The sequence below is a fragment of the Perca fluviatilis genome, chromosome 15 (assembly GCF_010015445.1).
Source record: "Perca fluviatilis chromosome 15, GENO_Pfluv_1.0, whole genome shotgun sequence".
In the NCBI taxonomy this organism is placed as follows: domain Eukaryota; kingdom Metazoa; phylum Chordata; class Actinopteri; order Perciformes; family Percidae; genus Perca; species Perca fluviatilis.
In genome coordinates, this window is record NC_053126.1 from 37,548,557 (window position 1) to 37,620,645 (window position 72,089).

At 40.4% G+C, this 72,089-nt stretch overlaps 1 protein-coding gene and 1 long non-coding RNA gene across 4 annotated transcripts; both read right to left on the reverse strand.

Moving 5' to 3' along the window:
* Window positions 1-2,718: 2,718 nt before the first annotated feature.
* LOC120575254 (protein NLRC3-like) lies at window positions 2,719-18,859 on the reverse strand. Of its 3 annotated transcripts, none has more exons than XM_039825968.1 (13): window positions 18,825-18,859; window positions 18,602-18,647; window positions 17,484-17,831; window positions 16,936-16,965; window positions 15,475-15,666; window positions 14,874-14,903; window positions 14,259-14,450; window positions 13,872-13,979; window positions 11,363-13,079; window positions 9,753-9,926; window positions 9,200-9,373; window positions 5,784-5,830; window positions 2,719-3,813 (listed from the first exon to the last, which is right to left on the reverse strand). In XM_039825968.1, exons 3-13 carry the CDS (start codon window positions 17,755-17,757, stop codon window positions 3,236-3,238), a joined length of 3,516 nt encoding a protein of 1,171 aa, XP_039681902.1. In that variant the 5' UTR covers window positions 17,758-17,831; window positions 18,602-18,647; window positions 18,825-18,859; the 3' UTR covers window positions 2,719-3,235. The 3 variants fall into 3 exon arrangements, with proteins under 3 accessions (XP_039681902.1, XP_039681901.1, XP_039681903.1); XM_039825967.1 differs by having other exon boundaries at window positions 18,777-18,857; XM_039825969.1 differs by lacking the exons at window positions 14,874-14,903; window positions 15,475-15,666 and having other exon boundaries at window positions 18,777-18,857.
* Window positions 18,860-41,587: 22,728 nt separating this feature from the next.
* Window positions 41,588-45,600, reverse strand: LOC120575255. Its single transcript, XR_005641974.1, has 5 exons — window positions 45,375-45,600; window positions 43,457-43,565; window positions 43,123-43,247; window positions 42,649-42,739; window positions 41,588-41,896 (listed from the first exon to the last, which is right to left on the reverse strand). It is a non-coding gene; the product is annotated as an uncharacterized LOC120575255 (long non-coding RNA).
* Window positions 45,601-72,089: the final 26,489 nt, after the last annotated feature.

A 72,089-nucleotide genomic window follows, 5' to 3' on the forward strand; every position in this document is an offset into this window, starting at 1 on the left:
ACTCTGGTACTCTCCACTCTGTTACAGTAAAAGTCCTGCAGTGAAAATGTTACTTCGGGAACACACACATACACACACACACACATACACACACACACAGACAGACACACACACAGACACACCACAGCGCTGTGCAGTAAGAACTGGCTACACCACAGATGTAAATGCTCTGGGTTGTTTACAGTAAGCAGTTTATATCATATCAAGGTTTAGCCTAAGTTACTGATGTTGAGTCCTCTAAATGACAATTTGAAGCAAAATTTCTTTAACCTCGCACTGGATGGTTTGTTGACACAGAACTATCTAACCAACTTAGTTATGACAATTATTTTAAACCAGGATTATTTAACATGATTACTCATTGACTTTTGGAAAGATGTTGCAATTAGTAAAGTTAAAATAACAGTGAAACAGTTAAACAAATCAACATTGAAAACACATTCAGCTGAGAGATTTCCCTTCAGAATTTTCCTGTTTGAACTTAATAAGAGTTTACTGTCAATGTTTTTGTCAATTACATTGTTTTTGTGATTGTTTGGAGTTTGATCAATTGCGCAGCCCTACAGTATGTGGCAGGTGATTGGATGAACCATCTATCACGTCTAACATTTTTGTTTTGAACGAACAATCACGGCCGTCATACACCTAAACTACTCTGTAGCTGCCAGAAGCTCCTCGCCAGACGCTGATTGCTGTTCGGACACAAACACATTGCTTGAAGGCTGACAAAAATTTATTTTTCGTGTGATAGGTGATCCCGCGATTCTCGCATGATTTGGTGATGCAGTGAGGAACCAGCTGCTGTGCAAGGTAAGTAACTTACCGTGTTACAGATGTGTTTTAGAAGTTTGCGAGAGCTTCGTGAAATGAAAGACAGACGGCGAGCTGTTGGACTGGTAAGTCAGTGTTTTCACCAGGTTAGTGGAAGACTTAAGTGCATGTGTTTTGCAGGGGTTTAGGGGGTCCTACCTCAAGAAAATGTTACATTTTTCAATAAAGTAGTGCAATTCCACATCATTTTGGACCATTATTATTACACTATGTGTGTGTCTAAAACGTAGGAAAAGATGGAGCATTAAAAAAAGTTAACGACAAAACTTTCTGAAAAAGTCAACTGGGGACCAACTAAATCATTAGAGTTAGGCAAAGTCATTTAGTGAGTCAGTTCATTTGGCTTCGGTGCTGCCTAAAGTAGCTTTACATTGGTAGGGAGACCCTGTAAGGTCATATTAGCTGGCGTGGGTTGTCTTGTGTTGCACTTGCTTGATGTTTGGCTGTTAGCACTCATAGCATAAAACAGAAACCTTAGATCACAGAACTGCACTGATAGATACATTCTGTGATTTAAAACATAAAATCACAACAAGTACTTTTTTGCCATAAACAAGAATATATAACACTTTTGTGAATTCCAGTTTATTTCCAAAATAATATATGTTACACAAAATAACAAAAAATGAATTGTGTTTTAACATCACTTTTAAAAACACTCTGTGTTTACTTGTAATGGTCTAAGTGAAAATGAATAGTATAATGTGAGGAGGTCCAAATGAAAATAAAGTCTTTCATTAAAAGAGAGAAATGAAAGAGAGAATACTAACTAAAATCTGCTTTTGTAAGTCCCTGACTTCAGCTTCTTCTAATGTCAGATAAGGTAAAAACGACCCCTGTACAACATCAGCTTTACCGTTCCCAGTACAGGTAATCTGCTGAAGTAGTGCTGAAATAATCCTGCTGCATGTCTGAAGATAAACTATCTTCACCACTGTGTGGAGAACATGGAGGAGTATTCAGCAGCATCCATTTCACAGTCCTCAGTGGGTTTAAAGTTTTAAAGCTTGTATTGTTTTTGGCGCCGTTGCTTCAAACTGCTCTCTTCTATTTCCTGCAGCGGAGTGGGGAGGGCCATTTAAAACTTACGGATCATGTGCATGTTAAGGGTCGTTTTGGCTGCGTTGGCAATTTTTCACAGAGCCTTGACATCATATGTGGGCGGTAATGTCAGTAAATTCAAGTCAAGTACAGACTGTCACATTACCATCAGGCATTGGCTTAAAATAAGTCACGTAAAACTACTAAAACAAGGACGTACCTACATCACGCAATTACTTGCATCATAGATTTAGGTCTGTTAAAACCTGTTAATTAAAAAAAAGTTACTGTTGGTTTCCTACGGGCAGTTTTGGTAATCTTACTTTAAAAAAGTAATTAGTTACAGTTACAAATTACTTCTCCCAAAAAGTAATTGAGTTAGTAACTCAGTTACCACATTGTAAAAGTAATTAGTTACTCAGCAAAGTAACTGTGGCGTTATTTTTATGTTCTATAACGCTATTACGTTCTACAACATCTTTAACGTCAAAGATGTTGCTGACCCGAAAAATTGAGCATTGCTTTGGGTTAGCAGCAGCAACAATTGTCGTGTTAGACACATGGTTGATGTGAGGGGCTTCATAAGATTGGAGTTGCTTGAGGCAGACGTGGATAAAGTCTTTTTTCCTGGGCATAGCGTACATGTTACATAAACATTCTTGCCTTTAATTTCAATGTGCCGGTACTCCAGTTCGAGAACGCTACCTTTGAATGTCCCTGGCTCGTTGCTATTGTCGCTGTCTTGTGTTTAGTGGTAGTCAGAGCGTGCAGTGAGACAGCGTGAGCAGGGCATCCGCCCACCCAGCCAATCATCACATTTGCAACGGTGTCATCATCCCCCCCCCTGCTCTCTCCAGGCAGCTGATGTGTAGCGAAAGCGCCACTTTACATTCTCAGTAACGATAACGGCGTTGCAACAATGGGAAAAGTAATTAATTAGATTACTCCGTTACTGAAAAAATAAAGCCGAAGTAACGCTGGTATACTTGAACGCCATTACTCCCAACACTGCCCACGGGACACAAACCCTGGTCTCCTGAGAGAAAGTCCTGTACATCATTGGCGCTCTTGTACTTTGTCAGCTCACTTTCTCCTTTTGCTCCTGCCATACTTACTATGGCTACTAGAGGTCGTCACCTAACAACATGCGTAAATATGTGTCGTTATAAGCTTCTTGCAGAGTCGATCTATACAGTTGTTTTCTGGGTGAGGACGGTCTGGCTTTGTTAATATCCAAATGATTTATTCAGTTACACGCCTAGGGTACACGGCCTACAGCAGTGATTCCCAAACTGGGGGGGCGCTTGAAAATATTAGTACTTACAAAAGAGGGGACCTGCAAAATAGTTTGGTAATCACTGGCCTACAGAGACACTGAGGATTTGAAATCACCCATATTGTCCCAAACAATTTGTCCTAACCCAAACCCAGGATAAAGAGGCTGAGTAAATGTGGTGTTGAAGGTGTAGAGGTGGATCAGTGAGACAGAGGAGACTCTGTAGAAGGACAGAGTGCCAGCAGCACAGTCCACAAACACTCCTACTCTGCCAGAGACAGAGGAGGAGGAGGGGAAGGAGGACGGGAAGGACAATTTTGTTTCTTTGTTGTTGTAGTAGACAAAGTAACAATCAGTGCAGTGACCGTTGGAGCAGTGCAGACTCCAGGACTTATCGTTCCCTCCAAACCTGCAGTGTTTACTGTTGCCTTTCCTTTGGATTCCTTTGTAAGTCACTGCAATGTCGACGTCTCCTCTCCACTTGACCTCCCAGTAACAGCGACCAGTCAATTCATTTTTACACAGCAGCTGAGGATAAAAGCTGTCAAATCTGTCTGGATGATCAGGATATGGCTGATACTCTGAACATATCACCTTCCTGTTGTTGTGAGACAGTTTGAGTTTTCTATCTGCTGTGTTTGGGTCCAGCTCCAATTCACAGGCATCTGATGGAGAAAAGATGCAAGTTCAGACTGGCACAATGTTTATAGTACGACTCACACTTTGGCCTTGATTTCGTCATTCTACATAGATTAAGTCAAAGATCCCATGAAGTTCGTCTGGAATCTTTTCCAAAAAATTCTGCTTTTGGAAAACTGGATATTCGGTGATGATCTCATGAAGCACTAGTAGGTTAAGATGAAAGTCCATCTCACAAATTAATTACAAATCTCGTAAAGATGATCACAGGTAAACCATGAGGTAGGGCACAGAGCAGAGAGGCAAAGCGCAGCAAGGGTATACATTAACATTGCTTTTGGCTTTCCCTGCGCCTTAAAAGGTCAGCAGCAACGATGACAGTTGAAATATTTTGAACTTTGAGCGAAGCACTCGGTGGCAATTTCGAGCATTGCACCACACCAAAGGTAGCGTTTCCTCCGAGTTGACTCCACTGCTTTCCACATAGGAAAACAATGACATAGCCAGCACAGGTCCATGTGTTGGTGGTTCATGTAGTTTTTAGTGCTTGTGTGATTACATGCAAAATCAATACAAAAACACCTGTGAGGTAAAGATGTATTCCCAACTTAATCTGTATACATTTCCCAAATAACTGAACATTTTCAATGGATTAAAGGGATACTTTGCTGAGTTTGATCCTGCTCTGGGGTGTCATGGGAGTGTGGGCAGTGCAAAACAGAACAAAATCTAATCTAATCTTAATCTAAACACACTGCCCACATTCCCATGACAGAGTTGGTAAAAAATCAGCTAAGTATCCCTTTAACACTAGAACGGCCATGTCAAAATTACCATTTTGAAATTTATATGTGTAATAACTTTGCTGAATAAAAAAATACAATCCTGCTGGTACCTGACTTTTCCTAAAAGAGTCTATATTTTCATTTAAAATGTTTTATATACATTACACAAAAGGCAAAGAAAATACAATCACTTTTACCTATTTTGGCCATACACGCTCATATTGACCGCTCAGATTTTCCCGGTATTGTTTTTAATCTTTCGTGAGGTTGAAGCTGCATCTTGGTTGCTTAGTAACTATCATAGTCTCCATCAGAGAAACGAAACTAGCGGTCTCAAGTAACAAGTGTGGGCATCACCGATGGGCCGAAGGCAAAGCCAGAGTCGGTAACGTAGGCTACTACAATAAATATGGAGTGGATGGACTCTGTTCTGCGCTCGCTCTGTGAAAGGTGCGGTACACGTAGATGGCCGGTAGCTGTCTACGAGTTCATATAACTTTATACATGCTACAACTGGCTGGAATAATTGCACACATCCTCTCCAAGGAGTGCACCAGAAGTAAAATTGCCCGGAGGAAGTTCATGCAGCAACTGGCAGAGGAGCTGAGAGTGGAGTTTATGGAGGAAAAAAGGGCAGTGGCGCACGGTCCGAGCAGCGCTGCGCACCACAGCAGACACCAAAACGGAGGCGGTGCCAGGTTAGGTTAGGTTATAGCTAAATGTTCAAATAAGATACTTTTAATTGTTATTTGGCTGTTATGAGTTAAGTTGAATGAATTTCCATACCATATTTTTCAGGATATGAATGGATGAAATAATTACGGTTTCCTATGCCATGATATGAATTATTTAAACACATATTACTACTGAAATGTATAATTAATAGTATAGTTAGAATGTACATTTTGGTGTTATTACATTTTTCTAAAGATATCCCAACACAATACATGCATTAATATCGCAATTAGGTATTTATCATGAGAGATAGGCCTAACAGAGTTTGGAATCTGGCGGTCAAAATGACTGCTCACGGCAATTCTAGTAGTTATGGTATTCCGGCACTTCTAGTGTTAACTATCATATATATTCACAGTAGGATTTTAGTGAACACATTTAATTATTTATAAATTACTGAATAAATAGATGTTCTATCTACCCAGATGAACATGTGCTGTTTTTTCAGATGAATCAAACCTAATAAAAACACTTACACTTCCTCACCCCAGGTTTCAGCCTCTGCTCTCCACCATGGTCCATCCTGAGGACGAAACACAGTCAGACACATTTTCATTTTTAGTCTGACGTATAACTGCATTGTATCTAAAATTGGCAATTATGTTTTCAGTAGTGCTGTCAAACGATTAAAATATTTAATTGCGATTAATCGCATTAATGTCATAGTTCACTCACAATTAATTGCAATTAATCACACATTTTTATCTATTCTAAATGTCCCTTGATTTCTTTTTGTCCCATTATATTTTTTCGTTTTAATGCTCTTATCAACATGGAAAAGTGGATCGGCTTGCTTTGTGCAAATGTTTTTTTTATTGAAAACAACATTGGCATATACGTAGTTTTCAATTTCACACTAACATTCTCACTTGGAACTAATAATCTGTCACATAATGTAACACTGTTACCTCCATTTTCCACTGCAGATAGTACTGCCTCATGCCTGAGGTGAGCGTGGCTGGTCGTCATAGCGATTATGGTTTCCCCCGACTCATTTCCTGGTTTTCTTTCTCCATAACCAACGTAAAATCAAGGAGAGGGTTAACTTTTTCTGCTACAGGTTTCCCACCGTGGTCAGAAAGAACAGAGGAGACACTTTGTTTCTCTCACTGACTGTAGAGTCACTACTCGCGCCGAAGCTAATCGCCGTGACGAGCCTACTAGCTACTAGAGGTGTGAATCTTCACTGGTCTCCCGATTCGATTACGATTATCAGGTCTTCAATTCGATATCTCGATGCAGCACGATGCATCACCATTTTCTATTAAAGCCATATAGGATATTTGACTTGACAAACTTGCATTGTCAAGTGCATTGCCCAAGCTGCAATACGTAACTTTAGACTGGAATGATGAAGTGTTTGGGTTCATTTCTTTAAAGTAGCTACCATGAAGGTTTACCTATTTTTGTCATATACCGCCATACTTTTAACCAAAAAATATATTGTGCTGTATTGGAATAACTGACCTCAGACAACTCTTTAACAACAAAGGTACTGCTTACTGAACAATAACTTAAATGTATAAATAACATTTAGCCGTTAGATTGAATAACAAAAAAAAAATAACCCAAATCACACCCTTCAAATAGGCTAACTGCAATATTTCTTCAAATGATATTACACACAACTAGCTACCCCTTTACCCGTTTCTCTATCAGTTTCCACTTAAAACACTCCAGCTACACAAAATGATTCCTCCCCTACAGCATTTCAATGTAAAACTTACTCAAACCCTATTAAACCACTGCATTAACACAAACCTACCCACACACACACACACACACGCCGAGAGGAGAAAAAAAAAAGAAAAAGTTGTGGGCTCATCTGGACGTGCAGCAGCCAGCAGGACGTTATCTTCTTCAGTGAAGCAAACACACAGAAATCCAACTTACAGTTAGCTGTTAGTCCAAGAAACACAGCTCAAACACGAAAACCAGTCACCAACCACGGCAAAGTCCTCCTCAGCAGGGAAACATGCTGTCGTCCTCTCCAGTCCAAAATCAGCGTCCTCCGAACCAGCAACTCTCCGCCGTTAGCTCCAACTTTAGCTAGCTAGCTAGTCCGTTAGCTCCAACTTTAGCCAGGCACACTAGCACAACGTTTGTTCTAAAACACTGCTGTTAGACAGGTGCCGTAGTGCCGTAGTTTAGCTACACCTCTTCAGCTTCGTTATTCCACTTAGATCGTTTCCAAGCTAACTATTCTAGTGTCACTCGATGTTTCTCAGTGTTTTCTTTCCTCTTCTCGATTTGCGATCCTCTCCACTCTCCCGTGTCTCCGCTCAGCCTTTTTGTATGTGTGTGTCTGTGTTTGTTTGTTTGTGTGTCTGCCTGTCTCCGTCTGTCTGTGTGTGTGTCTGTGTTTGTTTGTTTGTGTGTGTGCCTGTCTCCGTCTGTCTGTGTGTGTGTGAAACGGGTTAGCTAGGCTACTGAGTGTTATTTTTCATTTGAATTTTTATGCCGCGTGGCCATAGTGGGATTCGTAATTTTGCTTCCAGTCTAGTTAGATCCGAAAGAACGTTAATCCTTCTTTAACTGTCTATGCGTTAATCGCACGATAAAAAAATTGTCGGCGTTAAAATGGGTTTGCATTAACGCCGTTAATAACGCGTTAAACTGACAGCCCTAGTTTGCCCTAGTGCCCTAGTGCCAGCCTGGCAACCGCTTTTAAGTTAGTGTTGAACCCTGCATATACTTTTGCAATTACTTTCTTGGCACTAGGGTTGGGTACCGAAACGCTGTGCTAATAGTGCCTTAACAATCGGTATCTACCGGACCGAACAGTAACGCGGATTTCAGTGCCTCATTTCGGTGCTACTGAAATGCCAGCGCTGCCCTCTGATGCTCCGAAACAAACGTTAGAGGCAACAGAAGCATTGCTGCATGTGACGCTAGTTAATATAATACACTTGGCAGCAGGTAACGTTAGCCTACCGTTAACTAGCAGCTGGATTAAAAATGCTGACAGCTAACGTTAATGGTGTGACTGTATTTCACTGTACAGGTTTCCAACACCGAGACGTAACAGTCTGCAGCTGCCGTTGTCTGAAAAACAACACAGACGGTGCGTTCACTTGAAACTCGCCTCACCAGCCTCGTGGTGCATTCAAAGTTATTGTAAAATAACTTTTTTACATCTAGTGGTTGTTTTTGTCATTTGCCAGCAATTTTCTGGCCTTAGCAATAAACAAACTGTTCTTAAATGTCGCCAACTGTCCTTGTGTGCTCCTTTTTTTTTTTTTCTTTTTTTTTTATATATACATATTTTTTTAAAAGCTTTTTAAAAGTATCGGTTTAGGCACTGTTTTAAAAGTATTGTTTTAGCACCGTTATCGGAAAAAACCCAAACGATGCCCAACCCTACTTGGCACACATTACTGAAATTTTTAAATCTTCCTTTCAGGAGATGGTCACTTTGGTTGTAAAATGTGTTTGTTCCCAACTGTGTTGGGAAATAACAGCATGTACAGTATGTAGGAAATAAACAAACAAGCAATAAATGATATAAGCAATTTATCTTGCAGTTTAACACCATTTAACATCAGGGTAAGCTTTTGTTGCATCTCCAACCCTACATGTGCCCCGTATAGGGCTGAACAATTAATTGCAATTTTATCGAAATCACATTATGGACTACTGCGATAGCCAAATCGCAGGGGTGCGCAACATTTGTTAAAGGCAAAATATGTCAAACCATTCTGAATAAAGTTTTGTAGTGTGGCAGAGACATCCCATCCAACACACTATAATTATCTTAATTTAAATATTTATCAATGAAAATGAGTGGTACAAAATGATGAATCCCTCCAATATTGTTAATAATATTGCAATCGCAATGTCAATATTTTCCTTATATCATCCAGCCCTAGTCCAGCCTGTTCTCAGCTCATACCTGACAGTGTCCAGTCTCCAGTTTGGATCCTTGAGTCCATCAGATATCAGCATAACTCCAGAGTCTCCTGGATGATTGAAGTTCAGGTCCAGCTCTCTCAGATGGGAGGGGTTGGAGTTCAGAGCTGAAGCCAAAAAAGCACAGCCTTCCTCTGTGACCAGACACCCTGACAGCCTGAATCATCATATATAAATAGTTTTCGGTTTTACTGTTGCAGACACAAACAACTGATCTGGCTGTGGAAGTACTTGTATTGTCATTTTATACAATTCTAAGTACGTTTCCATATCAGTTAACATGACTTCACAATGAAGGCATACCCAACATTCATTCATGTAATAATAAACAAAGTGACAACAACTAACCCTAACCACTATTAATGACAAAGCCCTATCCATCCCATACAACATGATAGTTAATCAATCAAAGTTTGTGAATTCTGGTCAGAATCATTTTACGGTTGCTTTGCGCTTCTTTTGTTAATGATTTTTACTGATAAACAGCATTCAGAGCTGAATTTTAACATTTGCAGAAGAAAAACATAAAAGATGACCTGAGATTTTCCAGCATACAGTGTGGACTTGCCAATCCAACTGAGAGCAGCTTCACTCCTGAATCTTGCAGGTCGTTGTTACTCAGGTCCAGCTCTCTCAGACTAGAGGACTCAGAGCTGAGAACTGAGGACAGAGCTTCACAGCTTCTCTCTGTCAGATCACAGCCACTCAGCCTGAAGAGGGGAAGAGATGAAGCATCACATTTTACCCTTTTTAAAAGGGCTCATATTATGCTCATTTTCAGGTTCATAATCGTATTTAGAGGTTGTACCAGAATAGGTTTATGTGGTTTAATTTTCAGAAAACACCATACATTTGTTGTACTGCACATTACTGCAGCTCCTCTTTTCACCCGTGTGTTGCACTCTCATTTTTAGCTACAGAGTGAGGCATCTTACTTCTCTACCATCTTTTTTGGGAGTCGCAAATGCGCAGTAAGTACTGCTAGCTAGTCAGTTGCAGAGCATTAGGGAGTGCCATGCTAGCAGCTAGGCAAGCATTATAATGTGTTACAAAATGATGCACGTTTGTCTCTGAAGTAAAGGCTGGACTACAATAGAGCTGTTTGGAGTAGTTTGTTAACCCCTTTGGGGTGGACTTTGGGCTTTTTCACTTTGTAAACCTATAACGTGCACAAAAAAGATATATAACACAATAAAGGAAAGGGGAAAAGCCAAAAACCATACTATGAGCACTTTAAAGCTATAGTGCATAGTTTCTGTCTCCACCATGAGGAAGTAATGACAACACTGTTGGTGCATCCCCATGATACAAGCCTTCCGTGATCACGCACCAACCCTAATTTCTTTATTCAATTACATATTCATACAACCTCCGGCCGGTTTGGGGACCACTGTGTGCTTTTCTTTGACTGTTGTGTTTTTAGGACTGTCTTTTTGGTTCAAATTTGTTTATTATATCGAGGGGCTCTCCATCTCCGTACATTACATTCGGTGACAACATATTTCTTGAATGCTTGGCAGTTGTTTGATGACTCTGCTGTGTTTATCACCATCATCTTAGAATTGGCATTAAAATTTCGAATTTATTTTTAACAGGCTTGTTTGGGATGCTACCGTGTCTCTGTTTTTCAGCCCCTTGGCTCTCTTGGCAGTATGGATTCAAGGCTGGAGTGAAATTATTATTTAGTTATTTTGGCCATTTTGTTTTACTTTTTTGGAAGTATTTCCCATGTCACAAACTACTGAGAGTGACTTGTGTGTTTTGGATGTTATTGTCATAATGTTGGTGATGTGCCGGTGGTTTTGTCCCTGTTCTCTGCACAGATATGAATCCTGCCTGTCTGCATTAATACACGGCTCTCTGAAGCTCTGTGCAACGAAAAGTGTCTTTGGCACAGCAGTAAATGTAACCTTATATTTTTTAATTTATAGAATGTATCGAAAATCATAACACACATATCGACATTGGGCGGAGAAAAGTATGCCCTTTGGCACACAGACAAAGACTGCAGGCGCCACTTTTTTGGTAATTCTCTGGGTCCCTATTCAACTGTGACTAAATCCAGCTTTGGCAATTTCAATATGATCTGTGTCATGTAATGAATTACATTGATTGTATACGTGTATCCAGATATGTGTGCACGTACAGAGCTTTGTTGGAGGCTTTGACAACTGGCAGCAGCCTCAGAAGAGCTTCTTCTGAAGCAGAGTATTTCTTCAGGTCGAACACATCCAGATGGTTCTCCGATGACAGTAAGATGAAGACCACTGCTGACCACTGAGCAGGAGACAGTTTATCTGTGGAGAGACTTATTGATCTCAGGTAAATTTGGATCTCTTCCTCTAAAGAACAATCATTCAGTTCATTCAGACAGTGGAACAGGTTGATGCATCTGTCTGGAGACAGGTTCTTTCTGATCTTCTTCTTGATGTACTTTATTGTTTTCTGGTTGTTCTCTGGGCTACTTCCTAGGGGTGTCAGGCGTTCTTGTAGGAAACTCTGAGGGGTCTGCTGTGAAAGACCCAGAAGGAACCGGAGGAACAAGTCAAGGTGTCCATTTGGGCTCTGTAAGGCCTTGTTCACTGCAATTTTGTGGACATTTGCTTTAGAGGATTTGCCGAAACACATCCACAGACTTTTGACTCTCAGCGATTTGTTCACATGAACAGCAGCAAGAAACTCCTGAGTGCTCAAGTGAGCAAAGAAGAATATCTGCTGGTCCTCATTGTTCCTCTGCCCACACACCTGCTTGAAGATCTCTGGTAATACTTTTGAGTACTTTGAGGCTGCTATGATATCAATTCCACTGTGGTTCAGGTCTTCCTCATCAAAGACTGTGTTGCCTTTCAGAAGCTGGTGAAAAGCTAGTTTTGCCAATGACTTAATATACTGAATGCACTTTTCTGGGCCATACTTCTCCTTTTTCTGGTTGAATTGAACCACCAGGAAGTGGATGTACATCTCAGTCAGGGTCTTGGGCAGCTCTCCTCCCTCTCTGGTCTTCAACACGTCCTCCAGAACTGTAGCAGTAATCCAGCAGAAGACTGGGATGTGGCACATGATGTGGAGGCTTCGTGATCTCTTGATGTGGGAGATGACTCTGCTGGCCTGCTCCTCATCTCTGAATCTCTTCCTGAAGTACTCCTCCTTCTGTCGGTCAGTAAACCCTTTGACCTCTTTCACCATGTCAACACACTCAGGAGGGATCTGATTGGCTGCTGCGGGTTGTGTGGTTATCCAGAGGCGAGCAGAGGGAAGCAGATTCCCCCTGATGAGGTTTGTCAGCAGCACATCCACTGTGGTTGACTTTGTCACATCAACGTACTCTGTTGTTTTGTCCAATAAATCTAGCCGAAGGAGGCTGTCATCCAGTCCATCAAACACAAACAGAAGTTTGAATTCACTTTTGTCAAAGTTGGAGTTTCTTGAATTCTGTAGAGTTGTGAAGATGTCGTTAAGAGTCTCCTCCTTAATGACATTGGCTTCTGGGATACATGTGTGAATTAGCTCTGCCAAACGAAACCTTTTTCCACTCCACAATTTCAGCTGCTGGACAGTGAAGGGGAATATTAGATGCAAATCTTGATTGGCTCTTTTTTCAGCCCAGTCCAACAAAAACTTCTGCACAATGAATGATTTGCCAATGCCTGCAATCCCATTGGTCAGAACTGTTCTCATGGGTTTTCCCTCTGTGCCGGTGTCCATCACGAACACCTCTGGGTTCATGTCACGCAAAAGTTCCTTGTGTTGCTTCTCTATCCACCTGTCTTGTGCACAAATGAACATGTTCTGGAGGTCAGACTGCAGTGTGATCTTCTGCAATGTGTTTGCTTGTGGAGGCTGTAATACTGGCACCATCACATCTGTGAAGAGAAAAGTAAGATTCATGAACAATATGAATTATGAAACCATCTTTTTCTTAGCTGTCAACACTGAGCAGATTTTTTATCAGTTTTTATATTCATGGATCTACAAAACACAACAATCCAAGAACTGCAAATCAATACATTTGCTGTAATACCTTTAGCCTGTCATTTTAGACTCTTATGATCCACTTTGTCAAATGCTGCACTCAGGTAGAAGTAGGACTGGGTTTAGACAACCTGTTTTCTATTTTGACCTTCTAAATAAATTATTGCTTGCGTAATGGTCAGTAGGCGGGATTGTCTCAAAAAAAATCTATTTTGACCTGAAGTCAGTGTGCAAGTGTTAGCTTTTCCATCCAATGAAAATCTAGAAAAAACATATAGAATAAAGCTAGCAGGCTTTGAGGTTTTAGTTGATAGGGATTAACACTTGCTGGTTAAAACTCATGGCAGATTATATCAGCTGTAGCTAATTAACATTAACTCTGTAGTGGCTGACTAATGTGCCCTACACAGCCAGTAACTCGACTGCGTTTTTGTTTTCAAAGTGGCGAATCTAAACTAAAGAAAATATCTTGCTATATGTACAATTTTGTTTGTACATTTTGCTTCTTGTGAATGATACAATTTCTAGCATGACTTGTATGTGTAAATTATTAATAAACATATTAGTAAGAGTTCTTACAGACGTCTAATTTGACAGACAGCATTGCAAGCTACTACACCCAGCACAAATTTTGACATTGTATATTCTTCATGAAAGAAAGCTGACAAGAACTTCCTTCAAACCTTCAGTTTGCCTGCTGACGGTTGGTAGTTCAGAAAGAGAAGCAGCCTGTGGATGAGCAGATGAAGCTGCTTTCTTCTTTGAAGTCTCTTCAATATCATCAACATCCACTGAGAAAGAAATGCAATAGGTCACAACATTACAGCTGTTACTATTACAGCAATACTGTAAGACAACTTTATATTTGTTAAACAGCATATTTTAAACATGGTTTTAAATCTGAAAAGTGACCTACACAGTTTTAATTCTATATCAAAACTGTTCCACAAGTTAAACCCTTTTACTGATGATATACCCATGTTCTTCATTCTCCTTAGTTTATACCTTCTGTAGTTTCAAACTTCTTCCTACTGTTAGGGAGCAAATTCTTGTGTGATTTATATTATTACCTTCAGGTTCTGGGTCGGTGTTTGACAAACCCTCCACAAGATCGTTCCTCCTCATCTTCTTTAAAACCTTGTTGGTCACGTCCACACACTGATGGCTGTAGGTCTGCAACATCAAATCCACAGCGTCCAACCGGTCTGCATTCTCTAGTCGACTCTTTGAGTTTTTTGTCTCTTCAATATCATCAACTTTCACTGGGGAATAAATTCAATAGTTCACATTATACTTTTACTATACTGATCACATATTTATTGCTTATGATGTTGTGACATTCATGGCTTATATATACTCTGTTAGGGGAGACACTGTGGGGACATTTTTTTTATATATTCACAGATGTTGGGCTCTTTATGTTCCACAACATGTCATCTCTCAGACTGGTGGAAAGGAATTTTTTATTTTTGTACATCATGTTTATTAGTGTCTGTAGATTTCTCCTAAACTCGCCATGTGTTAGCATCAGATAATGCCTAATTTTGTCTGTGACAGTTGTGTAATTATTTAATTTTAAATGTAGGTTGATTTTTTAAATGTATCATTGTATATATATTTTGTTGATCAGTTCATTGGTTGAAGGTTTGATCTCCCACATTACTAAAGTGTCGCTGAACCCTCACCTGCTCCAGATGTTGCAACTGCTGACTGACCTGCAGAACATAGAAATAGTTATTGATTTAGTCATTTCTACAATCTGTTGTTTTTCCTTGACAGACCTTAGTAATAATAACACTAGTATTAGTAATTTATTTCTGTCCATATCAGGAATACGCCTATAAATAGACAAATACATAACAAAGGCATTTGATTTCACAGGAATAAAAGACATGAGTAAAAAATAAAAGAAAAGAATTGACTGAAAACGTGTGAAGCATTAGCCTAATACACCTACCCTTATTACAAAACATATTATTTTAGACACTACTACAGTAGTTTAAGTACAAAAACAAAACAGAGCAATACATATTTCTTACAAAACAAAGAAAAACAACAAAACGATCAAGACAACTCTATATTTGTTAAACAGCATATTTTGAACATGGTTTTAAATTTGAAAAGTGACCTACACAGTTTTAATTGTATATCAAAACTGTTCCACAAGTTAAACCCTTTTACTGATGATATACCCATGTTCTTCTTTCTCCTTAGTTTATACCTACTCTAGTTTAAAAACCCTGATACTGTAAGGGAGCAAATTCTTGTGTGATTTTATATTATTACCTTCAGGTTCTGGGTCGGTGATTGACAAACCCTCCACGAGATCATTCCTCCTCATCTTCTTTAAAACCTTGTTGGCCACGTCCACACACTGATGGCTGTAGGTCTGCAACATCAAATCCACAGCTTCTGGCTGGTCTGTGTTCTCTAGTCGACTCTTTGAGTTCTTTGTCTCTTCAAAATCATCGACTTCCACTGAGAAATAAATTCAATAGTTCACATTTAACTTTTACTGTACAAATCACATATTTATTGCTTACGATGTTTTGACATTCATTCGTTATTTACACTCTGTTAGGGGAGACAGTGCGGGGAAATTTTGTTTCTATTTACAGATTTTGGGCTCTTTATCTTCCATAACATGTCATCGCTCAGACTGGTGGAAAGAAAACTTTTATTTTACTACACTATGGGCTAGATTTATCAAGCCGTCTGCGCCTGTTTCCAGGCGCTAATTGGTCGCAAAGACGGACGTAACCGATGCGGGCTATTTACAAACAGGGCGCACTTGGGTAAAATGGCAGATTGTCTGCCACATGAGCGAGAAGAGACAAGTTGCGCTGTCAATATGCGTTCGTGGGAGGGTCGTGGGGAAAGTGGGAGTTCCACCCAAAAAGGTGGGAGGATAAGCGCAAAGTGCACCTAATTATATATTCCGTGGTATTTACAAAGACTGTCAGTAAGAGCGCGCCTCTATTCTGCGGGAGAAATTCTCCGCCTCTTTAAAGCAGGTCTAAACCAGCCGCAGTCGAGTTTCCTCGTAGACCTTTATATGCCGCTGGTGAAATGGCAACAGTAATTTGAGCAAGACGAAGACATAGGTGAGGCTGAAAATATTTTTAACACAAGAATCGCACTTTGTCAGTGAACACAACATCATTCAGCGTTACAGATCAAGCAGCCGTGCAATATTAGAGTTACTGGAAGAAATCAAAGATGACATTGAATCTCCCACTCAGCGTTCACATCCCATTCCAGCAGTTGTTAAACTCCTCGCTACATTACAAATATTGGCATCAGGATCATTTCAAACAGTCATAGCATCAGCAGTGGGAATATCACAGTCTGCACTCAGCCATATCATAGCACAAGTATCGCTTTACAGTGCAATTTACGTATAGTGGGCGGAGAAAGACGCTGATTGCCTGATGGGTGTCAGGGTTGATAAATACTACGCAAAATGTGGAAGCATAGCGTGCGCTATTACCGAACTCGCATAAGCAGATGCAGCGCAAACTGCGCTAGTGTTAGTAAATTAGGCCCTATGTCTACTATGTACACTATGTCTATTAGTGTCTGTAGATTTCTCCTAAATGTTAGCATCAGATAATGCCTAATTTTGTCTGTGACAGCTGTAGTCTAATTTATCAACTATAATATCATCCTATATGTAATATTTCGGTGAGCAGTTCATTGGTTGAAGGTTTGATCTCCAACATTACTAAAGTGTCGTTGAACCCTCACCTGCTCCAGATGTTGCAGCTGCTGACTGACCTGCAGAACATAGAAATAGTTATTGATTTAGTCATTTCTGACACTGACTGTATACTGTGCCTGTTTTCCTTGACTGACCTTAATAATAATATTTGTACTTATTTATGTAGGTCCATATCAGGAACACATATAAATAGATGAATAGATAACATTTAAACAGGCATTTGATTTCAAAGGCAAGAAAAGACTTAAATATATAAACACTAGTTGAAGTACAAGAACAAATCAAAACAAAGTGATAAACATTTCTTACAAAAAACAAAACGTAAACGTAAATTCAGAACAAAAAAATGATCAAGAGGACCCCTTGTTTAACACCATGTTATCAATTTGAAAAACACAAACTACAAATTTCTAATTCTATATTAAAACTGTCCAACAAGTTAACCCCTTTTACAGACGATATACTCATGCTCTTTATTCATTTTATTCATGCCTATTCCCCTTGGTTTATACCTACTGTAGTTTCAAACTTCATACTGATAGGGAGCAAATTCTTGTGTGATTTATATTATTACCTTCAGGTTCTGGGTCGGTGATTGACAAACTCTCCACGAGATCATTCCTCCTCATCCTCTTTAAAACCTTCTTGGCCACGTCCACACACACATGGCTGTAGGTCTGCACCATCAGGTCCACAGTGTCCGGCCGGTCTGCGTTCTCTAGTCGACTCTTTGGGATGGGGGGGAAGTCCTTCAGGAAGTCAGGCTGCTGTAGGTACCACTTGAAGTTTTTCAGCTCTTTATCTCCCAAATCCTCCAAAGTTTCCAGCAGCTCTAACGCGGTCGCCATAGTTTCTCCCTGCTGAAGTCAGAGGAAATCTTCTGCTCCGAGGAGAATTAGGGATTTCATCATCACTTTAGTACCTGTGGGTGTTGAGAACAAGATCAGGCAATAGGTCATATATGTGACGTTTGACAGTTGGCGGTTTGTTGTCTGTTGGCTTTTACAGCACAGAACACATATTACAAAAAGAACACAAAAAAATATTCAAATAAGATGAACATGCCTTGAGAGACGGAGTTATCAATTTTACCAATCAATAACACCATGTGCCAATAAAACAAAAATAATAACTAAAATAAAATCAGACAGATCATTTTTCCATTACATCCAAAAAGGTGCCCCACACTCTGTGCAGCCATTTTTTTTGGCCTTTATTGACAGGACAGCTGAAGACATGAAAGGGGAGAGAGAGGGGGAACGACATGCAGCAAAGGGCCGCGGGTCGGAGTCAAACCCTGGCCCGCTGCGTCGAGGAGTAAACCTCTATATATGGGCGCCTGCTCTACCAACTGAGCTATCCAGGCACCCCAAATGAAGTCATTTTTGTCATCCACTCAATCCATTCCTTAACACAACAGCTATGCTTTGTTTTAAAATGGAGTCAGGTGCAGTGCTCACTCCACAGAAAATGCTACATTACATCACTTCCTGCTAATTCACGGAGAACAACAAGGGCAAAACAGCTCACAGGCACAACTAGTTCAGCTAAAACTGAATTGCTGTTACAGACATGAACTAACCATAGACCCATTTATGGACTCACAGCAGTGCAACACTCAATGATTGCAAGGGAAACAAAGTGGATATTTAGTGTTATTTTTGGTAATTATAGGAGAAACACTCAAGTCACCACAATGCAGCCGTCGCAGCTTCAGGGGCTGTGGTTTCCAAGTGGGCTGGAAAACAATGGACGCCAAAAATGTACAAATAAGTCAACACGTTAAAAACAAACATCAAAAATCAGACCGACTATGAATATTGTCGGAATATTGTCCATATTGTGACAAATATTTATACAAACTAACCTTTTAATGGCATAATGAATCAATGATTAGTATGTAGTCCAGCTGTACCTGTAGTTGCTGATCTCTGCTGCTCTGCTTCGTGCATCTTGTTTCAGGAAGTTGCCAAACAGAGACTGTACACGTTAACCACATCCGTCAGCACGGCTGAAAGCCCAGAGTAAAAACTACAGATTCAAGGCTCAGTTGCACTCCACTTCATCAGTTACACCAAACTTTCCACTTTCATTCCTATCTAGCCTATATTCTCACGCTTTTCACCAAGGGCTTTGTTCAGATAGCATTCACAGCCTGATTAAAATCACATTTAATTCATAAAAACATGGAGCAAATGGATTTATTATGGCGCTTTACAGCATTTTCTGATTTACTGAGTGATAAAAAGAGAAATCCAAACCCCCCTGTTTAAAAACCTTTGACTCTAATATGTCCACAAAATGAAACAAGAATTGTTAAAGATCAAAACCACAAGATTTAAGCAATAAGCAGATTTAAGCAGGATAAAATCTGGGTCGGGAAAGTGAAAGAACAGCGCTTGTCCCTCCCTCATTACCACCACTGAGGTGCCCTTTAGCAAGGCCCTTAACCTTAACCCCAACCGCTCCTGTGGAGCTGCTCAGTGGCCAGCAGACCAGACTGTGGTTGTACTGGGCAGCTTCCAGGTATGAATGTGGAACTGTGTGAATGTGATCAGGGTGTTCCTGCAAAAGAGAGGCTGCCTCTCAGTGAATGTCCCATGAATAAATAAAGGTTAAATAATATAAATAAATATAAAATCATTAAAATGAGCTCCTGGTACTGAAGTAAAGGATCTGAGTACCACCACAAATTATCAGCTTGTTGATCTTGATACTGGCACGAATGTTTCTGAAAAGAGAGAACACAATCTTTCAACACAATCTGTTTCACAACAGTTACCGGTTATCCTGTTAGGCATCAGCCTTGTCATACTTGTTTTGACAGGGAAAGTGCAGAGATGGTTTTTCATCTGAAGCTTGGCGAAGATTAATCACTTAGCGGTCAACTATTAAATTAACTAACTACAAACTACCAACATTAAATGAGTTGGAGTCATTTTTCATGACAAATAGTCTGATTCCAGAATATTTTTCATTATTCTATAGCCTGTAGGTTTCCCAGAGTTCAGTCTGACTGTCTAAAACCAAAATATATTCAGTTGAAAAACATAAAACAGATTTTTGATGAGATGCTTGTTGATCTTTATACTGGCTCGAGTGAAAACAGTTCATGTACAGTTCAGTTTGTTTTCTGAAGAAAGTTTAATTTCTTTGTGAAAGTAGATGAAAAATAAATCCATAAATCAAATTTATTAGAACAAAACAGAACAAAACTCTTCTGTAAATGTTGGCAGAGCTGATCCAGGATCAGTTCTGTGCTCCATTCTACTGTAGTCTACTGAGTCTACATCTCAGAGAGAAATATTCTACTTTTTACTGCACTACATTTATCTGACAGCTTAAGGTTGTTTTCACACCTGTAGTTTGTTTGCTCTGGTTTTAGTCAGTTGATGAGTTTGTAAACTTGGAGCATTTTCCCTTTGGTTCAATTTAGTTTTACATGGAGAAAAATCCAAGCGACCCAAAATGCATCACTACAAACCACGCAAGAGCCTTCCCTCCTCTTATTGGTCGGATGTCTTTGGGGCGGGAGCAAGAGAGTAAATACAGCTCATTTTATTTCAGTCATTTTCCACACATTGTTCCTACATCTGTTCTGGTCACCGAGACTTCTCTCTGCTCTGCCAGCGTTGGTCTCTAACTTTAGCGGCGGCTGGTGTTACCACGGAGATGTGAGTGACAGCGAGCTTGACCTCAGTCTGTTTCTTTGAGAGAAATATTGAAGCTGCTACAGTTTGCTGCTCTGCTGCATCGCAGATCGCAATCACACCTGACTACAGGAGCTGTTTAACTAAGACTTGTTGGGTGTGTTTGAGGTCAGATCACCTTCTCACCACAAACCAACCGCTCCAGAGTTCAAAAGCTCGCCAAAACCACCTCATGAAGGAGGTCTTGGTGCGCTTGTTTCGTCCGCTTTTGGTGCACATCTGAGTGCGATTGCTGCATTCACAGCTGCCCAAACGAATCGCTCCAAGGGGGTAAACCAACTCTAGTGACATTCAACAGAACTAAATGGGGCAGGGGGGAAAGACCCTTAGCTACTTTGGTTACAGATTCAGAATATAAAACATGATATAATCAGCTAATAAATGACCATGCATTATAGATTAAATCACCCAGCAGTATATAAAGTCATTAAAATAAGCTCCTTGGACTGAAAGTAAATATGCCACCATGATACAGAATAATGTGCTTGTCGTTATGGCTATAGTAGTGTTTCTGTGTGTGCTTATGTGTGCTAATGTTTGTCTATGCAGTTTTACCTGTGTCTACTGTGTATGATGTTTTTCTCGTGCCATCAACCTGCCAGTCCTGATCTGGAATAGTGGTTGTGTCATTTTACTGGTCTATGTCTATGTCTTTCTTGTTTTATGTGTATTTGTGGTAATGTTGTAGTGTATCTATTGTTTTAAGCCATCAACCTGCTATGGACTGCAGATGAAAATTAGCCTGTATGACTAAATCTGGCACATTTACATGTTGGACTCTGTACTCTTTGATTCATGTGCGTTGTCCCTTTTAAATAAAGAAATCTAAATCTAATCTAAATCTAAGAAGTAAAGGATCTGAGCACCTCCACCATTTATCAGCTTGTTGATCTTGTTATTGGCACGAGTGTTTCTGAAAAGAGAGAAGCGGTAGAATATTTCAACGTGTTTCACAACAGTTACTGGTTATCCTTATTTGACAGTGAAAGTACAGAGATGGTTTTTAATCTCAGTTAGTGGTCAACTATTAAAGGGGAACTATGCAGTTTTTTAGCTTAATTTACCTTAACTGAACAGCTTCGGGTTGAATGGTGGTCGTCTCACTCCCCCCTAGGGCCTGTGAGTGGAAATACTACCCTTGGCTCAACGTCAGGAAGTATCGCGTGATATCAGTTCTCACGATGTAACGAATTGCTTCACGGCACTGCACACATACACGCCCCCATCCAGGAACTGGTTAGCTATAAGAACAAGGTAGCGATGGAGTTTTTCACACTATCTTCATGGCTGTGCCGGCAAAAAAGCAGAAAGCTAGGAAAGCATTGTCGGAGAGAAACGGCAGACTGACCGAGCGAGGAGTCAGACACGAGTAAACATCGGACCTGCGTTTTCAGAATGGGGAGGACTGAGACAAACAGAAGCCTGCGGATCCGATGCTGACCTGGAGTTCTTGCTCTTGCACTTGTAAGTAAATTTGATCAGAAACTTTATCTGCCACAGAGTTTCTTGTCAGCTTGATGCTGGCAAACACAAGTTGCTTCTGCTCCGACAGCGTTCTAAGGCCATTATAGGGCAAAAGAATCATGTTACAGACCCGGGAGAGAATAACCTCAGTGGACATGGCTCCGTGCGTTCGCTGGCCAACGAGTTTTTACGACAGCGTTGCCAAATATTTATTCCGAAGCTGTAGGGGGAGCTCTATAGAGAAACCTGCGAGCAAAAAGAGAGAAAACAGCGAAGAAATTGCCCAAACTGCATAGCACCCCTTTAATTTACCACTGAAGCTGTTGTAATCAGCTGATCTCTGGCCATGAAAGCTATACAGAACTGCATGAAAATAAAGCAATATGGAGGGAAATGAATGATAGGAATAATGCTGTTTTCCATGGGCATCTGATCAGCTGATTTTATCTGCAGCGCAGCAGTGGTACAGGCCGGGACAAACTGACTAAATGTTCTTTACACAAAGAAATACATATGTAGAATAAGTTTGCCAAATGTAAAGCAAAGCACAAATAATTAGCCTATGAATTTGTGGTAGACAGTGTTTCACAAAGTTTATAAAGTCGCCCCCTCCCCCCTAGCCCCAAACTCATGAAGCGGGAGACTTTCTCCCGGGAACACCTTTTAGGATCAAACTGTGTTTACTGTTTAGGCTGTTTGTTAAATTTGACTTGTTTACCGATAAGCATCATAACTATAATATCATATATAAACACACATGATTCAAACAGCAAGCCCCATGGGTCCAGCAATAACAACGTCCAGGGTGTGGGGGGGGACAAAATGTACCCCCCCCCCCTTTTAAAGTGATCAATGCTACTTCACCAATAGATCATATATTAATTATATAGGCTACCTAAAATAGAAGTAGCCTATTTCAAACTAAGTAAAGCCCTGTAACGTGAACAGTCTGTAGTGCGATAGAATGATAAACGCGAGCAGCATTTGGCTGTATTTAATGACTACAGAGCTCCGGGACGCTGGCTACCAGCAGCAGTTGTTTAGCCGCCAAGAGGTGACTGTGAGCCGGCTACAAGCACCGCCAGATGGCGGTCCTTTCAGTGGCCATGTTAGTGGAGTTAAAGGTGCTGTAGGTAGGATTGTGAAGATCCAGGACAATTTGAACATCGACATCTTCTCAGTCACTCCCCCCTTTCTGCTGAAGCCCAAAATGGTCTCCTAGGCCCCTGCAGCTCGTGCGCGGGGAAGGGGGAGGGGAGGACGCTATGAAATGCGTGTGCCTGAGCAGTGATTGACACACAGTTGGACACCCCCACTGGCCCTGATTGGTGCATCTGAACAGGGAGCAGTGGATTTTTGCAAATCGCACTACGGACGTTTATTAATAAATGTCCGTTACATTCAAGTTATTGCCGAAAGAGTTGCTACAAAGCTTATTAATTATCAGCTCCACACAACTCTCATTTCTCAGTATTACTATGTTCAGAAGATTGTGGCATCCGGCGACTTTCCCGCACAGACACTCAAGTGAAGATAAAATAATGACCTCTTCTGAAAAGTCCATCATGTTCTTTTAATCCTCCGTGTCCTCCTTGGTTACTAGCAATTGTGTGAAGAAGTGGGGGCATGTGCGTGATCACGGAAGGATTGTATCATGTAGACGCCCCAACAGTTTTGTTGTCATTACTTAGAATTCCTTATGGGGGAGACAGAAACCACGCACTATAGCTTTAACGCACAAAACAACTAGTTAAGTTTAGGAAAAAGATGGTGGTATGGATTAAAACTAACTACTAACTACTTAATAAGTCTGTTTAGTTATTGTAATTTAGCCTTAATAAGGCCTACATTTGTTTATTTTATGCTCCGTTCAAAGGTAAGGCTATGTAACCATGTTCCTACGGTGGCAATTTGACATAGCTTTTGCTTTTCTCAGTGCTAGCAGCAAGAACACACAAACCTCTGTCATCCCTTTTGTCGGCTACAGTGGGAGGGGGGCGGAGGCACCGAACGGCCCGCTGCTGGCTCGTTAGCTAACGTTAGCTTGCTAATTTCATTATGGTGCAACCACACCCAAACATTGCTTTGTATGATGAAAATTGCATTGAGTAGTTAAATCTCAAAGCTGCAACCCTGAGAGTACAGAGGCCTCAGAATTTACATTACAACTCTCCTTGGATCCAGTCAGGCAGCCTGTTTGCCTGTTAAAATCATCCTTCTTATGAAAGGTGCATATCAAAATTATGACACAACATGGCCGTGTTTTGATTTCCTCAGGTAGGGGTATCTGAAGAATTAAAGTCCTCACTTTTAATGCACTTTATTAAACTGAAAACGTCATACTTCATGTCGTCAAACTGTCCCCTCGGGTCATCTTTAGAATAGTGTCGGCTGTATCTCTCAGTGATTGGCTCGCTTCAGTCACATGATTCTTCTCAATCACGTCTTTCCAGTCAATCGCCTCAGGATGTGCAACCCCCATTCCAACAGGTCCTCCCACAACCTGATCATGAATATGGAATAATACATGATTAATGTTCAATGTTATCAGACTCCGAAGAAAATACATGAACATTTATCTAAACTGTCAATACAGTAAATCTGTGATTGCCAATCATAAAAACAAAATTGTGACATAGTTATATATGGATGTTTTTGTCTGATTTACTGTTTATTTATGTGAAAATACATGTCTGTACAGAATCTTAACTTGGCTCCTCCTTTAAGGGCTGTTTTAAATGTAGTTGTAGACAGTAGTTTGATGAGACGTGCTGACGTTTACGGTAAGCGTGTTGTGTCACTTCCCGTGTTACAAACGCTAGTTTGCTGCTCCAGCAAAAACTTACTCAACTCTGCTTTATTGTTTAAATTAGCGGCTATTTGCCTGGATTGCATTCGAATTACAAGCACTTATACTTCTCTTCTCTTACAGCGACTGCCTCGCTGATCTCACAATTGTTAAAACGCTGTTAGCTACTTTAGCTTAGCCATTAGCAATGGCTAATTCCTCTCCCTCTCCTGCTCTCTCTTGCTCTGTGTGTCAAATGTTTAGCTACTCCTCTGCCTCCTTTAGTGATAACGATACATGTAATAAATGTAGTATATTCGCTGCTCTGGAGGCAAGGCTTAGTGAGTTTGAGGCAAGGCTCCGCACCATGGAATCAAAATCGTATGCTTCCGTAGCTAGCCAGTGCCGCTGGTGCGGGCCAACATACTGTAGCTTCTGTTAGAAGGCCCCGAGCAGCCGGGCGAGTGGGTGACTGTCCGAGGGAAGCGTAGCGTTAGATCTAAACCAGGGAGTGCACATGGCTGCGTTTGCTCTAAACCAGAGCATCTTCGCCTCTCTAACAGTTTCTCCCTACTCAGTGATACACCCACTGAGAAGCCAGCTCTGGTTATTGGGATCTCTACACGCGATATGTGAGGCTGGCGGCTCCAGCGGCTGCAGTCATGTGTGCGATGTAGAATCCCATCTAAAGCTGCTGGCTAAAAATAACCGTAAATACAGTAAGATCATACTTCACGTAGGTGGTAATGATACCCAATTACGTAAATCGGAGATCACTAAAACTAATGTTAAGTAACTTTGTGCATATGCATGACAATGTCGGACTCAGTAGTTTTCTCTGGATAATTTACACTTTTTATTGATCCCCAGTGGGGAAATTACAATTTACACTCTGTTTGTTAGAAATCACTACACACACAGGCCTGAAATACACACACACTCAGGACTTATTCATGCACAAATGGAGAAATGTCAGAGTGAGTGGGCTGCCAGCTACCAAGCCACACTCTGTACTTTGGTCGGTTCTGGGACTTGAACCAGCGACCCTCCGGTTCCCAACCCAAGTCCCTACGGACTGAGCTACTGCCACCCCATTCAATATAGATAACTGGGGGATGTTCTGGGGAAAGCCTGGTCTGATTAGGAGAGACGGCATTCATTCCACCTGGGACGGAGCCGCTCTCATATCAAAAAATCTATTATCGGTCATAAACCATGACAACCCAAGTTTGATATTAGTAATCAGAGGTGCAGTGCTACGCGCCCCTCTGTGCTTCCGTTGGAGCAGTCGCCCACTCATAGTCTAATAACCATGGTGTCTGTCCCCCGGCTCAGATCGGTTAAATCAAAGGTAAACAAAAGAGGGGCTATACTTAACAACCTCATTGGAATTAAAACTACCACTGCAATGATAGAACAGAATAGGACAATTAGATGTGGACTATTAAATATAAGATCTTTGTCTTCTAAAGCAGTATTGGTAAACAATTTGATATCAGATAATCAAATTGATCTATTCTGTCTTACCAAAACCTGGCTGGGCCATGAAGAATATGTTAGTCTAAATGAAGCCACTCCTCCCAGCCATATTAATACTCATATTCCTAGAGGCTCAGGCCGAGGAGGGGGAGTTGCAGCCATCTTTGATTCAAGCCTGTTAATTACTCCTAAACCTAAACTAAATTATAACTCGTTTGAAAGTCTTGTTCTTAATCTTCAACATCCAAAATGGAAAACATTACAGCCAATTATATTCGTTGTTATTTACAGGGCTCCAGTTCCGTATTCTGAATTTTTATCTGAATTCTCAGAGTTTTTATCATGTTTAGTCCTTAAATCAGACAAAGTACTTATTGTAGGTGATTTTAATATCCATGTGGACGTGGACAACGACAGCCATAGTACTGCTTTCAACTCATTGTTAGATTCAATCGGTTTCAGTCAGAATGTACATAAGGCCACTCTCTGTTTTAACCACAACCTCGACCTTGTGCTGGCATATGGCATCGAAATTGAGGATTTAATCATATTTCCGCAGAATCCTTTATTATCAGACTATTTTTTAATAACTTTCGAATTCTTACTACCCGACTATACGAAATTACATAAAAGCTTCTACACTAGATGCCTATCTGACAGTGCTATAGCTAAATTTAAGGAAGATATTCCAACAGCATTTGACTCTATGTCATGCCTTAACATAACAGAGGACCTTTACGTTAACCTCAGTCCCTCTCAAATTGATACATTTGTAGACGGTGCTACGGCCTGCCTACGGACGACTTTAGACTCTGTTGCTCCCCTCAAAAAGAAGACGATGAAGCAAAGGAAATTAGCACCTTGGTATAACTCCCAAACTCGCAAATGAAAACAAATCTTGCGAAAACTTGAAAGTAAATGGCGTTCTACCAAACTGGAAGAATCTCGTTTAGATTGGCAAGACAGTCTGAAAACCTATAGGAAGGCCCTAAGAAAGGCCAGATCAGACTATTACTCATCACTAATAGAAGAAAATAAGAACAACCCAAGGTTTCTTTTCAGCACTGTAGCCAGGCTGACAGAGAGTCACAGCTCTACTGAGCCAGCTATTCCTCTAGCTCTGAGTAGTGATGACTTCATGAGCTTCTTCAATGATAAAATTAAAACGATTAGAGATAAAAAATCATCACCTTTTTCCCTCAACTTCTAACGGTTCACCTTTAAACGCAGGACTGCTAGAAAGAACGACAAGACCTGACATATACTTAGACTGCTTTTATCCTATAGACCTATAGATCTTAAGCTAAGCCATCTACCTGGGGTCTCTTAGACCCCATCCCAACGAGGCTACTTAAAGAAGCGTTACCCATGGTTAACACTTCATTACTAGATATGATCAATATGTCTTTATCAACAGGCAGTGGCGCAAAAAGTGGGTATGCGCTATATGCGGCGCATAGGGGCGCAGCACCGTGGGGGCGCCAAAGCGATGGTAGAAAAGAAAAAAAAACGTTTAAAATATTTGTTTTGGTGTTTTCTATATGTAGCTGCTTTTGTGCGTTTCTAAATCATTTCTGCATTTCCTCAATGTTATTATATAACATTGTAGAGGACTAACAGGCTTGAGTAGGCGCCCTGTCTCATAAGATTCCATCATAGATGAGAAGAGGGAGCGGGGAGCACTCCCGTTTATATATGTCAATGGGCGGTCCCTACTATGGCCACGCCAAGACCCGGGCTATTGAAGGGCGGGTCCGGGATTGCGGGGTGAGCGCTGAGCGAGCAGGTACAGTAGTGAGTTGTCGTCTGTGGAAAAAGATGGATAAAGCAAAAAAGCTGTCGGGGGATAAAAATAGAAAAAGAAAGAGGGAAAAGGAGATAGCATGTCAATGGATGCAACAACAGTTAAATACGTGGATGGTGAAAGGCAACAGGTAGGATTTAAAGAGTGACGTCTGTGCTTGGAGGCTTGCAAATATTCATGTTAATAGACTAGCTAGCGTTAGCTAACACTGGGATGTAGCAGCCAAATGGGAGTTTACAGCTAGCTTAGAATATGCAGAACTGAGGTTGCTGAGCTCAAAAATGGAAAATATAAGGTAGCATGTACAATAAATAACAAGAATCTGGAAAACATAACTAATGCTATAACTCTGGTACCATGGAATCATTAATAGATTTTGTGTTACCATTAGCTGTCAGACATACAGGCTAGGCCTATAGTTATATCTGTTGGGTGACATGGAAGCTGTAATTACAGGGTCATGTCTCTCTCTCTCTCTATTTAAAGGTCTCTGTGCTAAGTGGCTCTCCATATTTGTACTTTTTAAAATCCCAAAAAACAGCAGCACAACCTTACTGCAAAATATTTGTCTTATCTAATGCCATCACTAGGCTGATTTAAGAATTGAATTTCGGCTGCTATATTTAACAGTGAGTTCATTTCATTCAGTTGTGAGGATGGTGGATCAGGAAAGACAGGGGAAGGCAACAGGGAGGTCTAACATTAGGTAGAAGTGTAGGGGGAGCCACTTGATACCAACAGATTCATTTCTTAATATTATGGAAAAACTAATATGGAAAATCTATTACGTAATGTTTGTTTGACAATATGTCTTAGTGGAGAAGAACACAGGCAAGGAGTGAATGAGACAGACATGAGGTCGGTGATGGCATCAGGTAGAGATGAGACCAGTGATGACATCAACTAGAGATGAGACCAGTGATGACATCAGGTAGAGATGAGACCAGTGATGTCATCAGGTAGAGATGAGACCAGTGATGACATCATGTAGAGATGAGACCAGTGATGACATCACGTAGAGATGAGACCAGTGATGACATCAGGTAGGAGTTCTATTAGTTAGACCACACAAAACTAAATATCCAGTAGGGTTTGAAGTTCTGTTGACCAACCTATTCACTGTGTCCTTTTTGGGGAAAAAATAGTGCAGACAGAGATGGAAAATATAACAATTAGCATATGTCTGACAGCGGGGACGTAGTAAACATATCAGAACGGGGGGCAAACTTATTTATTTATTTATATGTTTTTTGTGGGGGGTGGTCGCCAAAATTGTTGCTGCATACCCCTCTGACACTGGGTAGTTGCGCCCCTGTCAACAGGTTATGTACCGCAGTCATTTAAAGTAGCTGTGATAAAACCTATTCTGAAAAAACCCACCCTCGATCCTGAGGTGTTAGCCATGTGTGTGTGTACCTATATCTAACCTTCCCTTTCTCTCCAAGATCCTTGAGAAGGTAGTCGCTAATCAATTATGTGACTTCCTACATAGGAATAGTTTATTTGAGGACTTTCAATCAGGATTTAGACTGCATCATAGCACAGAAACGGCACTGGTGAAAATTACTAACGACCTTCTAACTGCTGCTGACAAAGGACTTGTCTCCATACTTGTCTTATTAGATCTTAGTGCTGCATTCGATACTATTGACCATGCCATCCTGTTACAGAGATTGGAACATTTAGTCGGCATTAAAGGAATCGCACTAAGCTGGTTTAAGTCCTACTTCTCTGATCGATCTCAATTTGTTAATGTTAATGATAAATCCTCCAGGTACGCTAAAGTTAGCCATGGCGTTCCACAAGGCTCAGTGCTTGGACCAATTCTATTCTCCTTATATATGCTTCCTTTAGGCAATATGGTAACACTTTATTTAGATAGTCAATCTGTAGATGCTCTACAAACTATCAACAGATTATCAGTACATTTCTCAACTGAATGTCTGCAGACTTTCAACAATTAATCTGTAGATGATCTACAAACTATCAACAAAATATCTAACTTCCATAACTGAATGACTGTAGACATTCTCAACTGAAGGCCTGCACGATCCGTTCTGCGCATGCACAAGATGTTCGCATTTGCATTCAGATGATAATACTGTTTTACTGAGGATACGACACTGCATGATCTGTTCCACGCTAGCCTCCACCGGGAAGCTAACGTTAGTTTAGCTAACAGCTAATTCGACTAACCGCTAGCTGACAGCTAGATTCAGTCTAAAATAAAGTTAAGTCAAACTTAATGGGAAAAGCAGGCTACAGCTAAATTAAGACTTTACAGTAATAACCAGTTACGATCCTGACCTCCCTGGGGCCCTAAGCAAAATTCTGCTAAGGGGCTCTCTACCTGACCCGTGATGCCGTGAGCTATGTAAACCATTTGCCATTGCCACACAGTCACACCTGACACTTCAGTGCTCCCAATACAATCCTCCCTCATTTAAACAAAACAGTCAAAGAATAAGTACAACAATATAGAACAGAATGAGGTTCAAACAAACAATATTTATTGAATAGAGTATTTTCTATAACATTAAGATAACAAGTGAATATTATTAAATAAGTGAATATTAACGTAAACATAAATAAGAAGAAAATAATAAAATATAACCCTGAACTTTGGCATTTGGGATTAACTTTGGTTCTCTCTACAGCCTGGGCATTTTCGGCATCAGTATGGGCACCACCAGACTAGAATAAACTGAGAAGAATATCACATAGTTAGTTAAGCAGTCATTTATACTACTCGTTACATTTTACAAATGTGTAAACATTTGAATGTTTGAATTAAAATTTTACCATCAAAATATTCCTTTTCTGCACTTTCTTGAGGAAAAATCATCAATGATGTCATCATAGGACAGGTGTTTCCCCACATCATGATCAATGCTCATGATGGCCAATCCACTCAAACGTTCCTGTGACACTGAAGACCTCAGGTAGCTTTTGATGAGCTTTAATTTTGAAAAGCTCCTCTCTGATGATGCTACTGTTACAGGCAGGGTGACTGCAATTCTTAGGGCTATCCAAAGATTAGGATAGATTTCCTCCAGGTTTTTCTCACAGAGAAATGAAAGCAACTCAAATGCAGTCATCTTATCTGATGGCAGATCAGGTAAATTCTGAATCTCATGTGCCAGATCCATTCCACTGATGTCATAGTCATCTCTGAAGGTTAGAGTATTTTGAACTTCCATGCAGTGAGCCTTTAAAGATTCACTAGACATCTGTAGGGCAGTGCTGAAGTTTAGCAACACTCCATATTTGGATTTCACCTGGTTGAGTATTTCAAATCTCTCATCCATGGATGTCACAGCAGAGTCGACCACCATGTTAAAGAAGTTGACTTCAAGGTTTTTCAGTGCATCAGTCACTGGTTCATCAGGAGCCTCATAGCTGAAAAGCCTCTTGCTGTTTCTCAGTCTCTTCTCTTTCAGAACAGCCTCCACATTCATTACTTCGCAAATGCTTTTGGCTGTTGTCTGGGCCTCAGAGAATCAAGTTTCCCGGTATGTAGTGAGGGAAGCCTTTGCATTCAAGATTTAATTAACTGCTATATCCAACTGCACTGAGTCAGATTGGAGGAGCTTGTTCACCATTTTGTTATTAAAGTAGTTTGTAGATCATCTACAGATTAATTGTTGAAAGTTTGCAGACATTCAGTTGAGAATGTCTACAGTCATTCAGTTATGGAAGTAAGATATTTTGTTGATAGTTTGTAGATCATGTCGGTACCATTTGTAATAGTCAGTATCTCACACCATACGACACAGCAAATCAAGAAGCGATAGGACCCAACATCCTCTGCAAGTGCTTGTGCCTACACTTTGGCCACAGGATCACTGATTGTCTGTCTGGCTTCCAGTAATGCCTCCCAAACCTCAGATGCCTGGTGCCTTATTGCATGAACACTTTTGAGCCTACTCTCCCATCTTGTGTCACTCCATGGCTTCATGGCTTTTTCTGAGCAGTCTGGCTTGTACTCCTTGGTTATTGCCTTTCATGTTGGCCCCATTATCAAAAGCTTGCCCTCTGCAATCTTCAAATGAAATCTTCAGCTCATTCAGCTTATTTAAGATGACAGTGGACAGATTTAAACCTGTTGTAGCCTCAACATTCACAAAGCCGAGGAAGTGCTCCTTGATCTCTGGCTTTCCCTTTAAAGCCACGCTTCTCAGAATAATGGACATTTGACTTTCTTGGTGACTAATGTCAGGTGTACAGTCCAAGATAATGAAGAAGTACTTTGAGTCTCTTATTTGAAGCACTATTGCTTCCAGAATTTTGCCACTCACAATCTGTATTAGCTTATTCTGTGTGTGCTGCCCAAGGTAATGAGCATGTGTCTCTCCATCTTTAATTTTGCTGAAATGGTTTTCCATAATGGGGTCAAATTTTGCCAGTAATTCAACCTCTTTTAGGAAATTTTGGAATAGTTTTTCTGACGAACCCCTGAATGTTAGGTTTCGTTCAGCCAGAGACTAGGTGATTCTTATTAAACGTGTAAGGACATCCCGCCATCTCTTTCTTTCAGCCTCGTAAATGGTCATTTGTATCTGGTCAAGAGTCTGTCCCCGACTTAGGCGCAGATCAAGTTCTCTCCACTTAATCATATTTTTTGTGTGTTCAGGACTACTCTCATGGTCATTTTTTTGATAGCTCTGCAAACCCTTGGTGTTCTCTCAATGAGCTTCATGAGGTAGTCACCTGAAATGGTTTTCACTTCACAGGTGTGCTTTGTCAGGGTTAATTAGTGGAAGTTTTTCCCTTATTAATAAAAAAAGCAAAGGGTGACTACTTTGAAGAATCTAAAATATAAGACATGTTTTCAGTTATTTCACACTTTTTTGTTAAGTACATAATTCCATATGTGTTCATTCATAGTTTTGATGTCTTCAGTGAGAATCTACAATGTAAATAGTCATGAAAATAAAAAGGAAACTCATTGAATGAGAAGGTGTGTCCAAACTTTTGGCCTGTACTGTAATGTGTACTTTGTTGAGGAGTGCCATCATTCACACCCATATATTGTAGCCTACAGTCTGTCTGGTCTTCACCTATATTTCTGCTTGAAAAATGTGCGTTTCATTTCAAACAAACACCGTTGCACTTTGTCGTTTATCAAACGTAATAAATAATTGTATTTTACTCTCACTTTTGTCAGGCACAAAGTCACAAAACACAGCCCTGGAAGTGACTGGCATTAGCAGCTAGACACAGACCAAGAGATGCACTGCCTGCCTTCCCAGCTAGGTTAGCAAGACCGAAGAAAACACAATAGAAATGCACATAAACATAACTTTACTTTGCTGACATCAAGCTTGGAGAGGAGAGAACACAAGTTTACCTGATTGTTGTTCCCGTAATTCACTCTCATGGTGTTTTTTTTCCTTTTTTCGTGACCAGAAGGATAGTTTCGCTTCATTTGTCATGGATGTTGTAAACACTAATTGACGCGTTATGACACGAGGGGGAGGCGGGGCCTCGAGTAATTTGCGGGGCCCTACGCAGCTTGCGTAGTGAGCGTATAGGGCGGATCGGCTCTGGTAATAACAATAAAGACAAGTATTGAGTGAAGTAAAGTAAGTTAAGTAGAACTGATGTAACAGCTGTTATATATGTTAACGTTTATTTTCAAATTTATTTTAAGGGTCTTTTAAAGTTATTACATGCTGTCTCAGCTAGCAATTAGCCGAATTAGCTGTTAGCTAAACTAACGTTAGCTTGCCTGTGGAGGCGGTCGACCGGAAGCGTGGAACAGATCGTGCAGTGTCGTAAATCCTCGTACAACAGTGCATGCATGAACATTTTGCGCATGCACAGAACTGATCATGTAGGCAGCACGGATCGTGTACCGACATGATCTACAAACTATCAACAAAATATCTTACTTCCATAACTGAATGACTGTAGACATTCTCAACTGAATGTCTGCAAACTTTCAACAATTAATCTGTAGATGATCTACAAACTACTTTAATAACTGAATGTCTGTAGACATTAAACAATTAATCTGTAGATGATCTACAAGCTACTTTAATAACTGAATGTCTGTAGACATTCAACAATTAATCTGTTGATGATCTACAAACTTTCAACACTTTTTATTGTGATAATCTATATATCTATAGATATACAACTGCTTGAAACAACACATTTGTAGTGTATCGGTAACATAAATATATATATATATATATATATATATATATATATATATATATATATATATAGAGAGAGAGAGAGAGAGAGATAGATAGATAGATAGATAGATACTAAACAGCTTTGCTACAACTTATTTGTAGCTTGTCAATAGTGTCTCTAAAGTATTTTTAACCATTTACATCTACCGCAAATCTCTAAGTCTATTAGCAGCATCACTAAGACATCTGTAACACTTTTACAACACATGTGATGTCATTCAAGTAACTCTCTGTAGGTATGCTTTGTGACTATCCAAATAAAGTGAAACACAAGTGAAACCTAGTCGACTGTTTATGGCTTATCTACTTCACATTAACAAAATATATATATTGATCAACATTTTCAGTGCGTTCACAAACTCTAGAAATAATCTATAGATATGCCATATGACTATCCAAATAAAGTTAAATTTATTTGAATGGTTATGGCTTATCTACTTCACATTAACAAAACATCTACTGATCAACATGTTCAGTATATTCATAAACTTTAGAAATAATCCATAGATGTGCCTTATGACTATCCAAATAAATTGAAATTTAGTTGACTTGTTATGGCTTATCTACATCACATTAACAAAATGTCTACTTATCAAAAAGTTCAGTGCATTCACAACCTAGTAATAATCTATATGCCTATGACTATCAAAATAAAAATAAAGCACAAGGGAAACTTTGTGGACTGTTTATGGCTTATTTACTTCACATTTACATAATATCTGCTGATCAACACGTTCAGTAATTTATACTAATTTAATTTATACTGTTTATTGATCCCCAGTGGGGAAATTACAATAAATACAGTACATTCACAAAGAACAAATAATGAAACAAAAAATCACAGCATTGTATTGCCTGGTCTACCAAAATGTACACATCTTATACAAAAACAGAGCCTATAATACAAACGACGGGCTTTTTCACTTTGGAAGCCTATTACATGCACAAAAAAGACAACACAATAAAGGAAAGGGGAAAACCAAAAAGCATAATATGAGCATTTTAAAGCTATAGTAGTGAGTAGTTTCTGTCGCCCCCATGAGGAATTCTAACTAATGACAACAAAACTGTTTGCATGTCCACATGATACAAGCCTTCCATGATCACGCACCCCCTACAGTTAGTAGTAGCCAAGGAGACACGGAGGATTAAAAGAACTTGACGGACTTAGACTTAGACGACTCATTATCTTCACTTGAGTTTCTGCGTGCTAAAGTCCCCTGACACCCCAATCTTCTGAACATAGCCATACTGAGAAATCCAGAGAGAGATGTGTGGAGCTGATAGTCTTAATTAGCTTGGTAGCAACTCATCTGGCAATGGGTTGAAGGTAATGGACAGTTATTAATATAAAAAAGTTACGCATTAGAGCTTTAAGAAATTCATTCAGTTCTGTTTACAAAAATGGAGTCAAGGTATTTATGAGCACACACAAACTGTATACATTCCAAATTAAACAACTTTTAGATATCCAACTTTTTTCTACAACTAGAAGGCTTATTTTAGTTGAAATGGAAGTAACTCTCTTTCTTTTCATCTCTACCACTTTTTCTTCAATTTCTCCAACAATTTTCTCAGTGCATAACTTCGCTAGGTCTCACAGTTTTCTGCAAAAAGGCAATTGCTCCAACACGTCTTTCTGCAAGGAACAGCTCAGCAATGGGAATGCCGTGGCAGCCACGGCATTCCCATTGCTGAGCTGTTCCTTGACACGCCCGCCTTTCGAAACGCCATAGACATAGTGTACCCTTTCTTTGTCAAGTTTAGCAGTCGCTGGTATCTGGTGAGCACATCTTTGATGTTACCTGCTAAAAGAAATTAAACAGCAGAACATAAAAACTGTCAATATACATTTGTTATAATTTTAGGCTGCAGAAACTTGAATTACTCTTTGATAAATGATGCTCCTCACTTTCCTCCATCAAAAACATTTTTGGATGTGTTATTTTATGGGCAATTTGGGCACCAAGCTGATACCATTCTGGAAAACCAAATTGAAGCCAAAATACTGATGAAATCAAAGTGTTTCAACGGTAAGGTGATTTACTATTCATAAGTTACATTTTATTACTTGTATTAGTAGGCCAACAGATAACAATGAAACGGAATTGGTTTGAAATACTGATACGCTATCTAAAAGCACAACACATTCCCAGTGGCACATACACACTTTGTACAGATCAGAGAATCTACAGTTAGGTGATTGAATGATGCATGCATTGAGGTACTTTTCATAATTACACATTTATTTATCTTGTGACACACATTAAGGTTAATTGCATAGTTGCATAAAATAAAAACGATTTCTCCACTGTAATTGCTTTTTTGTAATCTTACCTCGACTTCTATACTCTTCTTTTTTTGTTCTTATTCTGGTCCTTCTTTTTCTTGTCCTTTTTCTTCTACTTCTTTCTCTTGTCCTTCTTTTTCTTGTCCTTTCTCTTGTACTTCTTTCTCTTGTCCTTTTTCTTGTCCTTTTTCTTGTACTTCTTTCTCTTGTCCTTTTTCTTGTCCTTTCTCTTGTACTTCTTTCTCTTGTCCTTTTTCTTGCCCTTTCGCTTCTCTTTACTCTGCTTCTTGTTTTTCAAATCAGAGTCTGAGCTGGAATTGGAGTTGGAGCTGGAATCGGAGTCTGAGCTGGAATCGGAGTTGGAGCTGGAATCGGAGTTGCAGCTGGAGCTGGAATCGGTGTCAGCGTTGAAAGACTGCTGGGATGTCAGCTGGGGCCTCCCTTCATTTTCCTCAGGCTGCACAGCATCAGTCACTGTATAATATATTACAAAGAAAATACATTTTAATTGCATGTCACATCACAGGAACATTTTCTTCATTTACTACTTATTACGTATTAAAGTGATGGTTCGGAGTAATTCACCCTAGGGTCCTTTGCACCATGACCTCGAGCCAAACACCCCCCCAGAAGCTTTTTTCACCTGGGTCGAACATTGGGAGAGTTAGCTAGAGTAGCATTATCAGCTGAATAGCTTAGCGCAGGGGCTAACGGACCCACGTTTGTATCTTGTAAGTTACCCCACTAATAATGCCCGAAATGATACCAAACGTCTACAAGTAGTACAAATAGGTTATGCTCTCATAAAACGATGGATTGGAAAGTTTGTAAGTACACCAGAAGTTTATGAACCCTTGCCTGCTCTCTTCAGCTCTCTGCTGCTGCTGCTGCTACCTGCAGTTAGACGAGTGCTTAGGGCCGTCTACAAATTACTACACCGAAAAGAGATACAACAAAAATATTTATTAATTCAATGATTAAATAACGTAATGTCTCCAAACTTACCTCAATTATTACTTGTCTCCTGCTAGTTATATTACAGCACTTACTTTAAAAAAAAAGTTAAATTAATAAATATTTTTGTTGCATCTCTTTTCGGTGTTGGTATTTTTAGACGGCCCTAAGCACTCGTCTTCGCGCAGCAACAACAGCAGCAGAGAGCGAAGCCAGCAGGCAAGTGTTATTTACATAAACTTCTGGTGTACTTACAAACTTTACAATCCATCGTTTTATGAGAGCATAACCTATTTGCACCACTTGTAGACGTTTGGTATCATTTCGGCAGTAATTAGTGGGGTACTTACGAGATAAACGTGGAGCTCGCTTAGCCCTATTCAGCTGATAACGCTACTCTACGCTAACTCTCCCAATGTTAGACCCAGGTGAAAAAAGCTTCTGGGGGGGTGTTTGGCTCGAGGTCATGGTGCAAAGGACCCTAGGGTGAATTACTCCGAACCATCACTTTAACGTTTAATTTACCAGGAAGCAACAAGATGGGCCTGCCTTCTGTTTTTGATTCTACCTTGGAATCTGACACAGCCTAAATGAACCCTGCCTGTACCCCACTACAAGCCTGCACGCTTAATGTCGGTACCTTAATATGCCGGTCTGTATACAATTTGTGTCTGCTCTTGACCTAAGTGGTCACTACTAGTGATTTTAGCGCTGCCTTCTGTGTCTGCATTTGGGTCTTAACCTTGAGGGTGATTATTTTGCTATAGACTACAACAAATATAGGCACCTTCTTCCACCAGACCGTCTTTACCTCAAATGCCTAATAATTAACTAGTTAACCAACTAATGTGCTTGAGTAAAAAGAAAGGTCCCATGAACAAAATAGCATGGTAAAAGAACTTGTAGTTGAGTAAATGATAGAGATTGTTTGGTATGTGACAGGAGAAGGCCGGTTTTCAGCTGATCAGCCATGACCGGTGACCAGCCGATCCGTCTCATATTTGCAATTCTGTGCCCATCATATTTACACGTGCTGCACAACGGTTCACGTCTATGGAACGTAATTGTTCAGATCGTGATTAAGCTAAACTCGTTCATCTCTCAGTATAATGCTCAAAGCAAGTGGAAATTCTGCCACAACAATTTCTGTTCCTATTACAAGTGTTACCCAGTAAGCACACATACGTCGCGGTGACGTATTGGCGATGTAATCAGAATGCATCGGGGATACGTAGTATTTTGGTAGTTTGCTCACTGGCACGACGTCCCCGCGACGTCGCTGCGCTACGTTTCAGCGACATACAGCCGCTCTCTCCGCGACGTATACATATATACATTGTTCTAACGTATGCCATACGTTGTAGAGATGCAGGCAATATACATCGTTCTAATGTATGCCATACGTCGTAGAGATGCAGGCAATATACATCGTTCTAACGTATGCAATACATCGTAGAGATGTACGCTTATATACGTCGTTCTAACGTATGCAATACATCGTAGAGATGCAGGCTTATATACATCGTTCTAACATCTGCTATACATCTTAAAAATGCAGTCTCAGGTACATCTTCCTGACATCTGTTATACGTAGTACAGATGTCAGGAAGATGTGCAGATCAATTGATCCTGCATTAATCCATTTAACAAAACTGGTCAGTATAGGTCACACACAATTACTTTAAATATCTTTACTAAATTGAATTGCTAAAGTAAGATAGATAAACCATACACAATTACTTTACACAAGTTCAAATCATTATAGAAAATAGCACACTGTAACACATTAAAATATATTCTTGTATGTAGCTAGATTTGGGGATAATTATCCTACTGTGGTCTATACTATGGGCTAATGTACAAAAACATTACCTTGTGTTGTCTTCCCGTCAACCTTGAAAAAAAAATTATTACATTTTTCTTCTACACATTTTCAGCGCTTATTTCTACGTCCCATATTTTCTGATATAAAACAAAAGTTGAAAACGGGTCAATTTGACCCGAAGTCAACACAAGGGTTAAAAGCTTAAACCAGTGTTTTTTTTAAAAGTCTGAGACTGTGGGCTTCCCCTCAGGCAAAGAGCTGGGGCACGCACGTTTCCTGGGAACGGGGTGCAACGGCTTGAGTTACAGTGCCTTGCGAAAGTATTCGGCCCCCTTGAACGTTTCGACCTTTTGCCACATTTCAGGCCTCAAACATAAAGATATAAAACTGTAATTTTTTGTGAAGAATCAACAACAAGTGGGTCCCAATTATGAAGTGGAACGAAATTCATTGGCTATTTCAAACTTTTTTAACAAATAAAAACTGGAAAAGTGGGCGTGCAAAATTATTCAGCCCCTTTACTTTCAGTGCAGCAAACTCTCTCCAGAAGTTCAGTGAGGATCTCTGAATGATCCAATGTTGACCTAAATGACTAATGATGATAAATAGAATCCAGCTGTGTGTAATCAAGTCTCCGTATAAATGCACCTGCTCTGTGATAGTCTCAGAGGTCCGTGTAAAGCGCAGAGAGCATCATGAAGAACAAGGAACACACCAGGCAGGTCCGAGATACTGTTGTGGAGAAGTTTAAAGCCGGATTTGGATACAAAAAGATTTCCCAAGCTTTAAACATCCCAAGGAGCACTGTGCAAGCGATAATATTGAAATGGAAGGAGTATCAGACCACTACAAATCTACGAAGACCCGGCCATCCCTCTAAACTTTCAGCTCATACAATGAGAAGACTGATCAGAGATGCAGCCAAGAGGCCCATGATCACTCTGGATGAACTGCAGAGATCTACAGCTGAGGTGACAGACTCTGTCCATAGGACAACAATCAGTCGTATACTGCACAAATCTGGCCTTTATGGAAGAGTGGCAAGAAGAAAGCCATTTCTTAAAGATATCCATAAAAAGTGTCGTTTAAAGTTTGCCAAAAGCCACCTGGGAGACACACCAAACATGTGGAAGAAGGTGCTGTGGTCAGATGAAACCAAAATCGAACTTTTTGGCCACAATGCAAAACGTTATGTTTGGCGTAAAAGCAACACAGCTCATCACCCTGAACACACCATCCCCACTGTCAAACATGGTGGTGGCAGCATCATGGTTTGGGCCTGCTTTTCTTCAGCAGGGACAGGGAAGATGGTTAAAATTGATGGGAAGATGGATGGAGCCAAATACAGGACCATTCTGGAAGAAAACCTGATGGAGTCTGCAAAAGACCTGAGACTGGGACGGAGATTTGTCTTCCAACAAGACAGTGATCCAAAACGTAAAGCAAAATCTACAATGGAATGGTTCACAAATAAACATATCCAGGTGTTAGAATGGCCAAGTCAAAGTCCAGACCTGAATCCAATCGAGAATCTGTGGAAAGAACTGAAAACTGCTGTTCACATACGCTCTCCATCCAACCTCACTGAGCTCGAGCTGTTTTGCAAGGGGGAATGGGCAAAAATGTCAGTCTCTCGATGTGCAAAACTGATAGAGACATACCCCAAGCGACTTACAGCTGTAATCGCGCGCAAAGGTGGCGCTACAAAGTATTAACTTAAAGGGGGCTGAATAATTTTGCACGCCCAATATTTCAGTTTTTTATTTGTTTAAAAGGTTTGAAATATCCAATAAATTTCGTTCCACTTCATGATTGTGTCCCACTTGTTGTTGATTCTTCACAAAAAATCACAGTTTTATATCTTTATGTTTGAGGCCTGAAATGTGGCAAAAGGTCGAAAAGTTCAAGGGGGCCGAATACTTTCGCAAGGCACTGTATGTTTTCTCTCGTTTGGTGGGTGTGTCTCTCGATTATTGGCTCTGTTCCAGGTGATACCCAATTATTAGAGACTGTCTGTAAACCCGTGGTAATAAAAAGAGCTTGCACACACAACAGGATGTCAAACACCTTGTTTCAGTTTTAAAAAATGTCACTTTCTCAATTTTTGGATGCCTATGGGATCAAGGTAATGTTATTTGAACCCAAACACTTAACAATTGAGCCAAGAATAACATTTATTTATTAACAAAAGTCATTATTTTTCTTAATCTGTAGGAGTCGCTGAAATATACAGTATTTCTCTCTTTTGACTACACACTCGTGAGCTGTATATCACTGCTTCACAACAGCAGTGTGTACATGTTGGAGAACAAAAACTAATTGTCACACTATATTGTCCACTTTCTATCATAATGTAAATTATTTCAGTAGCAAAAAAAAAATGCTGTCCCTGCTACAGTCTGTTGCCAGTCGGGGAACTCCTTGATGGCCGGCTTCGTACTCAGGAAAGTAGGATCCCTCGGTGGTGCTGCTGCAGTGACAAGAACAAAAGATTTGGGTTTTGTGCGTTATTCGAAGAAGTATCTTTTAATACATTTTGTTTCATCTCCCTTTGTTTTTAAGAAGTGGTTGAGTAATATTTTTTTTTTGCAGATGTGAATAGAAGAATATGGCAAGTAGAATATGGCAAGCCAAACGTAGTTAAATTCTCTGCTCAATTTTCCTCAGAAGATCCAATTCAGCCTTTAAATATAATTGAACAGTAAGGACATTTGGTCAGTAGGGGGCGCTGCAGTTTCATTTTGGATGAAGTTCAAGGTGGGCTGTTTACGGTAGAAGGGATACAGCTACGGCCAAAAGTTACGCAAAAATCCCGCAAAATCTAGACTAATATAATAATATATTTGTTATACTTTCACCCAGGAAAACGCGTTTCATTCCTCTAGAGTTTTTTATTCAAACCACAATCTGTTTCCTGAACTTAACAAGTCGTTTTGGTGCCTAAACTTAACTGTCGTCACCGTAGCTGTATCCCATCTAGCCTCAACCGCTGTTAAAGTGCTGACATTTCTGAAAATTAGTATTTTAAATTAACTTTGTAAATAAAACTTTAAAAATTCCATAAAAAATACCATAACTTTCTCTCTAAAAGGGCTAACATCAAGGTTTCATAGTAATCACAATTATTTAAAAAGTATTTACTTTTGAAACCAAAGGTGTCATTTTATGCTGCCCTCTCTTTACTTCCTACTCCCATTTTCAATTACGATTTTGTAAACTTACCACAGATGATTTGACAAAGTAATGACTGCTATTATGGCAGCTTTCCACATTTTCCCGTTGAATATCTTGGTCATCATGGCAATTGAGAGATCTGAAAAATACAAACATATACAAATTTAAAACAAGATAAGATCCTTAATTAATCCCACAGTGGAGGACATTTTCAGTGATACTGCACCAAAAGGAATGTATACGGTATTCACAGTATTGCACAGAGGAGTTATTGATATTGCATAAAAAAGGTGTACATTGATGTTGCACGTGAGTAAATTGTCAGATAGGGTGCGTGTGGTCTACTTGGAGCAGTGTTGATTATAAAGTCTGGCAGCAGCAGGAAGGACATGTGGTATATCTCCTTCAGTGCACATTAGGGTTACATTTGATTACAAAATGTAACCTAAGTACAACTTCCAAAGGGTTAAAATATTTTATTGTTGATAGATGGATATGATTTAATAATAGTTTATTACCTACCCATTTCAAAGTCTGTGTAGGTCTTCTTCTTTGGCTTCCTCTTCTGGAATCATTAGTGCCTCATCCTCTTAGCAGGCCTATTCAGCAGTGGTCGTCAAATCAGTTTTCAAACTCTTTCCTCTTATCTGAAAGAGATTAATATACAGAGGTAATTAATAATTCAAGTACAATGTAATAGAGAAAGTCTAGGACCCCTTGAACACACAGGGGGTTAAAAAATAGAGCAACACATAAGAATCATGAGTGGCACTGCGCCTGCCCCAAATACTAGATAGATTCAGATTACAGGTGTGTAATTTGCATCTTGCAACAAACTAATATGACAATAACATACCTGACTCTTTTCACTTGTTGATCAGGCTTATACACACAACTATTATTGTGGTATGATGTCCTTCATCTCTGCATTGCCTTCTCTCCTGCCGACGTTTTCTGATCTTCCACTATACATCATACCAACATAAAAGCAGACACACTATGTGAAAGCTACTATCACAAAATACTGCTCTTTTGTGAGGATGCAGTATTTTTAGTATTGTAACTACTGTTTCGCAATGAACACAGTGTATTCCTGACATTTTGTAGAAGATGGTGATATTCTTAGCAAGAACCCCCTTTTTAATGAGGGATAACTAGTGAAACAAACAAGCAAACAAACATCAACTAACAGTTTACCAAAGTTACCCTTGCTATAAACATTATAGCACACATACGTCGCCACGATGTATTGGCGATGTAATCCAAATTCATCGGGGATACGTATGTAGAGTGCTTCGTTTGCTCACTGTACACGACGTCCCCGGACGTCGCTGCTGTACGTTTCAACGACATATAGCCGCTCTCTCCGCGACGTATACATATATACATCGTTCCAACGTATTTCATACATCTTACAGATGCACACATATAGCTACATCGTTCTAACGGAAAACGGGGGAAAAAAGCAATATACCAATTAAATTATTGTGATATTGATAATTGTATTGCTCTCAAAGTCAAATGTGATTCAATATGTCCATCGAACGTGTTTAGTCCCTGTTAAAGCCGATTATAAACCGCTAATGTCAGTTAGGCTTATGGTCAATTTAGCTTCAACAAAAAGTAAAACTTAAAGTTAAGTGACTGGACAGTAACTACATTAAGCTAACGCTAGCTTGCCAGGTAAATTGTTTTTATTTTAATTAATCAACGTTAGTGATATATTCTTATTCTTTATTTATAAAGGACAACACACATTAATCAACATTTCTGTAAATGTGCCAGTGTTAGCCAGCCGGCTAATTTTCAACTGTAGTCCTATCAGCAAGAAAAATATGGTAACAGGTGACGATGCTCATTAGTGTTCTGAAAAATATATCAGCAAGAAAATCATGGTAACAGGTGACGATGCTCATTAGTGTTTTGAAGGCTAACGTTAGCCCACGAAAACGGGCACCATCTAGCTAATAACTGATGTTTTATGACCGTTGGCACTCCCAACCCCATTTTCAAAATCAGTTGTTAACCAGATTTAATGCCGAGTGTACAGAAACGAACCACAGTCTTACTAGCTAAACGGTCCTAAACTAATTTTACATAGTGTCATTTAGTTAATAAGCAGGGTAAAAATAAAATATTACAATCACAATGTAATAAGTACGAACGTTAGCCTGCCATTAGACGGCCCCTGAACCTCTTCACCTTTTTTAAATAATTTAACGTTAGTTGGCAGATTAGCTAGCTAGCTAGCTAACGCTACATGCCGAATTTACCTTTAGCTAGCTACATTTTGATTATATAACAAGTCTTCAGCTTTAAATGTTCCCTGTTGAGATTTCAGTTCCATTTAAAGCCAAAACAAAAATCAAAAAAACCGATATGAGCAAGCAAAGTATGACAGGCACCCAAAAACGTTAAAGGGATATCGGGTAACGTTCAATTAGCTATAGCTAGCAGCCTCACGTTAGCTAACGTTACTGGCATGTACTGCAACTGACATAGCAGCTAACGTTAACTTTACATTCAGATTCAGTCAGATTAGTACATATAGCAAGCTAACTAGCTAGAGCACGGATATTTTAATTTTAAATGAATGTGAAAAAGGGCGGCTAGTGCGATGTGAGCCTGATCTAACGGCTCTAAAGTTACTTTAAACCATGACATGGCGTAACTTACTAACATATCTTGTTATTAGTCCAATGAACACCAACTTCCACATGAGAAAACGTCAAAATATTTGTATTAACGTTACGTTAAGATGAAATAGTGCTTACCATGGTATTTGACAGCAGCAAAGAAGCAGTCTCCATCCTAACCCTTCGTAGACTGGCAACTTATTTTCCCCTTCCTTTATCGACTGTGGCGCGAATATGTTGCTGGGCACAATTCAGATTCACTGTCCATCACATCAACAGTGTGTGTGTACAGTAAAGACATCCAGACGCTCAATAAACGATGCTTCCAAATGACCCGCGAACAACTGAGGAACCGTTAATACATCTCACCGACATAGTTAATACGTCGCTGCGATGTATAGATTGTGATTATAATAAGACGTCCAGACGCTCAATAAACGATGCTTCATTATGACCCGCGAACAACTGAGGAACTGTTAATACAGCTCACCGACATAGTTAATACGTCGCTGCGATGTATAGATTGCGATCATAATAAGACGTCCAGATGCTCAATAAACGATTCTTCCAAATGACACGTGAACAACTGAGGAACTTTTAATACATCTCACCGACATAGTTAATACGTCGCTGCGATGTATTGATTGCGATCATAATAAGACGTCCAGACGCTCAATAAACGATGCTTCATTATTCTTCTTTATGACCCGAGATCAATTGCAGACGAAGCGATCAATTGCATACGTCGTGCCGACATATGTGTGCTTACTGGGTAGTTGTGCCTACTGTCAAACGTTTTTTTAAACATTTCAATATATAAACCACAAAAGCAATTTAATTATACCATAGAAACACAACACCAACGGTTACCGAAAATTGCAATCGGTGCATCTCTAGTAAGTGTCTATTTGCACCCCCGGTACGAATAGCCTCGGCCACACAGCTGAGCTATTTACACCCTGTGACATAACAACAAAAACACGTTGCTCGCGTGCACCAAAATCATGGCGGACGTTCATCTTCCATGACCGCAGAAACTGGCATATTAGGGATGTTTTGTCTCTAAAGTTTATAACAATTGAATTTCTAGCGGAAAATGGATACTACAGTTGCGCTTTCTGTCTTCAGTGAAAGCATACAACCGTTAGTTTGTTAGTTAGTACCTATTTTTTTGTATACAGTATGGTTACCTAGCAACCGAGGCTTGAAGAAACCAAGTGGTAAAAAGTTGTTCAACTTCCTGAAAGAACTGCTAGGTGAGTGGTTAGTACGCTTACCTGTGGTATGGGAGTTTGGAGTTCAATTCCCCTGTGTGGTGATCTTATTTTTTTAAATTTGGATTGGATAATTTGCATGCAATTGCGCAAGTCAGGACCCGCGAACGCGAATTTTTATTTTTTTTTGCAGGGTGGTAGGGGAAGACTCATGAATATGCCTGCTCTGGTTGGGTTGGTTAGGTTTAGGCAAGAGGAGTGGGATGGTTATGGTTAGGGTAAGAATGTCAGAGCGATAATATTCCAAAAAGGTGTAATACATGAGTAGTATGGATTACTGTGTGTAAATATATGCCAAGGTACTGTAAATGCACAGGGGTGCAAATAGCATACACTGCTAATTGTACCAGGGGTGCAAATAGCATACACTTCTAATTGTACCAGGGGTGCAAATAGCATACACTTCTAATTGCACCAGGGTACAAATAGCATACTGCTAATTGTACCAGGGGTGCAAATAGCATACACTGCTAATTGTACCAGGGGTGCAAATAGCCTCACCCTTATTTTTAAAGAAACCACTAGACAAACATTTATCATTTCTCCATTTATGATGATTTCAGTGTATTGGAAATTACAATAAATAATGCTTTACTGAATACTGTGTTCCAGGCAAATCCAAAACAAATCTTGTCACCTCCCACTTACGTTAACTTTTAGTTGTGCGACCTCCCACTAAATTAAACTGTGGTCAGGTTACCTACCCTCAGTTTCAGCAGTTATCTCAGCCAGTTGCCGCTCGAGAAACTTTTTATCGTTCTCGAGTTGTTCCACTTGATCCTGGAGGATCTTTGCTTTATTTTTCCATATAATTAATTCTTGGTTAATTGTAAGTTCATCTTCTTGAGCTGCAACAGACAGAAACAAATACAGAAGATGTCAGTTAATCAAAGCAAAAGTACTGTACATTTCTGGCATTTTTTTTTTTTTTATTGTAGAACACATGACCTTGTTGTCCTATTGTTGTCCTACCAACTACCAAGTAGGAAAGGATGCTATGAAATGAACCAAGGTCAGGGAAAAGTAAAGGGCCTAAATTAGGAGATAACACCAAGGAGGAGGGGAAGAGACTGGCTTTTTTGCTGCAATAAATTAAAAAAAGGTCAACATGTCAACTAACATCTTATATGAAGCAACTGTAAATGATTTCTAATTTGTGTATTAAGGAGTTTATAAAACACAACTGAGGTGTTTCCTGCTCTAATAATCAGTACAGTACTTTTTGTCATTTAGCAGTCACGATTTTTCAGAGCGACTTACAGTAAGTACAGGGACATCATCTGAAGCAACTTAGTGTAAACCACATTTGGCCCAGTCAGAAATCCAAAAGTGTTATAAGTCTGACTCCTTAACCACTGTGCTACCAAGAACCCCCACTGCACATCTCTGTAAATGGGTCAATGACATGACGCCTAAATTTACTGTCCGACTGCATTTTCTCCAGTTAAAAATGGTCTAGATTTATAAAAAAAACATAATTTATATTTAGTGTTTCTCCCCTTTATGTAACCACATCAATTTTTCAAAAATCATATGGCATTTCAAATTTTTTTGTTACTGAAAGTGTCAAAATATCATGTGGTGCGACCGGTCAGGCATGACTTCTATTTTAGAAACTTCTGGAAATTTGCTCATTATGTATTAAAATGTATTTTCTGCCATTTTTGGCATAATTTCTAAAGTGTTTTGTAGTCCTATATAATATAACAGTGCTCTTGTATTGATATTTCTGTCATAATATACAAACACACTTTGTCCGAGTATGTACATTTTATGAAATATGCGGTGCGACCATCAAGAAATTAGCATTTTTGAGCTTTTATTTTGAATTCCACTGAAAGACAGGAAGTTGCATGATAAGTCAGTTTGCCAAGGACCCTTGAAAGCAACAAGCAGGTTTATAACCCTCTCTCATATTTTGAAGAATAAAACTTTTTGAATGGCTGGTATGTAGTTTCCACTTTTGACGCGTCATGTGGTATGACCTCAAAAAGACAATAAGTGTTAATTTATATTTACAAATTGATAGTTTGATAGAAAATGTCATAGTGCCCTTTCGCGAGAAACTAGCTAGTTTTATTTAGGTGTCCAATGCTGTGCCTGTAAATTTTGACTGAATTAAAAAAAATCATGTGGTGCGACCAAAAATCATGTGGTGTGACCATTGAATCATGCCTTCCAAGACTAATATACATCCTATATTGTCAGGTTTTGTACTCTTCTATTCTTTTGATGGTTTATATACAAATAGTAATTCATTTTAATATTCTATAAACAAGATTTTAAGGCTTTTCACGATTTTTTTCATGTAATACTATATTATTTGAATCCATTTCATAAGATGCCATTTTAAAAGACTGCTTGTCACAGGGAACGCGTCAATTCCGACCCTACAGCAAGAGCAGAGTACCTTGCCAGGAGAAAAGATATGTGGTATTGCTGCTTGTAGAATTCATCAAAACCAAATTGTAGCCTACCCCAAAATAAGTTACAGAAGGACCGCAAACCACTCAATATGCTACTCCACTGTATACTCTACTACTAACTAACTGATTAACATGACAGAGAACGTTGCAGATTCAGAATGTAATCACAAAATATCACAATGAAAATGTGGAGAAATCATACATTAGCGTCATGGACTCATGGCAGTGCCCTACCCACCTTCAGAGCTCTATCTCTCTCTCTCTCTCGATCTCATGTCGTATGCTCGTTAACGAATTTAACATTTCAGCAGAGGTGTTCATTTGCATACAGGTTTAGTGGCTTGACGGTTAACGTGAAGTATGGGATTTGATTCGCCGGGGTATTTTGGTGACGTTAATGTTATTAGTTAGCAGTAGACTTAATTAACCTGGGGTGAGTCAGTGAAAACTGATGTGTCTGCCCGGTTGAGCTCTGACATTTTCTCGCATTGCACAGCGCTGTGAAGGAATAATCTCAGAGATTGCCTATGTTTAGAAGTGGTGATTATAGGCTACAGCTCACAGCAATTTAATACTATATAGTGTCTGGATTTTGCTTGATATTTAGTGTTGGCAAATGGCTTTTTTTATAAAGCGTTTATTATAAAGCGTTCTGCATATGGCGTGCAGGTTACCTTCCCCCCCCAAACATGGACAACAATGTGACTCAAAAACAGTGTCTGGTAGCTTTGCATGTGTGGGATTCTGAAACGTCCTTAAATTCGGGAATTGTCATTTGTTTATTCAAAGATAGTCCAAAGTAGTGCTACTTTGCAAATTTTTGTGGGCCTGAGTTGTGTCACATTTTAGTTGCCAAAGCTCCGCTGCTCTCTCTCTGGTCCCCCCTCTGGGGGAGTGGCCAGCGGCTAGAGCAGCAAAAGCCAATGTGTGCAATGACACACACACTATGGATAGATGATCAATTTGAGGTTTTAAAAATGTGTTGTGTTTGTTGTTCTTTCCTACTCTGGAACTCTGGATGTTCAGGGTAGTTCTCTCCAACAATCCTTGTTGTTCTTTGAGTCTTTCATGAAATATTTCCAAGATGCCAACAGAATGGTCTATTCTCTTAAGCGGTTTGAATTTTTTTTTATGAAAATGGTATGGAAATGAAAATGAAATGTTTGCCTTCACTGAAAAATCTGTTTGATTTGAATAAAAATTTGTTTTAGATTTTTGCATGCAACTTATTGCTTCCTAATCTATTGATTTTTGACAATATGTGGTTGCCCCATCATTTGGTGCGACCACACATAATGCGGTGCGACCAGAAATGGCAATAACTGTATTGAAATAAAAATGCAATATTTAATTTCTGAGCCTAAAATATTAATCTCTGATTGAGTATGCTGAATGGAATTATATTGTTTAGACATCTTTTTCACTTTTGTGTAATTCACAGGAAAAATGTGTATGCTAACCACATGTAGGTAGGTGACTGTGATGTTATAGAACAAAAACAAATAACAACTATATAATTTCAGTTTTTTTAAAGGTCATGGCCAATTCATGAACATGAAAAAACACTAAAATCAGTTTAAATAATTGTTTTATATAAATTAATTTATACACAACATTGTTAATGTTTGAACAAATGCAGTAAAAAATCATTATTATTGTATTTTAAAATTGGCCTATTGAAAATCCTTATACGTCATTGACCCAAACAGGTATTCCCAATGTAGTACAGGGAATATATGATGTAACAGTTGAGCCTAACTTTCAGTTTTGGAGCAATAGGTATGAGACACGAGGGAATTCTTTAAAACTTTACCCTAGAACATGCCTGTCTGAAAAGAGAAAGAATTTTTTCACACTCCGTGCGGTAAAGTCATAGAACAGGCTTCCAGAAGAAGTGGTGCGTTCCCCTTCAATTAACTCTTTTAAGAATAGGTTGGATGCATTTTGCCTGTCAAAAGGTGTAATGTACAATTATAAAGCTCGTCAATAATTTATGTAACTTATTTATGAATTGTTAGTCATTTTTAATCATTAAATTAATGTTTTATGAAAACAACATGTTAAAATCTGAATATATATATATATATACAGTACAGGCCAAAAGTTTGGACACACCTTCTCATTCAATGCGTTTCCTTTTTATTTTCATGACTATTTACATTGTAGATTCTCACTGAAGGCATCAAAACTATGAATGAACACATATGGAATTATGTACTTCACAAAAACGTGTGAAATAACTGAAAACATGTCTTATATTTTAGATTCTTCAAAGTAGCCACCCTTTGCTTTTTTATTAATAAGGGGGAAAATTCCACTAATTAACCCTGACAAGGCACACCTGTGAAGTGAAAACCATTTCAGGTGACTACCTCATGAAGCTCATTGAGAGAACACCAAGGGTTTGCAGAGTTATCAAAAAAGCAAAGGGTGGCTACTTTGAAGAATCTAAAATATAAGACATGTTTTCAGTTATTTCACACTTTTGTGTTAAGTACATAATTCCATATGTGTCCATTCATAGTTTTTATGCCTTCAGTGAGAATCTACAATGTAAATAGTCATGAAAAAAAAACGAAATTGAAGGTGTCCAAACTTTAACCTATATATATATATATATATATATATATATATATATATATATATATATATATATATATATATATTTGTTTTGTGTTGTTTGATTCTGGAATAGATGATTTTATATCCTGTACCAGAACATTTTTCAATAAATTTCAATAGAAGCAACGCATGGGTCTGCTTCAGACAGGATTCTTCAGGTTAGATTTAAGAGTTTTTAAGACCTTCTTACTACCACCTAGGATGAAATGTAATGCCAACTTCACGGCTATATAATGGAAAACCAATGTGAATTATAGGCTTGAGAAAAGAATTATTTACCATGTACGTTACCTGAATTTAATAAAACCTTTTTTACTCAACAATACTCAACAATCATATATTTGATTCCCAATAGCTTTGTAAGGTTTGTTTGTACTATAATAACATAAGATAATACAATAATTGTTTTGAAAAAAATGTAACTTCTGCATTATAATGTGTTACAATTAGTTCCAAAACTGTACATAATGTAATATAATATGCTAATGTAAATGCCAATTGCTTTAGTGATTGTTTCATCCTGTTCTGCTTCTGTGCCTAGGCTGCTTGAAAGCAGTGGGGATAAAGAGTGTTTTTTTTCCTCACCCCAACACCATTCTCATGCTATACACAACTCTCTCTCCCTTGCTAGCTGATCTGGAACCTGCAGCCGGGTCTTCCAGCTCCGCCGCTTCATTAGCATTAGAATGACTCAAACGCTGATCCGCTTGTTGTGCTAACCTCAGTACCATTATCCTCCGCCTCATCCGCCAACTTGTCCGCATCTTTGGCCAGACCTTCAGACACTTTCCCATTTTAACCGACGAGCTAACGTAAGCTTGTTAGTAGCATAGTGCAAGACGTTTTGTTTTCTTTCCTGATTGATTAGCGCCCTAGCTTGGATGTTTAGGGCCAGATTTATTATAAAACACCATGCTGCGCCGTTATTATTATACATCCACGTGTTGCGCAAACAGCACACCCTTCACGGTCAGGAGCGTAAAGAAAAACACTAAATGTAAAAAGTATCTGTATGATCGTATAACATCCAAGTCACAAGTAGTCAATTGTAAAGTCACACACACACAAAGCATTTATTTATGACGTTACGGTATTTATTTAATCCTACAAAAGGACACGAAATAATTTAAAGTGCCCATATTAGGAAAAAAACACTTTTTCTGGGATTTGGGGTGTTCTTTTGTGTCTCTGGTGCTTCCACACACATACAAACTTTGAAAAAAATCCATCCATGGTGTTTTGAGTGAGATACAGTTTCTGAATGTGTCCTGCCTTCAGTCTCCTAGTTAGCTGGTCAAAATCGGCTCGGACTGTGACATCACAGTCCGAAATGAGCTGGCTAACCACAACCGTTAGCTCGTAGCGTTAGTGTTATCATGCTAACGCTAACGCTAGCATGCTACGTCGTTCTCAATAGCAAAGCACTGCTACAGCACACACAAGTTCACCATAATCTCCAAAAGAACTACTTCCATGTGCGCCCTCATTTAGAAGTCTCCCAGCTAATCCTGCCTTTTAACTGACCAGAGTTGGAGAAACAGGCTTTCTTTTACTGTCTCTAGAGTTAGCTAGCTGACATGATCTACATCTGAGCTACTGCGCATGTGCGAGTGCAATCAAAGATAGTACAGAAGAAGAAGATGAAAAGAGGTCTCACTCTGTAGCTAAAACAGAAACCAGGTGAAAAGAGGATCTACAGCAGTGAGAGAGAGCTGTGCAGTACAACAAAAATATGGTGTTTTTTGAAAATTAAACCATGTAAACCTATTCTGGTACAACCTTAAAATACAGTTATGAACCTGAAAATTAACATAATATGGGCGCTTTACGACCTTTGTAAACAAAATGTAATACTTTGAGAATGAAACTTGTATGGCCTTATTTTTATAGTATGAAATACATTTTAGTTGTGTTTGAGCCATAGACTGCAAACATCACATCATGGTAACTTCAATCAAACAGTAGTAATATTATTGTACACTAGACGCCGATGTTCGAAACTATGTGTTTTGTAGAATAGCCAGAATAATGTTTCTGCTAACGAGCCAATTTGTGTATTAATAAAAACAGTTGTTCCAGTAATGATAAGGAACAACCAAATAAACCACCTTATGAGCTTGTCATTGCTAATGTGAACTATCAAGCTAGCTAGCCTTCACAAATCTAAGCTGGTTCATAGCTAACTTTATCACTGAGCATCTACTTACATTCTTCTTCAACTTCCTTGTCACGGACACGCTTTCGTCCTCTTGCCCCCAGAGCGGCCATGCTGTGTGGATTCTAGAAAGATACTAGTAATAGTTAGCTACTGTACCATACAGGTAGTGATTCAAACTTTGAGCTAGCCAGGTAACATCAGCTAAGCTCAAGGTAATTAGGTTATTACTGAACAAGTATATTAGCAGTGATTCATGCCAGAGATATTTTTCTTGCCAACATCATTAACGTTAGATATGTTATAACACAGATGTAAACATAGTTGCTTACCTTCGCCTTGGTGGATGTGAGCTAGAGCCCGGGTTCAGATGTGAGCTAAAATTGCTCATTAGTTATTGGTCTAGACTGGAGAAGATAAAATGGATTGGCTGTGCTGGGATGGGATAGGCAATGAACTGGCAGGGCGCCAAATAGTATAGTACTATTTAGTCAAGGAGTGCGCATATTCTATTCAAATTTTTTTTAATCCTTTACATGCCTATGTAATAATGGACTGTTGCATTAGAAAACTAATTCATAAAGTTTATGTCAAACAAAACAAAAAATCCACTTTAAAAATTATCAAATGGCTGCACAAAAAAACATCTGCTAAAAGGAAAGATGAAATGCAAGAAATGTGGACATAAGATATGTGGTTTCCTACCAGTGCACAGACAACTTCATCTGGTAAGTCATTATTAGCCAACTGTAGTGTGTTATTGTAATGTTAGGTGTATCAACCTGCTGGAAGCAAGTCATTTTTGTTGTTGAAAAAAAGCATTTAAATGTGTGAAAACAACATAGGCTATTCAATCAATCAACAAGATTTATTTTATAAAGCCCTTTTTGTATCATCTGTCAGATGCCACAAAGTGCAGAGCGGTAGAGCAAGCAACAACAAGGAACCGAGAGAGGGGTGGACAGTCCTTTTCTGGCTGTGTCTGTTGAGATTATTATTATTGTTATATGACTTAGTTTGTCTACTGTAATGATCAGATCCTGAGATTCAACATGACACCAGAAATGTTAGAATACAGCATACCTCTTAACAATAAGCAAGAACAGCTTTGCCAGGTATACAGCTTTTCTAGCATGTGCTGACCATTTAATTAGATCATCATAGGATACTTAACCATGTGCACTGAATGTTTTGTCTACTCAACAAGGCTATTCAAGTCTATAATATAAAAAATATCTGATTTCCAGGTAGTGCCACAGAAAGACATGTCGACGATTGAGAAGAAGCATTAGGACTGGGTCCATTTTCTATCGGTCTCACTCCAGCCTTTTTACATGGATGAAATACATACACAGGTACATACCTTCTAAATATGTATTTGGTTATATAACAGATACAAGCAGGGCTTAATTTGAGCCGGAACGCGCCGGAACATGTTCCGGCACCTCCGACGTTAGATCTGGAAACTTTTTTATTGGATCCGGCACCTCCTGTGTCACCAGGAAAAATTGATCGCCTAAATGAGAAAAATGAACTACTGTTTGTGTAGTGTTCAATGTTGTCATCTGTCTTGTTAGTCTTTATTCCCCATTGAAGTTCCACAAAAATCTTGTGTTTGCATTTTCGATGCGTTTTGAGGTGAATTTTCAGGGTAAGACGGAGGGGAGAGAGGGACGGAGGGAGGGGAGACAGAGGGGGGAGAGGGACGGAGGGAGGGGAGGCACTTCAACAGCGCGGCGCTGCACTTCAGGTGACACAGGCTCTTGTGCTGGTTGAGCATGCCTCATTTAACTCAGGGGAAAGGTTTGCTGAACTTGTTCAAATACGCTGGCCAGTCGGATCCCAAACAAGCAAAAACCATTTCTTCCGATCAATGTGGAATGAGTGAATGTGGAGACCACGGTGGGTTTTTGGTTAATTTAATAATCCGATGGATAATTGCTGTTTGTGAAAACAATTGTTGCAGTGTATTTTATTACATTTTTTTACATTTTGCACCGATGCAGTGCACATTCTGATGTACACACAGCGTTGTTTAGGTATTATTAGTCAGAGAAGCTACTAGGCAGTGTAATTTTTATTTTTTTGTTCCGTTACCTCCAACCCCCGTTTTGAGTCGCCGGATCCACCCCCCCTCAGCGCTCCAGGACCTCCCACTTTACAAATTAAGCACTGGATAAAAGGTAACTGCAGTAACTTATATGGTCAGCGAGGGTTTCTCCCTAAGGTAGGTTGGGAGCCTGCAACTTCACATTGACAAGTGAGTGACAGCTCACACTTGACATGTCTGAGTTTTAGGTTGGACAAGCAATGTAGAAAGAAGTGGAATTGCATGTCACTAATGCCCAGAAGCAATGCTTTATTTGACTCACTCTATATTGCTTCAGAAGACACAACTTTGACAACTGTTAAACACCGTTGATTACTTGCATTATATTCTTCAAATCCAGTTAGGTTGGTTGTGCCATTAAACACATAGAAAACAATATTTTTTTTTCCTTTCAATTTAACATATTTCACATTTGTATCATGTTGGTTTATTGTGCTTTTAAATTGACATTATTTTTGCATTGGACGCAGTTACCTGATTTTACTTGTATATGCACTTAATTTATTTCTGTTTGGTCACACCATTGCTCCAGAAAAAAACAGTGTTGTATTTGTCATGGTGCAGCTATATTTCTTATCTATTTTAGGGTATTGACTTGCTAGAATTTGGTTGTGCTTTTAACTATAGATGGTTGAAAGCATATTCGAGAAATTGTGAATTTAACAAATATACAGACCTGTTTTGAGTGGATGAATGAAGGTGTAAATTTCCTTTCTCAATTTCTTTACTGAAAACTATACAAGATCTCACACAAACTGTATAATGTCCACTGAGAATTAGGCACATAATGCTAAATTACCTGTAAAACATGCAATGTGTTTTAAAAATGTATAAACATTCTTCACAATAATGAATCAAATGTAATCTAAATCTAACATTATGTTTCCAGATTTTCACAAGGTTTGTATATGCGGCAATTGGACATGTTGCAAGATGGGATTTCTAAGAGCAGCGCCCCACTCTCAAGGATGGCAAAGAAACTTCAGCACATCTGTCTTAAAAGCATGAGAAAGCATCAGAAGAAAAAGGGCAGTGAATAGGTGGAGTTGATGTCCTTATCCACATTGATGAAAGAAAATTCTGTCATAAAAGAAAGGTATGTATTCTTGTTATGACTGTGGTCATATTTCGTTGGTCTGCTGTGTGGCTGTGTGTGTGTGTGTGTGTGTGCCCTGTTTTGTTTTTTTTCCATTTCGTATGCAAATATGTGTGTGCCATAGCCCGGAGGTTATTGGTGGAGAAGTTCAGGCCCGTCCCAGTGATTGGCTGCAGCTGAGGATACTACCCTCATATAAGGAGCCAAGATGGCGGCGGTCTGTGGCCAGCAGGCATTCCTCGTCCTCCTAATCTCCCAACCGGTCACACTTGTTGTAACTGTTGGTTTAGATTAGTTTTTGTTTGTTTGGTAAGGATGGAGCCCCAGGCGTGGTAATCATGTTTTCTCCTGTTTTTTGGTTAGTTAGTGTTAAGAAATCTCTAAAGACGTGATTGTTTGATTTCTGAGGAGGAAGGAGAGGCTGGTGTCGAATTGAAAGTTAAGCAAAAGGTTTAATTGAACAACATGATGTAAACGACAGTCAAAACACAATCAAGATAAAACATGAAAACACTGCCAGCAGCGGACTGCAGACATGCTTCCCTTGTCGGGTCACAGGTAGCAGCCATGCGATATGACAAAACAATACACTGTAACCAGCGGACTGCAGAACCTTGTTCCCTTGTCGGGTCCCAGGTCCGCAGTCCCGAAATCACCTCGGTTTCCAAATTATATTCCTGTGGAATTGTGGGTCTCGGATTAAAGACACACCCCTGATTTCAGGTTTGCTCCAGTTGACAGACAAAGGTGGTTTACCAGGGTAGTGCCAATTCTAATCAAGTTTACAGAGATACACATTTTCTTTGTTCTAATCAAGTCTGCCCTAGCAGGGAGTGGCTCCCCAAAAGGCAGAAACAATAGGGTCCGTGTGTGGGGACAAGGAGCTTTCTCCAGTATGCTAAATGACAGATATGACCTGATGATTCTTTAGAAACTAAGTTTGGGGTGAGCCAGTCAAATGCTGATTAGGTGTGGTGTGATGCAATCGGAATTGATTAGATTTAGCTACAGGCTGCATAAGATCAAAAGTATTGTTTTCAAAATATAAACACGGTTTTAACTTTTTTATATTCAACATTAGGGAGGTAAGTCTTTTGTCATTTGTTTTTGCTCTTTTGTTTGTTAGGTTAGTTTCTTATCTCCCAGTTAGAATTGTTTTGTTTGGTATTTGGTAGCTCACCCTGAGGTCTAATCATATTTCTATCATGTGTAAATATAATTTCTCTTTGTAAAATAAATAAGTTTGTTGTCATTTAAACGAATACTTGTTTGTGGCTACTTGGGGGACGTGGAAGATGGGGGCCTTTCCATGTTGCGTCCTAGGCACCCCTAGACTGGGGCTTAACAATTCTGTTGCCAAGTTATTCTATAGCTTTCAAGTCAAAATCTGCAATATCAACACTAAATTTGCACACAGAAAAAAAGACAACATTATCTAAAATTCTGTACGAACAACATGGTTCATTCAATTCTATTCAAATTGATCTTGCAAACCAGCTCAATATCTTGTACAACAAAATTATTTTTTGTTTTAATTGCAAACTGTCTCTTCATAGTGTTGGGAGATTCCTTGTCCACTCATATTTAAACATGATTTTATTTCAGTATGCCAGAGGACACTTTGGTAACACATGGAGGCGAAAGACGTGGGTATTTGGGATGTTGGAGATACGGGGCAACTCCAGACAACCCGTCCTTCATCTTGTGAAGAGGAGGAACAAGGCTACCTTGGTTTCTATTATCAAGAAGCACATAAAACCTCAGAGTACGGTAGTAAGTGATGAGTGGAGAGCATATTCAAGTCTTTCACAGGAAGGCTACAGACATGTGAATGTCAACCACAGTCAAAATTACATAGCCCCAGCTACAGGTCTACACACAGAACACTGAGAGGGCATGGCAGACCTACAAGAAGGAGGTATGAGTTTATGAATATACTGAACATGTTGATCAGTAGATGTTTTGTTAATGTGAAGTAGATAAGCCATAACCAGTCAAATAAACTTCACTTTATTTGGATAGTCATAAGGCACATCTATAGATTATTTCTAGAGTTTGTGAACGCACTGAACATGTTGATGTATATATATTTATATATTTATTTATTTATTTATTTATTTATTTTATGTGAAGTAGATAATAGCCATAAACAGTCAGCTAGGTTTCACTTGTGTTTCACTTTATTTGGATAGTCACAAAGCACACCTACAGAGAGTTACTTGAATGACATCACATGTGTTGTAAAAGTGTTACAGATGCCTTAGTGATAGATAGATAGAGTCTTTATTGTCCCATAGGGAAAATCATTTCCACACATCTTCCTCTTCTTTCCATAGCAAAGCACCACATATAGAACACACAAAACATATAACACATATACAAAAACATCACATTAAGACACCCATATATAGACATATCAAATGTGCGAACTTTGCAAGGCAACTGAGATGGTGGTTATAGTATTATAGTTTGTTCAGCATTGTGATAGCGGTGGGGACAAAACTTTTTTTGAAATAGGCTTTAGTCCAGTTCAGTGCTCTGTATCTGCGGCCGGATGGAAGTAGTATGAAGAATGGATTCAGGGGATGGTCTGTGTCAGCTGCTATGGTACGTGCAAGGTGTGTGATGGCTGTGTCATTCATGTGTGATAGGCTGGGTGTGGGGAGACTGATTATCTTAGAGGCTATATGTGTGATTTTAGTAAGTTTGTTTTTGCAGATGGCGGTTAGTATTGTGTAAAAACATGGTGAGCAGTACAACAGCGTGGGTTGGATAATACTTTTGTAGAGTAGGAGCAGGAGGTGTGGAGCAACTGAAAGGGCTTTCCGTTTGCGGATGACATGTAGTCTTTGTTGTGCGCGTTTCTGAATGTTAGTTACATGTTCCTTAAAGTTGAGTTCATGAGTCCCAGATATGTAAAACTGCTGACCTGTTCAACTGGTTAGCCATAGATGTTGGTATGGTTCAGTCCAGGTGGTGATTTAGATGTGTAGATGACCATCTAAAACAAACCTCAAGAACAGCCTTTTTTCATCTTCGTAACATTGCCAAAATTAGGAATATCCTGTCTCAAAACGATGCTGAAAAACTAGTCCATGCATTCATTACTTCCAGGCTGGACTATTGTTATTCCCTACTGTCAGGTTGCTCAAATAAGTCCCTTTAAGTGCCCATATTATGAAAAAAACACTTTTTCTGGGATTTGGGGTGTTCTTTTGTGTCTCTGGTGTATCCACACACATACAAACTTTGAAAAAAATACATCCATGCTGTTTTGAGTGAGATACGGTTTCTGAATGTGTCCTGCTTTCAGTCTCCTGGTGAGCTGGTCAAAATCGGCCTCGGACTGTGACGTCACAGTCCAAAATGAGCTGGCTAACCACAACCGTTAGCTCGTAGCATGCTAACGTTAGCGTTAGCGTTAGCCGGCTAACGCTAACGTTAGCATGCTACGTCGTTCTCAATAGCAAAGCACTGCTACAACACACACAAGTTCACCATAATCTACAAAAGAACTACTTCCATGTGCGCCCTCATTTAGAAGTCTCCCAGCTAATCCTGCCTTGTAACTGACTGAAGTTGGAGAAACAGGCTTTCTTTTACTGTCTCTAGAGTTAGCTAGCTGACGTGATCTACATCTGAGCTACTGCGCATGTGCAAGTGCAATCAAAGATAGTACAGAAGAAGAAGATGAAAAGAGGTCTCACTCTGTAGCTAAAACAGAAACCATGTGAAAAGAGGATCTACAGCAGTGAGAGAGAGCTGTGCAGTACAACAACAATATGGTGTTTTTTGAAAATTAAACCATATAAACCTATTCTGGTACAACCTTAAAATACAGTTGTGCACCTGAAAATGAGCATAATATGGGCGCTTTAAGACTCTCCAGCTGATCCAGAATGCTGCAGCGCGTGTTCTGACAAGAAATAAGACGTGTCAGCTGCGTGGCGTGTCCGTTTATATTTGGGCTCCCATGGTAACAGGTTAGAGACACACTGCCTGCGTGACACGCGCCTCTCAGGCGCGGCTTGAGCCGCGCCGAAAATGCATTGCCTCCTAGAAATAGAACCAACGCCTATTTTTCAACTGTTTCCAGGCAAAATAGAATAAGAAAAGATGTTTATATGTCGTTTAGACATGAATACATATTAATAAATGACATGTTGATGTTTGAAAGTCTCGAGGTTTTGATATAAATGCAGATATTAATATAATTAAAAAAAAAAATCAATTTTCTAATATTGCACCTGTCCACATAGAACAAAATATTCTGTAGCCTATTTTGCCGTCAATACTGCCGACGTTGTCTTTGCTGTAATCAGATCAGTATATATTTATGTTTATGTTTATGGGAGACATACATGTGTCCAGACAAGGCTAGCAGCAGCAGTGCCGCGTCAGACACCTTTCTGGTGTGTAAAGACAGAAAAATCCACACAGCTGACACGCAACAGAAACTCCACGCTCACACCACGCAGGCAGTGTGTAACCGGCCTAAGAAAAGAGATCATATTTCTCCTGTATTAGCTTCTCTGCACTGGCTTCCTGTAAAATCCAGGATTGAATTTAAAATCCTTCTCCTGACCTACAAAGCTCTAAAATCTTTCCCACTAACTTCAAATGTGAAAAATGCTAAAATTCCATTTAGTCCAACCATTACAGACTTGGGGCCCTATCTTGCACTCAGCGCAATTGCCTTTGTACACCGACGCATGTATCATTCCTATTTTGCACCCGACGCACAGCGGACTTTTCCCTCCACAGACGCACGTCGGTAAATTAGGGAATGTATTTGCGCTCCCGGGGGCGGTTCAGCGAAAAGAGGAAGCGTGTTCAGGCGCAAACGTTACGTAGTCCTATTTTGCAGTTTCAGAAAACAATTCCGCCACTGACCAGGAAAAACCTGGTCTAAAGTCAGTGGCGCTAGTCTAAAGTCAGTAGCGCGTTATTCAGATGCTATTTTAGGGGCGCATGCTTGGCCATAATGTAGCGTGTGCACAACGCGCATACACTTCTCTCATCTACAGCAGTTCCCATTTTTGAAAACCATACATAATTACAAAGAAAAATATTACTGAAAATGCGCTTCAGGTGTTTGGATAGGTCAGGAGGCACTTTACAGTACAGTCCTCAAAAGGTCCCAGCATTCTTTGTTGCTTGTTGTGTTTTACACAACATTTCCATGAATCATGGATGTGTTGATGACATAAATGAGGAAATATTAGAGGACTTAAGGAGACGTGATGTTGAACTACGGCAGGATTGGACACTCCGGCGGAATCTGGTGAATCTGGAGTAATGCGCGATGCGCTCCTGGTGGACCGGGTGGACGGAGATAGAGTGGGGGGAGGAGGAAGGGGCACAACAGGTGCAGGTGGTGCGTTTGGAGGCCCATGCTCCATGGCTGCAGCAATCCTCTCCAGACTTGATTAGATGCGCCCGAGAGGCCGCAGCAACATCGGCACCCGGCTAAGACGGGCATTTGTTACTTTGCCGCATCCCGGACAGCTCCCGCTGGCGTGCGCCAGGCAAATCCGCCGTCATAATAGCAATCCGCCACGGAACAATCGCCTGCTCTTAAAGGGAATGTGAGATGACGCTCTGATTGGTTATTTTCACGTTACGCCCAAACCACACCTAGCTACTTCAGACCAACCCATTTAAGATTTGCGTCGGGCGCAAGAGTCATTTATCCCGCCGGTAAAATAGCAACAGCGCCCGAGATATAAAATAGGGCCCTTGATGTTGATGGCGTTCTATATGTGCCTCATTCCTGAGCCAGTAACTATGTTTTGAGCACAGAGAACTATATTTTGCAAACACATTACATTTTTAACAGAAATTAACACTGGCAAAAAATAATATCTTTTGAGCAAACAGAAACCTATTTTGTGCTCAATAAATGTATTTGCACGTTTGATATCCTCTCAAAACTCTTCCACTGTGAGGAGGTAGAGGCTGCAGCCCTCCGGTCATGTCTCCCTCACTCTCAACCTCTGCACTCAGCATATACTGACTACAGTGGAGCTGTTGGACTAATGTTACTGGAGACAAGCCACAGTGTGTTTGCTACGTTTGAAGCCCCAAATTCAACAACAGGCTTAATTCCCCCATCGCTACTTCTCAGTTTTATGTTTATATTTCTCTCTCTACTGTTTATTTTTTAGTCTCCTGTAAAACACGGTGAAGGTTTTGATTTTGTATATTTGAATCAAATATTAAGTTAATAACATTATAATACATTATATTTGTATTATCAGTATCTGTTTGATGGACTGTAGATGAATGTGGCAGACTGATCTCTGCTGCCCTCTGGTGTTTAAGCAGCAGATGACACTCAGGAGGTAGTCAGGAGGCTAATGAAGTTATTACAATAATTACTTTAAAGTGTGGATTACATTACCATAATCATGTTTAATATCCACACTGTAAATCATTACACACTTGTGTCAGCTCTTTGTATCATTGCTACTTTATTTAGCAACTGGACAGTTTGAGAAAATGAAGAGAAAGGCAAATGTTTGCACAAAGTAAAGTAGAACAATATGAAGTAATACATCAGAAACAAAAATCCTTCAGAGTGAATCAGGTAACTAGAACTATGGCAACACTGTAGTTCAAACACAAAATTAAATATCTACTCATAACTTATTTACTCTTTTCTTATGCATAAAGGACACTCTTGAGGACCAGCAGGTTAACATTTTAGACAGACAGGACTGACAACCCTGAGCCAACGTAGAAGAGGTGAAGTTACCCTGCCCGGAGGAAGCCCGGGGCCCCTTCTGGAGCCAGGCCCACATGGCGGGCTCGTCAGCGAGCGCCTGGTGGCCGGGTTTGCCACGGAGCCCGGTCGGGCACAGCCCGAAGAAGCAACGTGGCAACTCCCTCTCTATCCCATGGGCCCACCACCTGTGGGAGGAACCGCTGGGGTCGGGTGCGCTGCTACACGGGTGGAAGTGAAGGTCAGGGGCCTCGATGGACCAGACCCCGGCAGCAGACGCTGGCTCTGGGGACGTGGAACATCACCTCTCTGTGGGGGAAGGAGCCGGAACTGGTGCGGGAGATGGAGCGCTACCGGTTAGATCTGGTGGGGCTTACCTCTACGCACAGTCTCGGTTCTGGAACCATACTCCTGGATAGGGGTTGGACTCTTTTCTTCTCCGGAGTTGCCCAGGGTGTGAGGTGCCGGGCGGGTGTGGGGATACTCACAAGTCCCCGGCTGAGCGCCGCTACGTTGGAGTTTACCCCGGTGGACGAGAGGGTCGCCTCCCTACGCCTGTGGGTTGTGGGGGGGGCGGAAACTCTGACTGTTGTCTGTGCATATGCACCAAACAAGAGTTCGGAGTATTCTGCCTTCTTGGAGACCTTGACTGGAGTCCTGCATGGGGCTCCAGTGGGGGACTCCATTGTTCTGCTGGGGGACTTCAACACGCACGTGGGCAATGATGGAGACACATGGAGAGGCGTGATTGGGAGGAACGGCCTCCCTGATCTAAACCAGAGTGGTTGTTTGTTGTTGGACTTCTGTGCTAGTCATGGATTGTCTATAACAAACACCATGTTCGAACATAGGGATGCTCATAAGTGTACATGGTACCAGAGCACCCTAGGCCAAAGGTCAATGATCAATTTTATAATCGTTTCATCTGATCTGAGGCCGTATGTTTTGGACACTCGGGTGAAGAGAGGGGCGGAGCTGTCAACTGATCACCATCTGGTGGTGAGTTGGGTCAGGGGGTGGGGGAAGACTCTGGACAGACCTGGTAAGCCCAAACGGGTAGTGCGGGTAAATTGGGAACGTCTGGAGGAGGCCCCTGTCCGACAGACTTTCAGCTCACACCCTCCGCTCGGGGAGCTTTTCGTGCATCCCTGTGGAGGCTGGGGGCATTGAACCCGAGTGGACAATGTTCAAAGTTTCCATTGCTGAAGCTGCGCGAGGAGCTGTGGTCTTAGGGTCTTAGGTGCCTCAGGGGGGGTGGACCCACGAACACCGTGGTGGACACCGGTGGTCAGGGAAGCCGTCCGACTGAAGAAGGAGTTTTTCCGGGATATGTTATGCCAGAGGACTCGAGGCGGTTGCAGGGTACCGGAGGGGCCCGAGGGGGCTGCAGCCTCTGCCGTAAAAGAGGCAAAGCAGCGGGTGTGGGAGAAGTTTGGAGAAGACATGGAGAAGGACTTTCGGTCGGCACCAAGGTGCTTCTGGAAAACTGTTCGCCACCTCAGGAGGGGGGAGGGGGAACCATCCAAGCTGTGTACAGTAAGGATGGGACACTGTTGACCTCAACTGAGGAGGTAATAGGGGCGGAAAGGAGCACTTTGAGGAACTCCTGAATCCGAATTAATGCCCTCTATGTTAGAGGTAGAGCTGGAGGATGATGGGGGATCATTGTCAATTTCCCAGGTGGAAGTCACTGATGTAGTCAAACAACTCCACAGTGGCAAAGCCCCGGGGATTGATGAGATCCGTCCAGAAATGCTCAAGGCCTAGCTCGTGTGTGAGGGGGCTGTCCTGGTTGACATGCCTCTTCAACATTGCGTGGAAGTCTGGGACAGTGCCAAAGGAGTGGCAGACCGGGGTGGTGGTTCCCCTTTTTAAAAAGGGGGACCAGAGGGTGTGTGCCAATTACAGAGGTATCACACTTCTCAGCCTCCCTGGTAAAGTCTAATCCAAGGTGCTGGAAAGAAGGGTTCGGCCGATATTCGAACCTGAGATTGAAGAGGAACAATGTGGATTCCGTCCTGGTTGTGGAACAACTGACCAGCTCTTCACTCTCGCAAGGATCCTGGAGGGAGCCTGGGAGTATGCCCAACCAGTCTACATGTGTTTTGTGGATCTGGAAAAGGCGTGTGACCAGGAGATACTGTGGGAGGTGCTTCGGGAGTATGGGGTGAGGGGGTCTCTTCTCAGGGCCATCCAATCTCTGTACGACCAAAGTGAGAGCTGTGTCCAGGTTCTCGGCAGTAAGTCGGACTCGTTTCAGGTGAGGGTTGGCCTCCGCCAGGGCTGCGCTTTGTCACCAATCCTGTTTGTAACATTTATGGACAGGATATCGAGGCGTAGTCGGGGTGGGGAGGGGTTACGGTTCGGTGGGCTGGGGATCTCATCGCTGCTCTTTGCAGATGATGTGGTCCTGATGGCATCATCAGCCTGCGACCTTCAGCAATCACTGGATCGGTTCGCAGCCGAGAGTGAAGCGGTTTGGATGAGGATCAGCACCTCTAAGTCTGAGGCCATGGTTCTCAGCAGGAAACCGATGGAGTGCCTACTCCAGGTAGGGAATGAGTCCTTACCCCAAGTGAAGGAGCTCAAGTACCTTGGGGTTTTGTTTGCGAGTGAGGGGACAATGGAGCGGGAGATTGGTCGTAGAATCGACGCAGCGGGTGCGGTATTACATTCAATCTATCGCACCGTTGTGACGAGAAGAGAGCTGAGCCAGAAGGCAAAGCTCTCGATCTACCGGTCAGTTTTTGTTCCTACCCTCACCTATGGTCATGAAGGCTGGGTCATAACCGAAAGAACGAGATCCAGGGTACAAGCGGCTGAAATGGGTTTCCTCAGGAGGGTGGCTGGCGTCTCCCTTAGAGATAGGGTGAGAAGCTCAGTCATCCGTGAGGAGCTCGGAGTAGAGCCACTGCTCCTTCGCGTCGAAAGGAGCCAGTTGAGGTGGTTCGGGCATCTGGTAAGGATGCCCCCTGGGCGCCTCCCTAGGGAGGTGTTCCAGGCACGTCCAGCTGGGAGGAGGCCACGGGGAAGACCCAGGACTAGGTGGAGGGATTATATCCAGGGGTGCACATAACTGGTACGCAGGTACGCATGCGCAACAAAAATCAGGAATGCGTAACGCCACTTGTGTTACTACGCGCCTTTGCGTACTTGACCGACATTCTCATCTAACCTTACACATGACATGTTGGTTGTCAACTACTGTCAAAGATGTCCAAAAAGCAACAGACATTAAGCAGCTTCTTTGGCGTTTCGCCACCAACAAAGAAACACCAACTGGAGCCAGAGCCGAAGAAAAGACTTTTTTCGGAAAAATGGCTCCAAGATGTGCAGTGGCTTGAAGCTAACGATGAGCGCACTGAAATGTGGTGCAAGATTTGCCGCTCAAATCCACATCTAGCAGACAAAACAGGTGCGTTTTATAAAGGCTCAAAGAATTTCAACCATCCTTTATTTGACAAACATGAAAAGAGCAAGGAGCACACGAATGTGGCACAAGCCATTGCTAATAAACAAGCTAGCCGAGAAGAAATGTCCAGTCGCCCACTTGCCAGATGGCGAGACAAGCTGAATGAAGAACAGCGGCAAGCTCTGTTTAATATTTTTCTCCTCGCCTTCCATAAAGCTAAACACGCACGTCCCATGTCTTCCTATTCTGAGGATGTTCCTTTACTGAAGCGGCTAGGAGTAAATGTCGGAGGTGCATATCATTCACGGGAAGGGGGCACACGGATCATGCAGAGCATCGCTCACACAATCAGCGGGGAGTTACGAGCCAAGTTGCAGACTGCTGAATTTTGGGGGCTGCTTTTTGATGGATCCGAGGACATCACAAAAACTGAGCAGGAAATCGTTTACATTGTGTCTGTGTCCAGCAACGGAGAGTTTACTTCGGACTTTATTGGACTGATTGAATTGGGTGCTGAGCGAACCGCGCAGGCCATAACAGACGGACTTGTGAAACTTTTCCAGGACACAGGCTTGGATGACTGGACAACAAAGTTGGTCGCTGTGTGCACAGATGGGGCTGCTGTCAACGTCGGTATCTACAACGGCGTTGTGCCAAAGCTCCGGCAACTTGCTGCGGTTGGAGACTCCCTTGTGCACATTCTGTGCACCGCACACACACTGGAGAATTGCGCAAAATCAGCTGATCGCAATGTTCCTTACTGTGAGACATTTAATCGCTCTGTGGTCAAGCTGCTGCAGTTTTATTTACAAAAAGGTGGAGCAAAAAAAAACTGCTGCACTGAAGAAGCTATGTGAAGAAAATGAGTAAGTTTCATAATATCAGATGGTCTGCATGGAGGCATGAAACACTGTTAAAAATATCAAGACTATTGCCAGCCATTAAAATGCAACTGGCTACGAGTGATAACAGTGACTTGCAGCATATCTGCACAGAGCGTTTTCAGTGCTTTCTGTCAGACATGCTTGACATTGGCAACATTTTGAAGACCACATCCATTAGGTTTCAGAAGGAAAAGCTGACCATTGGAGAATGTAAGGATGAACTCATGGTGGCCATTGGACAGTTCACACTTCTGCTTGATGGTGAAAGCCACAGGGCACACACTGTTTCTAATGCTGATGCTGACAGAGACAAGACACACTTACTCAGGGGATTAATTGAAGAGTTTGAAATCAGATATGACTCCCTCAAGTCATGTGATCATTTCTTAGTATTTGATCCTTCAACATGGCCTCAGGAAATGCAAGACCTCCACAGTTTTGGAAACACAACAGTTTGCAGCATTCTCAAGAAATATGAGGCCACCTTGCAACTAACAAAGATACCACTGTGACAGAATGGATGCGCTTAAAGCAGGCAGGAAAACGCCTGGGAGCCTCTTCTGTGTATGACTTGGTCCAAATTGTAAATACAAGTAACCCAGATGCTTACTCCAACATCAACACGATGGTTAAGCTGTCTCTTACACTGCCTTTAAGCAGTGCAGCTTGTGAGAGGGGATTCTCACATCTCAACATAATAAAAACCAAGTACACATCTCGTCTGTCACATGCTCGTCTCTCAGCCCTGATGCACATTCACCTGTCAAAGCAGACCACAGAGACATTTGACCCAAAGCCTGCTATTGACCTATGGATGGAGACAGCTAATAGGAGGCTCAATCAAGGACAGAGAGGTGCATCTGCAGCATCTTCATCATCTACCATGCAGGAAGATGAAGCAGAGGACAGTGGGGGCGACACTGAAGAGGACAGTGGTGCCGGCACTGAGGAGGACAGTGAGGAAGACTGCACTTATTAAGACCACGCTACATATGGGGTGAGTACCAGACACCATCTGCTGGTACTCACCTGAGTAACTCACTGAAAAAGTTATGTGCACCCCTGATTATATCTCCAACCTGGCCTGGGAACGCCTCGGGATCCCCCAGTCGGAGCTGGTTAATGTTGCTCGGGAAGGGGAAGTTTGGGGTCTGCTGGAGCTGCTCCCCCCGCGACCCGAAACCGGATAAGCAGACGAAGATGGATGGATGGAGTACTGACAAGCCAGTCTCACGTCAGTTCGTGATGGCATTACGAAATTAAATCTATTAGAACGTGATGCCATTACGTTATTGTGAAGATTTACGTGTTGGGCCCGCATTGCATCGTGGGACATCGGCTTTGAATGCGCCCAGCTCGGCTCATATCGTAGCTTAATGTTCTGTCTTATTTACTGTAATATTTCCCCGGTAATAAGACCGAAATAATATTATTAAAATAAAGAAATGCATACCATGATAACAGCTAAATACATGTTGAAAGATGTAGCGTAATAGTTTTAAAAATATCAATAAACAACAAAGCAATCCAGCTTCCCTGGCTGAAATAGACCGAAATAATAACATTAAAAGAAATACATATAAACCGTGATAAGATCTGGTGAATAAATGTTGATTAAAACAGCGATTATTGGGCTAAAAATACCAATAATATCAAAGCTGTATCCAGCTTCTCTGCTGCAGCCGAGTGGCAGAAAGTTTCGTGCTGTGATTACGTAAGATGCTTCTCATTGAAATACATTAGTATAAAAAACGTGACCCCAACATGTAAATCTTCACAATAACGTAATGGCATTACGTTCTAATAGATTTAATTTCGTAATGCCATCACAAACTGACGTGAGACTGGGTTGGGACTGATGGTTTGAAGGAGTTGTCGAGGAAGGCATTAACACTTAAGAAGAGAAACTGTTGCTTAAAGTGATGGTTCGGAGTAATTTCACCCTAGGGTCCTTTGCACCATGACCTCGAGCCAAACACCCCCCCCAGAAGCTTTTTTCACCTGGGTCGAACATTGGGAGAGTTAGCGTAGAGTAGCGTTAGCCGCTGAATAGCTTAGCGCAGAGGCTAATGGATCCGAAGTGTCTCTTAACATTACCCCACTAATAATGCCCGAAATGATACCAAAGGTCTACACTAGTATATATAGGTTATGCACTCATAAAACGATGGATTGTAAAGTTTGTAAGTACACCAGAAGGTTATGTAAATAACACTTGCCTGCTGGCTTCTGCTCTCTGCTGTTGTTGTTGCTGCTGTAAGACGAGTGCCTAGGGACATCTACATATTACAACACCGAAAAGAGATGCAACAAAAATATTTTTTAATTTAACTTATTTTTTAAAGTAAGTGCTGTAGTATAACTAGCAGGAGACAAGTAATAATTGAGGTAAGTTTGGAGACATTACCTTATTTAATCATTAAATTAATAAATATCTTTGTTGCATCTCTTTTCGGTGTTGTAATTTGTAGATGTCCCTAAGCACTCTTACTGCCCGGTAGTAACAGCAGCAGCAGCAGCAGCAGAGAGCAGAAGCCAGCAGGCAAGTGTTATTTACATAAACTTCTGGTGTACTTACAAATTTTACAATCCATCGTTTTATGAGTGCATAACCTATTTGTACTACTGTAGACGTTTGGTATCATTTCGGGCATTATTAGTGGGGTAATGTTAAGAGACACTTCGGATCCATTAGCCTCTGCGCTAAGCTATTCAGCTGATAACACTACGCTACGCTAACTCTCCCAATGTTCGACCCAGGTGAAAAAAGCTTCTGGGGGGGTGTTTGGCTCGAGATCATGGTGCAAAGAACCCTAGGGTGAAATTACTCCGAACCATCACTTTAACAGGGAGGAGGTCTGCAACATTAATTATAATGCTGTCCTTTCATCTCGAAACTAAGTGGTAACACTTTATAATAATGGTACATGAATTATCATGAATCCATGCATGTAGTACTTCACGACCTATCAGTAATGTACAAGGATTCATGTTCATTCATGTATCTCATGCACGACTTAATGCAGGAACAATACGTTAATGAATGCATTAAGGTGTTTCAATCGTCATGATTTCTGATTTATTAATGATGTTCATATCTTCTTCTAAGGTACATTTGTAGTTAAAGAGACAGGCTAAAGAAACTGAATAGTAGTGTTGTTATCATGACTAACTAAACATACTTCTTCATGACTTCATCATGTTTGTGGTTCATCTTTAAAGCTGATAATAAGATATGATTAATGGTGGCACATGCAGCAATCATCTGTGCCCCCTCAAACCAGAAATTGTCAAGACATTTCATGTGTACAGATACTTCGAAGTTAGTAAAAAGTAAAGTAGTAAAGTAATGAAGTAATATTTAGCTAATTATGATTACAACACTATTCCATTTCTTTAGCCTGTCACTTTAACTACATATATACCAATGAAGAAGACATGAACATCATTATTATTACATTATAAATTCCTTAACTGATGCATTAATTAAGGTTTTGTTCCTGCATTAAGTCATGCATGAGATACTATTAATCAAACTATTAAACAAATGACCCTACAGAGCTTTAATAGCTGGGTTTCCTTACCGTTCAGTCATATAGGCGGAATCCATCATGTCTTGTAGATCTCACCCCCTGCATGCAGAATTTAAGATGTTGCCTTCTGGTTCCCGCCTTAATCAGCCATACGCCAAAACAAATAGATATACATTTTCCTTTGTACCCTCTGCTATCTCTTTGATAAATTATGAAAAAAGAGTTAACATCTGCACTGAACTGAAATTTTAATTTAAATGTTAGTGGTATTAATATAGCAATTTCTCGGATGTGTATTGTAAATTTTAATGATGTTGAATGCTTTTGTTGTCATGTATTGTTTGGGTACTACTTTGCTACTGTAGCAAAATTAATTGCCCCTTGGGGACAAATAAAGGTCTTGAACTTTAATATATTAAGAAGTCTCTTGGATCACACACAAAACATCTTTGATGCACCTTTGACCAGGTCCTCTTGCACTTAATTTTTTAACCTTACTTTAATATTAGCTAGACTACTTTCATTTAACGCTCATCACCCTGAGGCCATTTTTACAATTCCTTGTCCATCTGGTTTTATTTTCTAAAAAACCTTGTAAAACATCAACCCTGTTGTCT

Bases quoted from the DNA above. Each gene is read 5' to 3' on its own strand.
- LOC120575254 (XM_039825968.1), bottom strand. From the start codon at position 17,757: ATGGCGACCGCGTTAGAGCTGCTGGAAACTTTGGAGGATTTGGGAGAT. The intron at 16,966-17,483 runs GTAATAATATAA...TATGTTCTGCAG, and splicing joins CACCGACCCAGAACCTGAAG to GTCAGTCAGCAGCTGCAACA. The intron at 13,980-14,258 runs GTAATAATATAA...TTTCTTTCTCAG, and splicing joins CACCGACCCAGAACCTGAAG to TGGATGTTGATGATATTGAA.